A 72,089-nucleotide genomic window follows, 5' to 3' on the forward strand; every position below is an offset into this window, starting at 1 on the left:
TCACCCGCAAACCATGGTTCAGCCCCTCGCGCAAAATTCCAGTTTGCGAGCGCAAATTACTGCACGCAAAATTGGATCTTGATAAATCCGGCCCATTGTGTTTATTTAAATCTGCTAGATTATTTGAATGTGTTGTTTCTCATCAAAAAAAGACAATGCCAAATGCTAAATATATGCAAATCTGTTGGAAGTTGTAAAAATGGTTTGTGAATGTGATACAGCTTTTCAGTCGTTTTGTAATAAAAGTATTGCTTACCGGTACTTAAATCTACAATTTTGTTATTTATGTATTATTCCAAATTTAAGTTTAGTTTTATATCACATTTCATATGTTATAAAAGTCAAAGTCATAAAACATTAAAAGCATTACAGCAGGGTGCAGAAAAAAACAGAGAATACAAGAATAAAAAGTACAACTTGAAGAAATTAAAGATGTATCTTAAAAGAAACACTACTGAAACAATCTAAGTAATTGCTGCTTAGAAGAGGTGGGTCTTTAACTTGGATTTAAATAAACTGAGTGTTTCAGCTGATCTGAGACATTCTTGGAGTTTGCTCCATACATGTGGAGCATAGAAGCTGAACACAGCTTCTCGATGTATGAGTCTGACTCAGGGAACTGATAAAATAACACATCCAGATAAGCTAGGAGTTGGGTGGGCAAGGATAGCCTTAACCATTATAGACCAGCAAAATAACCTATCCTTCTATTAAACTTTAAGATGCTAAGTTATGTATTGAATGTGAGTGTTACAAAACTATTATACAAGCACTTAGTGTATTTGTAACAATCTTTAAGTGTCTTACTTTTTTCTTTGCTTGTCCTCTGTTGCCCCCTTTTGTTTTCTTTTCCCTTTGCTTCCTCATCAGCTCTACTCAGACCTGCTCCTTATCAGCTCGTTAGTCCTGCCTTTGTTCAGTCAGCCATAAATACACTCCCTCTGCAGTCCCTCTGTGCTGGTTCCTTGTCTTACTTTGTCTCACCCTGGCTCCTTGTGATAGTTTTCCCCTGATGTCTTCATGGTTCTGGTTAGTGTTTAATTTTTATGTTGGATTTTTGGATACCTGTTTTTGTTTAACATTTTGTTTTTGCTATTTGTGTTGTCCCATTAAATCATCAAAGAACTCACCCTTGCCTCTCAACCTCTACATTTGGGTCCTCACGAAAACTTCCAAACCAAATCATTACAGTATTGGAATGGGATGAATACACAAATCATACTCAAATAACTCTTTATTAATAAGTGAACATGACAGCAGAAAAGCAGTCTTGGCAAAAGAAAATCATATGTCATATATAAATCATATGTTACTAACAGCTACAATAATACTTATTTTCAATCTCTGATCTATATTGTTTTATAGTAGATCTCAACCAACCATTATTCTCACTTTGCAACATTTCTCTTACAAAAAATAAACTGGCTTGAGTTGATACTGGAATGCAGATGAGCAATTTTAAAGCTGAAAGTAAGACAATGAAAATCAAAGGTTTAATTTGAATAGTTGTGTTTCTCTATTCAGAATGCATTACCTATTAAACATTGGCAATGTGTCATTGACAAGAATAATTGTACTCTTCAATTAACAGAAATATACAGTATATAACATATTTTAAAAATATTTTTAAGAATTGGTTTACTGTTTGTGTGCCAGATTTTAAGCGGAAGTTGATATGGTGGCTGTTCATTTGAGAGCTGTTCCTTTACTTTTTATGTATCCTAGGTTTTCATATAATGTCTACCCACACTCCACTTTGAAGAACAAGGTCAAAATCAGTGCGGAGGTCTGGGTAGTTTTGATAATTCACAGGCATCAGCAGACACCCACGGGTATGAGGTTAAGGTCAACTCTGGAATGTAGTCGTCTCTATGAATTGAACAGTAATGTTTGGTCCATGGAGAATATCTGCCTCTATGCAGAAATGCAGAAAAGCCTCTAAAAAGCCTTTGTCAGATTCCCTGATGTATCTCTTCAGATGTTTGGCCACATTGTCATGTGCTGTCATGTCTTCTGGAAATTTCAGAAGCTGCTGAACATGTTTTGGGGTTGCGATTCATTCCAAAATTATTTCCACAAGCTTGTGTGGAAATAAATTAGCTTTAAGATATTTTAAGAAGAGGTGTGCTTTGGTGTCGCTGTGGTTACCGGACACGACCCATATACAGAGGAAGTGTATTCTAATTATTAGTTTGTATGAAATCGGACGAAAAGTTATGCACCGTGATTTCGTTTTTTTGTTGCATTTCATCGTATTTTTACATCTTGCCTCGAGACAAGATATCCTCGTGCATGCGCATTTTATGCACCATTAAATAACATCGAATTTAACATACAATTAGCCCTAACCCTGACCCTAAGCCTAACCATAAGATACAAAACAACAAGCAACCTAGTTAGAGACCTGAAGAAGTGATTATTGCACAGTTTTTACCAGTTTTACGTCCGTCCGCGGATCTGCTTTTTTCGTCTGTCTGGCTGCGCATGCGCACTGATCTGTATTTCCGAGGAAAAACGTCCAAAACGTACGAAATACTGTGCATAACTTTTCGTACGATTTCATACGTACTGATAATGAGAATATGTTGACAGAGGCCTTACTCCTTGACGCGGGCGACTGGGGTTCGAATCCAGCTTGTGGTCCTTTCCCGCATGTCTCTCTCATACTCCCTTTCCTGTCACCCTACTGTCCATAAAAATGAGCCACTAGTGCCGTAAAAAAAAAAAAAAAAGAGATTTTAAGATGGGCCTCCAACTATCAATAAAAAACCATTGGTCTCTGGATCAAGGTCTTGTGCCTAGCAATATTGTGGCAATTGTGTGCATCTAGCAGATCAACAAGGTCATCTTTGTCAAAAGGTTCAAATCAACTCATTGCAAGTTCCAGAGTTTTCCTTTCTTCTTTTGAAACATACTGCAAAAATCTCTCTTTCCTACTGTTGCCTATGGTTCCACACAAGGTTTTCTTCCAAGAATGTTAGCGAAGCAGTGGAAAATATCTGAAAGTTGTCCAACCTGTTACTAGGGTTATTTTTTGCAGTCTCAAACTGTATCCTGCTAAGGATAAAGTATGAAAAATGATCCTCATCTGACCTGTTGTGATCCCTTTCTTTTGTTTTTCTTACTAAAAGAGCAGCACCTTTATTGGCAGCAAGGCCTCGGAAACAGAGTCCCCCCATATACAGTATAATGTCAGTGTAATTTAATGCTATCTTAGACACTATTGGCTTTGTTCAAAATGTGAATAGTCCCACGCATTCTCATCTTCATACTTTGGATCTTGTGCTGACATACGGCATAGAATGTGAAGAAATAACAGTATTTCCTCACAACCCTGTCCTCTCTGACCACTTTCTAATAACCTTCAGGATTACTTTAACAGAGTTCTCCTCCCCCAAAAGAAGGTTCAATTTTAGTAGATCTTTATCAGATAGTGCAGTTATAAATTTTAAAGAATCTGCTTCACTTTCTCTCTCCTCTGTGTCACTGAGCAGTGCTGCAGAGTGCAAAAGCTTAGCTTATTCCCCTTCACAGGTTGATGATTTTGTTGATGGGGTTGCTAGTTCTCTGCGTATTGCCTTAGACAACGCAGCTCCTTTGAAAATGAAAACCGTTAAAAATAGAAAGCTTGCTCCTTGGTTTAATGCAGAGCTGCGTACTTTGAAGCAAAATGCTAGGAAACTGGAGAGAAAATATAGCTCCACAGGCCTGCGAGAGTCCTTCCAAGTCTGGAAAAATGGTTTACTGCTGTATAAGAGGACCCTTTGTAAAGCAAGAGCAGCATACTTCTCCTCATTAATAGAGGAGAATAAGAATAATCCTAGATTTCTTTTTAATACAGTTGCCAAACTCACCCAGGGCCATAGCTCTGTTGAACCGTCCATTCCACCTGCTCTTAGCAGCAATGATTTTATGGGATTCTTTATAAATAAGATTGATCTTATTAAAAATAAGATCATAAGCACTCCTCTATCCGCGATTGTACCTGAGGTAGTCATGGAATCTGAACCGGGTTTAGACTGCTTTGATCCAGTTGAACTCTCTGAATTAGCAAAATTATTGTCTTCATCTAAGCCTTCAACTTGTATGTTAGATCCAGTTCCAACCAGGTTATTTAAGGAGGTATTCCCTTTGATCTCCTCCTCCATTTTAGATGTGATTAATCTATCTCTGTTACAGGGATATGTACCTAAAGCTTTTAAGGTTGCTGTAATTAAACCTCTGCTTAAGAAACCGTCTCTTGACCCAGATGACTTGGTCAATTATAGACCTATATCCAATCTTCCTTTCTTATCCAAAATTCTTGAGAAAGTAGTTGCCAAACAAGTTTGCGATCACTTCCACCATAATGAACTTTTTGAAGAGTTTCAGTCTGGCTTTAGAGCTCATCATAGCACTGAAACAGCTCTGGTGAAAGTCACTAATGATATTCTCATGGCCTCAGATAATGGACTTGTATCTGTGCTGATCCTGTTGGATCTTAGTGCTGCATTTGATACAGATGACCATAATATTCTTTTAGAAAGACTTGAATATTTTGTTGGAATTAAAGGAACAGCACTAGACTGGTTTAAATCTTATCTATCTGATCGAATTCAGTTTGTTCATGTTAATGATAGATCTTCAACACGCTCAAAGGTTACCTGTGGAGTACCACAGGGATCAGTGCTAGGACCAATTCTCTTTACTTTATACATGCTCCCAATTGGTAGAATTATTAGACAGCATGGGATTAATTTCCACTGTTATGCTGATGATACCCAGCTATATCTGTCTATAAATCCAGATGAAGCTAACCCATTACATAGATTACAGGCATGTCTTGAAGACATAAAAACCTGGATGACTCTTAACTTTCTGCTTCTGAATGCAGACAAAACAGAAGTTATAGTCTTTGGACCAGAGTCTCTGAAAAAGAAACTGATTAGCCAGTCACTTCATTTGGATGGGATTAAACTGATTTCAGATAATAAAGTAAAAAATCTTGGTGTTATTTTTGATCAGGACCTGTCATTTAAATCCCATATCAAAGAGGTTTCTAGAATTTCCTTCTTTCATCTGAGGAACATTGCAAAAATTAGAAATATCCTGTCCAGGGGTGATGCTGAGAAACTAGTCCATGCATTTGTTACTTCAAGGCTGGACTATTGTAATTCTTTACTATCAGGAAGTCCACAAACTGTAGTTAAAAGCCTTCAGCTGATCCAAAATGCTGCAGCCAGAGTTCTAATGAAAATTAAAAAGAGAGATCATATCTCGCCTATCCTGGCTTCTCTTCATTGGCTTCCTGTTAAATCAAGAATAGAATTTAAAATCCTCCTTCTCACATATAAAGCCTTAAATGGCCAAGCTCCATCTTATATCAGAGATCTGATTGTTCCTTATGTTCCTAACAGAGCACTTCGCTCTCAATCTGCAGGTTTACTAGTGGTTCCTAGAATTTCTAAAAGTAGAATGGGAGGCAGATCTTTTAGTTATCAGGCTCCTCTCCTGTGGAACCAACTACCAGTTTTAGTCCGTGAGGCAGACACCCTGTCTACTTTTAAGGCTAGGCTTAAAACTTTCCTTTTTGATAAAGCTTATAGTTAGAGTGGCTCAGGTTATCCTGAGCTATCTCTATAGTTATGCTGCTATAGGCTTAGACTTTTGGAGGACATAGGGACCCCCATTTCATCATTCTGCTTCATTCTCTCTCTGTTCTCCTACTCTGCAGAATCTGTTAGTTCAATCTCTAACCTTCTGCTCTCTGCTTTTCCTCAGAGTAGCTTTGCCTCGTCTGTTCCTGTTTGGCTGTGACGTCATCCTGGAAAGAAACATCAGCTGTGCTGCTTCTATCAACACCCTTGTTTATAGATGTTGGAGATCGGCCTGTTTTCCAGTGTGGTCCTGTTTCTCTGACCGTGACTGAGTGGATGTGCTCTCTTCGTCCTCTGGCATGGGAGCTGCCTTGGAGCTCGTCTGCCTGGCTGTGTGTTTCCTGGACGGGGCCGCCTTTTACAGCTGCTTTTTGTATCTCTGCTTCTGTCTCCTTGAACCCCAGTCGGCCTCGGCAGATGGCCGCTCACACTGAGCCTGGTTCTGCTGGAGGTTTCTTCCTGTTAAAAGGGAGTTTTTCCTCTCCACTGTCGCTACAAGCATGCTTAGTGTGGGGGATTGTATTTGAGTCAATGAGTCAATGCAATCAACTGGTTTTCCTTAGATAGAAAACTTTGTATCAATTTGACTGTATGATCTGGTTGAACTGTAAAGTGCCTTGAGATGACATGTGTTGTGAATTTGGCGCTATATAAATAAACTGAATTGAATTGAATTGAATTGTAATGTATTTCTGTATGTTTCTATCTTCTTGAACGGGTTGTACCAAAACTGAATTTTCCTTTGGGAAATAATAAAGTATAATTGAATCGAATTGAATTACACGTTTTTGTGACTTCAAGAACTGGTTGGTCTTGTTCCATTCACCCATACACTCCAATTTAATCCTCAATTTTGTTGTCACTTGCTACATTTGGTCTTCAGTCAACAGTATTTTAGATTGTTAATTCAAGAGGTCCAACACATCTGAGTCTGGCAGTAAAGATAAAACAATTATGGCTTCTTGCTATGATCTTTGATCTTCTTTAACATAGTGGGGGCAGTCTTCAACAACTTCCAGGGTTATTCCAAAAAAGTTAAAAAACAGACCACTGGACTTTGTTTTCCAAGTTTGAAGACATTTCGTCCCCATCCAGGAAACTTTTCAATTCAAAATGTCAGAATTAAGGTTGAGTTCCAAGCTCTAAAGCCTTGTTTTGGCTTAGAAAACATGCAAATTAAACTGGAAGAACAGTCCGCCCCTTAGTTATATAAAGTGATGTGGCTGTGTAATGATGCAAGGTGTCTATCTCATACCCACGCAATAGTCATGAATAGCTACAACTGATCTATCTCATTCCCACACATTAGTAACGCATGGCCACTACTTAACATCTTGTCCATGTCACCAGATGGGTTCTGTAGTAACTAATTAAGTTTAAGCGAAAATTAATCCTGGAAGACCATTATCAGCTTCACCTAGACCACCTGCGATGTCCCTTGTTCAGCTACAGCTTATCAACTCGGAGCCGCACCTTCTATGAAACCATTGTTCAAGATCCCCTCAATTAGCTCCTGGCTTATCTTCTCTCTCATGCAAATTTTTCACCAATCCCCTCCCACTCTTAGTCTATTTTCAGTCCAGCTCACCTCCTGGCTTATTCCACCATCAGCGTCCGGACCCTAAAGGACTACTTATAGAAGTTATTTCATTTATGCCATTATCTGCTTCTGTCCCCTCAAACCCAAGTCGGCCTCAGCACATGGCCGCTAACACTGAGCCTGGTTCTGCTGTAGGTTTCTTCATGTTAAAAGGGAGTTTTATTCTCCACTGTTGCTACATGAATGTTCGATAGGAGGGATTGCAAAGAGTCCTTGCAATCATCTGGTTTTCCTTAAATACAGTAGAAACATTTTGAAGAATGTGACCATGTTACTTGTAAAAATTAATTGAACAATACTTAACAATTGCAGCTTTTCGCTGTGTGAGCCTCTCCAAGTTGAATTGTCCCTGCCCTGGCTTTCTAGGAAGAACCCAAAACAAAATGCTTAAAAGTATGTAATATTTTCTATGGACTATAGCCCATGTTTTATGTGTCTTCAATAAAACAATATCCACTTAAACCAAACTACATATTTTTCCTTCTCTTACCTTTTTTAACATGCATCTTAAGAGTACTCTAAACAGCCAATATCTTTAATGATTACCTTTTGTGTCTTACCCATCTCTTGAGAGACATCAGGATCATGTACTGTGTGTGGTAAAGATAATGGGCACTAGCACTGACCCTGGGAAACTCCACAGGTAATCTTGAAGCATGAGGAAGATTTATCCTAACATAAACAAACGGAAATTTATCAGATAAATAAACTTTAAACCAGCCTACCACTGTTCCCTTAATTCTTACAGAATGTTGAAACATTTTTAAAGATTATTGTGATCAATTGTATCAAATGCAACACAGAGCTTTAATAAATTATCAGAAAAGAGCACTTTTGTATTAATCCAATTTATTAAATGTCTGCTGTATTTTAATGTCCATTTCATACAACTTCAAGACACTATTAAAAGTTAATCCTAAGCTAATAAAAAACTGCAAAACTGGTTGGCAAGAGATAGGAACAGAGAACTGTTTTTCATTGAAAAAAAAAATGATATATTGCTTTTTGTGATGGTTTTGCACCAGTATTTAGTTTACAGTTTTACTGATAAAATGTTCTGCAGGAAATTTGTTTAATATGGTCCCAAGGGAGCTGTTTCATTATCAAAGTACATTCAAAGTAATTTAAGTTAAAAGAACCAGTAAAACTTTTGTATGGGGCTAAACTTAAGCCAATCTGCAAACATACAGTAAGTATAACATAAGGGAAATGCTTTAGAAACAGGCCAGAGGAGGTACATAGTAAAGCAGAGGGGGTGAGGGTGAGAGCTGTAGCATTTAATTTGAGACGGCGGTTCCTAATTGGATTTTACTTTGATGTCCAATACCAGTCACCATGGGAAGGGAAGAATGAGCTTTCTTCTGGGAGATTTATCTTACACACATTTAAATTTCCCATATTTCCTTAACTCCAAGCTTCAACAGTTAACCCAAGAAACAATGTGGACAGTAATATATTTTATCTTTAAACACTGCACTATATTGGAACACAGCTTTGCTCTTGCCAGATTCCTTATGTGATGATGAACCCTGGATTATCAGCTAGTGCTATAGAAAACTGGCGGACTGTAACAATCCCACTAAGAAATTTCAGTTCAGTTTCATGTACAGTAGTGAAGACACTTGATAAGGCAGTTTAATTGACTGAAATCCTTAAATGTCAAAACATGTTTGGCTATATAATAAAGAACAATGGTGGCAGTGAAGAGATTTTAGGAAAAATAGTCCAATTCATAATCAATAAGAATTAATTCTGTTTCCGTTTAGCAACAAAAACGAAAAAAAAAAAAAAAAAAAACAATGGCTAAAAATCTAAAAGGCTGCAGAGTTTTAGGTGAAAGATTGCACTTTGACTAGCAGGATTTTTGCATGACTGCGATGCAGTCTGGACCCCGCCTCTCGCCTGTAGACAGCTGGCACCAGCACCCCTCGCGACCCAGCTTGGGATAAGCGTGACAGAAAATGGATGGATGGATTTTTGCATTAGTATGTGTTTAACCTCATTAACAGCTTAACAGGTTACTGAAAAAATTATTTTATGCATGATAAAAAATTAGACAGAGGAAACGACTAACCCTTGGTAGTGTTCTGTTATATTAATCATACTGTAATAGTCTATGTGTGTATGTTTTGGTTAGATGGAGTTTTCTGACAGCTGCAGCTACCCGTACGGTGGTAATGAGCTGATAAATGCAACACTGGGTATCTGGATCATTCTTAGGCTGAGTGTCAACTAACGTTGTACCTCTAGATTTCTGTGGAGCAGCCTAACCTCTTAGAATCACTTTTCTTTTGAATTCGTTTGAATTCTGCTAGTCATGTCTGTTTCTTTAAGTATTTCACTGAATCTTCCTCATGATATCCAAGGTGTTCACTCCCAAACCAGTCATTTCTTTAAGATTTGCCTCATTCGAGCCAGGATATCAGCCTATCTAATTAATCTGTCTGTCTGTTTACCCTCCATTGCTGCACCTGCCTCCCTCTGGATTTTGGTTCACCACACAAACCTACTCCCCTACTGAACCCGCACTCTTTCTCCCTGCAATGCTTTACACTGCATGACCGAGTAAGATCACCTCTCTTAGCGAATTCAGAGATCCAAAATCATTCTGGGAAAAAAAAAAAAAAAACTACACTGGAAAACAGGCCGATCTCCTGCATCTATAAACAAGCATGTTGATGGAAACAGCACAGCTGATATTTCTCTCCAGGATGGCGTCACAGCCAAACAGGAACAGACGAGGCAAAGCTACTCTGAGAAAAAGCAGAGAGAGCATAACGTTAGAGATTGAACTAACAAGACAGGGTGTCTGCCTCACGGACCAAAACTGATAGTTGGTTCCACAGTAGAGGAGCCTGATAACTAAAAGATCTGCCTCCCATTCTATTTTTAGAAATTCTAGGAACCACTAGTAAACCTGCAGATTGAGAGCGAAGTGCTCTGTTAGGAACATAAGGAACAATCAGATCTCTGATATAAGATGGAGCTTGGCCATTTAAGCCTTTATATGTGAGAAGGATTCTGGATTTAACAGGAAGCCAATGAAGAGAAGCTAGGATAGGAGAGGTATGATCTCTCTTTTTAATTTTCATCAGAACTCTGGCTGCAGCATTTTGGATCAGCTGAAGGCTTTTAACTACAGTTTGTGGACTTCCTGATAGTAAAGAAGTCCAGCCTTTAAGTAACAAATGCATGGACTAGTTTCTCAGCATCACCCCTGGACAGGAGATTTCTAATTTTTGCAATATTCCGCAGATGAAAGAAGGAAATTCTAGAAACCTCTTTGATATGGGATTTAAATGACAGGTCCCGATCGAAAATAAAACCAAGTTTTTTACTTTATTATCTGAAATCAGTTTAATCCCATCCAAATGAAGTGACTGGCTAATAAGCTTCTTTTTCAAAGAATCTGGTCCAAAAACTATAACTTCTGTTTTGTCTGTGTTCTGTTTTGTCCAGGTTTTTATGTCTTCAAGACATGCCTGTAATTTATGTAATGGGTTAGCTTTATCTGGATTTATGGACAGATATAGCTGAGTATCATCAGCATAACAGTGAAAAGTAATCCCATGCTATCTAATAATTCTACCGATTGGGAGCATGTATAAAGTAAAGAGAATTGGCCCTAGCACTGATCCCTGTGGTAGAGTCCTGCACGGGTCGAGTTTTACCAACCCGCACCCGCCCGAACCCATTAGGATGACAACCGAACCCGACCCATCACCCGCGGATATCTTCAATTCAAATCCAAACCCGACCCGACCCGTTGATATTTAACCCGCAACCCGACCCGTTAAAACATCCAGTAATAGGCTATAGTACGCTGCGCTGCAGAGCAGCGCCATTAACACTGCAGCAGACGTGTATGCACTGACTGTGGCCTTTTTGGAGGGAAGCCCACACTGCCAGCAGGGATTTATGCTACAACAAGGGTGACCCCAGACAGTGCCTGATTAATATAAGATTTCTGATGTCCATGACAATAGACACGCATAAAAACTAAAAACAAAAATCACCAACTACCCGCCCGCACTAAAAAAAATATCCGCCCGACGCCCGACCCGTTTATTTTTATTTATGTATTTTTCACCCGCAAAAGAGCATTTTTGCGGGTGACCCGTCGGGTACCCACGGGTACCGGACCCGTTGCAGGACTCTACCCTGTGGTACTCCACAGGTAACCTTTGAGCATGTGGAAGATCTGTCATTAACATGAACAAACTGAATTCGATCAGAGATATAAGATTTAAACCAGTCTAGTGCTGTTCCTTTAATTCCAACAAAATATTCAACTCTTTGTAAAAGAATATTATGGTCAACTGTATCAAATGCAGCACTGAGATCCAACAGGACGAGTACAGATACAAGTCCATTATCTGAGGCCATGAGAATATCATTAGTGACTTTCACCAGAGCTGTTTCAGTGCTATGATGAGCTCTAAAGCCAGACTGAAACTCTTCAAAAAGTTAATTATGGTGTAAGTGATCACAAACTTGTTTAGCAACTAATTTCTCAAGAATTTTAGATAAGAAAGGAAGATTGGATATAGGTCTATAATTAACCAAGTCATCTGGGTCAAGAGACGGTTTCTTAAGCAGAGGTTTAATTACAACAACATTAAAAGCCTTAGGTACATATCCCTGTAACAAAGATAGATTAATCACATCTAAAATGGAGGAGGAGATCAAAGGGAATACCTCCTTAAATAACCTGGTTTGAACTAGATCTAACATACAAGTTGAAGGCTTAGATGAAGACAATAATATTGCTAACTCTAAAAGTTCAACAGGATCAAAGCAGTCTAAACCCGGTTCAGATTCCATGACTACCTCAGTTCTAATGATCTTAGTTTTAATAAGACCAATCTTATTTATAAAGAATCCCATAAAATCATTACTTTTAAGAGTAGGTGGAATGGACGGTTCAACTAAGCTATGGCTCTCGGTGAGTTTGGCAACTGTTTTAAAAAGAAATCTAGGATTATTCTTATTCTCCTCTATTAATGAGGAGAAGTATGCTGCTCGTGCTTTACAAAGGGTCTTCTTATACAGCAGTAAACAATTTTTCCAGACTAGGAAGGACTCCCGCAGGCCTGTGGAGCGATTTTTTCTCTCCAGTTTCCTAGCATTTTGCTTCAAACTGCGCAGCTCTGTATTAAACCAAGGAGCAAGCTTTCTATTTTTAACGGTTTTCATTTTCAAAGGAGCTGCGTTGTCTAAGGCAGTACGCAGAGAACTAGCAACCCCATCAACAAAATCATCAACCTGTGAAGGGGAATAAGCTAAGCTTTTGCACTATGCTCAGCGATACAGAGGAGAGAGAAATTAAAGCAGATTCTTTAAAATGTATAACTGGTTCTGCTGGAGGTTTCTTCCTGTTAAAAGGGAGTTTTTTTCTCTCCACTGTCACTACAGGCATGCTTGGTGTGAGGGATTGTACTGTATTTGAGTCAATAAGTCAATGCAATCAACTGGTTTTCCTTAGATAGAAAACTAAATCAATTTGACTGTATGATCTGATTGAACTGTAAAGTGCCTTGAGATGGCATGTGTTGTGAATTGCCGCTATATAAGTAAACTGAATTGAAAAATTTAATTGAATTCTTCCAGACCAATCTCTAACCTACGTTCTTCTCGCAGAGAGCCATCCCCTTCGTGTGAACCCTTCAAAAAATTCCTTTCTTCAATAAACATTGCTCAAACTGATCCAGGGTTTTGTTTCATGACAACAGGCAACAGTAAGTCCTATTTTCATCCCATAGGGAAACAGCATTCTAGCTGCAAAGGAGAGGAAGATGGTTAAGGAGAACATTGTTGCTCAAGTTAATGTGTAGGTTTATATGAAGTGGACTATGGCAGGCCCTTTTTACATTTATTAAAAGCACTGCTCTCTGTTGTTCCATTTGTAAATCAATAAAATAAGATTCTTCCTGATAAAAACCACACTCCTAGACTGAACTGTAATAATATTTTTTATAAATTACATTTTTGTAGCAGAAACATAATTTTAGAAAGTAAAAAACACACAATTATACTAGTAAGAATTATGATTTATGTATGTAGAAGTATTTACACAAATGTTAATTTAAGTTCTGACATTTATCAGCTTGACTGAATATGTATTTTATATCTGAAACAAATGTTTTCATAGTTCAAATAATGCCGATCTTGACAAGTAATGTTAGAATTATGGAGATCTGAAAGTAATTTATAGACATTCAGAATGTTTATTCTAGATTGTTTAAAACCCTAAAGTAATTAATTTTACCCCGCAGAATTAATGAATCTATTTATGCGGAATCTTAAAATAATTTCAGTAGTTCTTAATGTAGTTTAATATAACTATATATATATATATATTATTTTTTTTTGCACAAACCTACGACAAACTACTATATCAGTAAATAAAACTACGTGCTTGGCTGTAAGGAGAGTGGCGACAAAGGACACTTCGGGTTTACTGAAGGAAACCTGCTCCCGTCCAGGTTAGCTCTAGGGACAGTGTTACTATGGTGATTGAAAGGGTTGAGTTAACTCTCCTTCTGAAACGGAAAAGTCTGAGTTGCCAAGTTTTTAGGTTTAAAAAAAACAGAGTTTTCAGTAAACTGCTTCGTGAAAAGGGATCCCTCGTCTCCTAAGAGTCACGCAGCATGTGGGTCAAAGTGCTTCGTCATCCTGTGTTGAATATAGTTTTAATAAATAGACAGAAACATTATGTTCTTTAATTTTCTCTCTTTTCATGCACTCTTTCCTTTCTGTATCTCTTTCTCTCTCCCCTTAGATCTTATCCCCTTTTTCTTTCTCACCTCCCTTTCCACCTCGATGTCCGTTATATATCATTTTACTCCCTAAATGATATTCCAAAAAGTTTCATATACTAGAGTCGTGCAATGTGCCAGGATTGTGGTTTTGGACATTGGGAACCAGTGTCCATATTTCCTCTTGACATGATGACCAGAGAAAAAATGATTTTCCACCCGCCTCTGTGTTGAGGACAGTAAAAATCCACACAACACAAAGGATTTCACTCTTTTTCCCATGAAGCTGCCACATCGGGTCCACATCGGATGGGCTCCACCAAAATGAAGATCCAGGCAAAAAGCCCAGATCTCCAGAATGACCAAGAATAAGGGAGGGTTGACTTTTCAGAACCAGACTATGGAAAAATAGACTTTTTGCGACATATTTCTCTTGAGTTTCAGAACTTACAGAGCCAGACTGGATGAGAAAGGCTCCTAAGGATCCCTTGGTGTGAGCCACATGGGCAAGAAAGCCTTCCTTGCTGTGAGCCTGCCTGCTAAGCTGCTGCTGGATGAAAACTTAAGCCTTCCAAATGGACATGGACAAAAAGTTTGCAGGTCTTGCACAATTAGGGACAGAACAAACAATATGTCTTTTGATGATTTCTATCATTTCATGTGTTTACTGATGAGTAAAGACAAAGCTAACAGGATGGACTGTGTGCTATCCTATGCTACAGTAATATGTTTTGAGCTTTTGTTGAAGCTTGGACAAGCTTTATTTCACTAAGGGTTTAAACACTGATATACCATTAATGTTCATGTTTTCCTCAGATGCTCATTACATTTCGATTACCAAGTATGACCAAGAGTCAGTTAATGGAATCCTGATGTCTATTCGCTTCTAGCTATTTCAAAGAGGGTAAAGACTCATTTAACTAAAGGTTTTTGGTTCTTGATTAACCAAATCATTCAATAAAACATTATTTGCCCAAATAATGTTTTATTCACCTCATGGATTTGCATTGTGAATGGGTCTGAAAACATTCCAATTTCTTTAAAAGTCTTATATTTTGAGCAGAAGTTGTGGTGAATTTATTCCATGTATGTGCAGAATTATTTGTTTGACCATGATTTGAGCCAGAATCACTTTATTGTTCTATGAACACACAGCTAGTAGGGTGTGTGTTCATAAACACACGCCCTACCAGCACAACACAACACAACAGCCCAAATAATATCTGACTAAATAAGATATTTACCACCCCTACCGGGGAAGGACAATAAGCATCATATAGTATCAGAAAATATGAATTCCCAGCTGGCTGGGAAATTAATATAACAGTTATTCACAACATTAATATGGCATCCAGCTTGAATGGGAGTTGAATATACAGAAAATCACATCACAAGTATCAAGCAGAACAGTCACAATGGTCTGCTTGTGAAAGCAAAACTGTAAAGTGATTATGCAGCTCCAGGAATTCTATTCCTAGAGCCATATTGGCAAAACAGGACACACACACAAAAAAAAGGATCCTTGTCCCATCTAAAACCCACCAACATCTCCATTGTCCCCTTGATGCATATGTGATGCCGCCTGCTACTGCTGTCTCATCTTTAAACTTCACTTTCCTTCCATGCAGTTTTATGTTAAACAAGAGTGGGTAATGCATGCAACTCTGGGGTGAGACAGCACTAAGGGCGATGGAGGTGGAGACATTGTTATGGATACAGTCCATATGTCTGTAGGTTCTAAAGGTCTGTAGGTCAGAAAGTTCTAGATGCAAATGCCCCTCTGTCTGAGAGAGGGGCGCATGAAGATCTGTGGGATGATGGGATTGAAGGCTTGGAATAAATGGAGGAAGGCAGACAGATGTTGAAGGTGGAACATTGTGCTCGGCTTGTTGTTTAAATATACCAAAGATAAATGCTTCACCCATAGTACCGGTGTCCTAAATCCTAATAAATCTTTTGAAATAAAAAGGAAAAAATGCATGATAAACATGGAAACATAATTAGGAAATATGAAAAGTAGCTTGGGAACCAAGTGAGACACACCCTGCAAACAGATTAGCTCTCAAGGTTGGTTTGTATGTCTGCTTCTATCTCATTGAACTCTAGTCGGCCTCGGCAGATGACCACTCACACCGGGCCTGGTTCTGCTAGAGTTCTTCTTCTGCTGAAAAAGAGTTTTTCCTCTCCACTGTTGCTGCATGCATGCTGGGAATTGTTGACTAAATGCAAGAGAAAATTGTCACCGCAAGCTCATCCAGGAGGAGCATGTCTTGCAAGTCAATGACTGTATGCAATAAGCTGTTAACCTATCTGACTGTATTGTCTCTATAAATCCCCATGAGATGATGGGTTTGGGAAAGGGAGTTATATAAATAACCTGAATTAAATTGAAATTCAAATATAATACTTTATACTAAAAGTGGTTTAGCAAAAGACCAAATTAGTCTTAACATTTTAAACCTCTAGAGAGACATAGAGTGAAAGTATGAAAAAGGCAGAGGGAGTCTAAATAGCTGATTCAAAACAGATCCAAACAACTTTGTCATTAAGCTGTCTATATTAGCATTCAGATCAGTATTCACGCTCCCAGACAGCCCATTAAGGCATTTTATCATGGTTTCAGTTTGATTATATTTATTGTGTAGAATACCAAGTTTTCTGTAATGTATGCGCTGATCTCTGAAATCTGCTTGATGCTATAAAAAATAACATGAGATGTCAACAGAGACAGGATCCTAGGATTTCATTAAAAGTAGAGATTACAAGTTTTTATGTGTTGATATGGTGTGCTGAATACTGAAGACTAATATCAAATTCAATTCAGTCACTCTTTTTCTGTTTTTTTCAAATGTTAAATGTTGTTTTGAACTCAGTCAAATTAAAAAACACTTTACTAATCTCAAAAGAAAAAAAAAGTGTATTATTGCCATCTATGTAAACAAGACATTAGACTAATTGGACATGACTAATACAATGGAGACAGTGACCTATACTAATAATTTATTCAGCAGTTGTGAGAGTCGGTTAGTAAATCTCTAAATGTATTTTGTCCTTATTTATTTGAAATAAGAGGCAACTATAGTACCATGAACGCTCTAACAAAACGTTTTATTATCTAATACTTCTTAAACAAGATTACCACTTTCCTAAAAAAATAGAGACAAAAGACAGTGATACATGTATAATAATTTTTTTAGTGTTTCATTTGAATCAATAAATGGACATATTTTATCATATGGAAAAATCCAAAACATTACACTGCAATTCATATAGTGACATAGACTCATCATAGATGTGGAAGTCATTTCCACCTGGAGAGACTCATATGGAGAAAAAAGTTTTACTGACGTGAAGATACTATTAAGTCTTTCCACTTCAGACCCCATCAGAAGACGTTAGTGCTGAAGGCAGTTTATCTGTGTAAGCAAGTAAATCTAAGTTAGAAATGTCTTTCCCACTAATAGAGGGTGCTGAGGTTGAGGCAGAGGCTGAATGAGTAAGTGGTGATTAAATATTAGACATTGAATAAGACATCAGAAATTGTTGTGGCCATTTATGCAAAATTTTTCTAATTTGTTATTTCTACCAATTTAGTTTTTCTCTTTTGGTATGTAAAATATATTTAAGTTAATTTAGAACCAAAATTTGTTATTTGTTTTTTATATTTGAAATTGTTTGGAGTAAGTTCTTAATTGTTAGACCCTCCCATTAATTTGAGTGATTAAGAGCAACCGGGTGTTTGGGGATGAGGTCGTAAATGTCTGGTGTGGACGGGAGGTTATAAAAAAGAACTTTTTGACCACTTTTTTGGGAGCTTAAAACATAAAATTTCATGTCTACTAAGTTCCAAGACATTTTTAATAATTATTATTATTTGTTTTTGCTTTTACAATAAGTCAAGCTGGAAGTGCGTACAAAAACAAAAACCACCTGTTACCACAAAGGGCCTGTGTTGGAAATTTTGGTATTTTTTTGTTGGAACAGAAGGCTGCGACAGAAATCTTCCAGGAAGATGGTAAGAGGCCTGCATGTGAGACGCCTGTTCATGCGTGGAATAAGCTACATAATGCCAGAGAGATGCATTTGAGAAGAGCAGGAATAGATGACAATGACTGCTTATGAAATCCACGATACCGACAAACAGTAAAAGCCTGCTTAAAAAAATAATAGAAAGATAACTTAAATTTACATAACTTTTACTGTCATTTTGTATACACCTCGGCAGGCGTTTCAGGTGCCTCCGGACCAGAACCAGCAGACTAAAGAACAGCTTTTTCCCCAGAGCTGTCTCTTTACTGAACTCTAACTCACACTGATAGACTCTCCTCTCGTTCCTCACACCCACCACCATTTTGATATTCAGTTTTTTTTACAAGACTGTAATGTTCACCTGCACTCCTGACTGTTACTATTGTAACAAATGTTTTACATCCATCTTGCACTACTCACCTTGGCTGAATATTGATTTGCACAGCCGACTGTTTATTCACAGTAATTGTTCTGACCAGCTGGTCAGAACGCTTTCTATGGTGCTTCTGTGGAACTTTGTGAGGATGGGTGGGGACTCTCCTCATCCTCCGCAGGAAGTACATGGGCTTTAGTGCCCTTATGACCAGTGAGGTGGTGTTTATATCTCAGGTGAGGATGTCTGTGATGTGCACCCCCAGGAATTTGGTGCTGCTGACCACCTCTATGACGCTGTTAACGAGCAGTGGAGCGTGGTTAGGCCGGTTCTTCTTGAAGTCGACAATGATCTCCTTCATCTTCTCCACATTCAGGGTCAGGTTGTTGTCTCTGCACCAGTCCACCAGCTGCTCCACCTCCTCTCTGTAGTTCTGGTCGTTGTCGTTTCTGATGAGGCAGTGAGGAGTAAAAAATACATAAATAAGAGCCCCAAAAAGTAAGTTAGTGCTGTGACTTACCTATTGCAGCCTGCAAATGTGTTGATTGAAGGATTTATACATGCTTGTGATGAAAACCAGTTCCCTCAAAAATTTTGCTAGAAGTTTTTTTGTTTCGTTCACTTAGGATATACTTGATCAGTGATCTGAAGCTGTTGTTTGAACTTATCTTTGTTCAATTAATTTATCCTAGTTTGGTGAAAATGTTTCAACTTTGATTTGGCAAATACAAATCAATATTTACATAGCTTGTTGTTTGGATCCCCAAATGGGCTTTAATTTATTTATAGTGTTAATAACATAGTCTTTAATGATTTAACATGAAATAGATCATCAATTTGACAAGTTTGAGAACACAGTAAATGTTGACATTTGAAAAAATAAAGTAACCAGCAGGACGCTGTAGAAGTCAATCTAGATGAAGAGAGATGTGAGCGAAAAGGCAAAGCTCTTGATTTACCGGTTGGTCTACTTTACTACCCTCACCTATGGTTATAAAATCTGGATCATGATCAAAAGAACGAGATACTGCATACATTCGGTTGAAATTAGCTTTCACTGTTTGGCAGATGGGTACTCATTTAGAGCTAGGGTAAGGAACTCAGTCACCCAGTAGTGGTTCCCAGTGTCATGTTGGCTTTCAGGGATCTAACCCACATGCAGAACACTCAGAGACTGGGAAAAAGTTCACAAGTTTATTGAAGAATATGTCACAATAAAGAACACTGGTTCTGGGATAAATTGGGTCCGGGTCTGGTCACGAATGGTTTCCACTGCAGAGAGGGACAGATTGGTTAGCAGACTTTCAGTGGACTTGTGGGTTGAGTGTTTGCAGGTCAATACCTGATCAGATATGAGCAGAGCAGTAGAAGGGGGGAACCAGGAGGGTCCAGAGGCTGAAGGCAGGCAGAGGGCTAGGCAAAGGCAGGGCAGAGCAGATAATCTTACTGAGCAGGTTCAGAGCTTCTCCCTCAGCTCATGCTGAGAGTGGGCAGGCAGTTTTTCAGACTGAGTTGGATTTCCAGGGGTTCTACTGAGAACAGACAGTATAGGAGCCAAAGTGCACTGAATGATATTTTTATTTGTAAGAGGCTCATATTTACTTTTATTGTGTTTATATGTTCAGTTTTATTCAGCCGAGAGCCTGATTTCAGTAAAAGGTACAATAATTTTTTGCTGTGTTATTTGATATATTATAATATAAGTATAAGGAAAGGTTTTATTTAGACTTGTATTAGTATATTATTGGTTTTTCTGCCTTTTAAGAGGCTTGCGTACTGTCCTCACAGGTTTTTTCGGCAGCGTTTTGTATTTCCGGTTCAGTGCGCCGGAAGTAAAGAATAGCCACGGAGGCTAACAGTTTTTGTACCGTAGCCGTAGCCGTTTTATACGTTTATTAGGGCATTATCAGCCAAATAAGGATAGTTTTCTACCGTGGATTAACCTTGGATCACTCCTGTAACGGAATAACCCTGTGGAACTAAATAAATGTTCGTCTGACGTTCTTTACAACAGAGTACTGTGGAGTTATTCACGGCTAACACCTAGCCGCTACGGCGCGAGTAGCATCAACAACGTCTCCTTTACCTTCGGCCCTCACAGACAGCTTGGTCTCACGTTTGAGAAACCCTTCCAGGTCTTCAGAATTCCAGGCAGGTTCTTCCTGAGAAGCAGAGAGGACAAAAAGCAGATTAGGTTCAGGTCCAGACTTCAAGGGAGTCAGAGATTCAGACAGGCAGGTTGGCTCAGGTTCGCTAACCATAACTGGCAAACACTCTGGCGTCGGATTGTAGCTCTGCCCCTCCTTAAATGCTGGTCCCCTGATGAGCTCATGAGCCGCAGGTGTGGTGGTCAGCTTCAGCCCCAGGAGACCTAGAACGCTCTCTGCTGGAGAAAGGTGGACAGACCTCCAGATCCCAACACCCAGTAGGGCTGCTTGTCCTCCATGCCTCCCCAGGGGAGGGTCCAGGATACGCTGGAGGGACTTTTTCTCTCGGCTAGCCAGGGAGCTACTTGGAGTTCCCCCAGCAGCGCTAGAGGAGGTATCTCGGGAGAGAGAAATCTGAAATGTATAGTGGAGGATTTTCATGATTTTTTAAAAAGACCTGCCTTTTCCAATTTAAAAAGAAATGCACATGCACAACTCTGTACCTGGTCCTGAAGGGGAATGCTCACTTTCTGAAGAAAATTTGAAATTTTTATAACTATGTCAGACCCACCAACAGTAAGTGAAAATGGGGATGAGCATATAGGACGGTCTTACGTAAACATATCACTAGTATGATTGACATTTAGGAGGACCACTTATTTTGACAATCTAGCTGGAAAAAGGACATCCTCCACTATACCTTTATGAGTCTCTGCTAAGACTGTCGCCTCCAGGAACCGGTCCCAGAAAAATCAAGATGACAAATATGAGTATGAGTAAGTACCCAGCAGGTCACTATAAATCACTAATTGTTTTCCATCTATCAATATTAAGTAAATGTTGTTAATTGTATCAGCAAAACCACTGTGGTCTGGCCACACCCATTGCCAATGTTGATTTCTGCTCACTTGAAATCTTTTATTAAACCATATGTTGTGTTTTAAGGAAATTGCCTGTGAAAGGCTTTGATGGATTGGACAGGCTTCTAGGAAGGGTTGCAGATATTAAGTGCTTCCCTGAGATGTATAAGGAAACCGGGTGTGAACATGAACACTCGACTGTAGTGAGAAATGGGGCTTGTAATGAGAGCCGAGCCTATGATATTTGTAACTCTGATAAAGGGAAGGAAGGGGGGTTGTATGCAGACCATTTACCTCCACAGAAAGTATTTGTGTGTAATGTGGTTGTTAGATTTTCACCATAAAAAAACTGTCCTTATTTTAGAGAGAGTTCACTAGGAAAATAATTATGAGATAATTCCTGTGTCCGGAAAGTATGAATAAAAAAAGGAAAACTGCAAATATTGTAGGAATTGTGGAGAGGAAAATGCTAATTACATACATATTATCTATGCTTGTAAAATAATACAAGCAAAATAATACAGCCATTCACGCACACACTCACACCTAGGGAGAATTTAGTGAAGCCAATTGACCTAACAGTCATGTTTTTGGACTGTGGGAGGAAGCCGGAGTACCCGGAGAGATGCCTCAGAGTTGCTTTCAGTCCAATCCTGTCCCAACCTTCTTGTGTTGTCCTCCACAGATGATTATCTGGTTTTCCTAAGGGTATTTGGTAACCTCTGGCTGTGACATCAATTCCTGATTCCTGCTCATGTCTACCTGTTGGCTGCATCTCTGCTTCAGGATTGCTCCACCTTCAGTCTCACCTGCAAGTCCCACTAGACATGTCAGTGACATCCCACCACAGCCAGAACTGTCTGCTCCACTGAGAACCAAGTCAAAATACACCTGAATGTATTCACGTGATCATCCATCTTGGCAAATCTGACATATCAATATACCAGTAACCCACAAAAGACGGTTTCTACTGACAATACAGTTTCCTTTTTCCAATGATAAAAGAGCTCAACTTTACAGCTCAAATATCCAACTATCAAAATTCAACGACTTGTGTGCTTATTTAGGATGAAGTGAAATTTAGAGCAGCACCAAGTAACATTTTGACTGAATATATCCTATTCTAAATCCCTGTGATGATAATATCAGTGTCTATGAGATAATTGAGATGCCTGTGATCTCTCCCACTGAATACAATGGCCAAGACCTCAAACAAAAACAAGGATGCTAAATGGATGTGGACCTAGGCATGTTGTTCGATTTTTAAGCACTGTATGTGCTAACCTCTGTTATCGTTACAATTGTGACTTTAGAGTGATACATTTTTTGTGTGCCACCACGGAGGTATGAACCAAAATTAAATGAAATTAATTCATATCATCCGAATGGTTCTGGTCAGCTGGTCTCCTAATGCAAATGATCAAAACTTTTCAACTGGAAGACAGGGAAAAGGGGATCCTGTTGGGATCCAAGGTTTGCCCTCCAGAGGGCGGTGTGGATCCCATTCTGTAGCTTCTGTTTCTGTTTGTATCCCTTCCTGTGGGCTTCTGTTTCTGTTGGGATCCAGAGGTTTGCCCACCAGAGGGCGCCATGGATCCTCTCCTGGGAGCTGGTTCTCTGCGCTCAGCTGATTCCTATCAGCTCTGCTGATTAACCTCTCCCTATATAAACTGTTTGATAGCTTCACTCTGAGCCGGATCGTTTCCAAGCCTAGCCATGGGTTCCCTAGTCTTTGTTCCTTGCCATGTTTACCACGTTTTGCCACGCCTTGCCATGTCCGTTACCTGTGCTACTCTGCCTGCCTGAACCAGCAAACCAGTGAGTTTCAGTTTGTTAATCTATCCCTGAGTTTAACCTGTACTCTGTCTCCCCTGCCTTCCAGGGCAGAACCCTGTGCTCATCCAAATAAACATTGGACTTTAATCCTGCCTCTGTGTCTGTGGAGTTCTGCATCCTTGGGCTAGCAAACCAACCACGTATCATGACAGATCCGTCCTGTCCTGCCAGGACATACTTCGATAAACTATGGACTCATTGAAGGCTTGGAGGATGGTGTGTTTTACAATGTTGTCAGTGCAGGATATCGAAGATGTATGGATTTTCGTATTTATTATACTCGGATTTCTCCTGTATGGATTTGGAGGATACCTGATGTATCTACAATTACAGAGGATGTCAGCGGCAATTTGGGCATTGATCAGGCTGCCAGCAATGGTTGACACCCTCATGAATGAGAAAACTGTGAATGAGTAACCCAGCTGTATGCTAGGTGCATTGATCGCAGGCTTGCTGTGGATGAACTCAAAGGTGAGATGGGATAATATCTTGGATGTTCAGGCTTCAAGGTGGAAAAGCCCAACAAATCTGGAATATTGGATTCGCCACATAGAGCTGGCAAGAAAAGACTCAAGGCTGACGAAAAAATCTGGGGTGTGATTGGATGGTCGCAGCCCTAAAAAAGTTGAGGAGTTCATTGAATCATGAAGAACCAAGCAGGAAGTGACATCCATCAGTGCAGAGCTCTCTAACCCTGAAATCCGACATCCTCTGTCACCAGCGTTCCTTCGTTTGATTTATATTTTTAGGATTTGGGGAAAAAATTGAAGAAAGTTCCCAGCCCTGCATCAGACTACATGTTTGATCTGTGGACGGTTTTTCAATCTTTGCAACAAAACTAGCAGCAGTACTGGAGTTTCTGCATTGCTAATGAAAGCAAATTATGTGGTCCATTCTTCTTTGAATCCTCTGGTCTCATCAGGTATCTTCCTTTTTTTCCATTTGGGATCCATGGCACAAGATGAATCTGTCGCTTTGTTTGCCTGGCACCGCACCACGCTGGTTGCAAGTTATGAACACTGAGCTCCATGGCTATGATGCAAATTATTGTTTAAATTTATTTTACAAATGTTTACAGCATTGGAAAATACTATTAATTTTTGCATGACCTCCTGCACACAATATTAAAACAAAACAAAACAAAAAAAATTGATTTTCCTACATTTTTGAAAAAGCTCCAGGGAGCTGTAAGGGGGACGATAGAGAGCCACATGCAGTCCTGGAGCTGTGGGTTGCCGACTCCCAGGCTAGAGGAATAGAACAGATACATGGATGTGCCCTAATGTTGTATGTGCAATTTTACTGAAATCAGAAAGTGGTTAATAAATCTATGCTGCTTAAAGGAGCTTTAGGTTGTATAGCTGTCATGTTGCTTTTAAGGGATTTGACCCACATGCAGAGAACCACTCAGAGAACCAAGGGAAAGTTTAACAGGTTTATTGATGAGGACAACAGGATGTGGAATCTTGAAACTCAGAGAGAGCTGATGAACCGGAACTAGAAGTGGAAGGGAAGCTCACAGCGGTTAGTTCAATGACCCAAAGTACCCAAAACTGGCAAACACTCTGGCGTCGAGGTAGTGGCAGTCAACGGCTCAAATACTCCGAGGTGATGAACCAATGAGCCGCAGGTGTGCAGGAGGACTAACGAGGACAGGGCACCACCTGGTGGTGGAGGGAGAGACAAACACAAAACAACCAACACAAACAGGATTCCTAACAATAGCAAACTTGGTAAGCTGGAATGTTAAAAGTCTAAACCTCCCTGTAAAGCGTAAGAAGGTACTTGCACACCTCAGCAAACTACAGGTAAATATCCTTTTTTTTCCAAGAAACAGATGTATGCACAGTTGATCATTGCAGATTACAAGAAGGATGGATAGCAAGGGTTTCACTCCAATTTTAATAGTAAATCAAGAGGAACTGCCATCTTTGTTCATAAAATTGTTCCATTTACTATTTCTAAAATGGTGGCAGACTCCTTACGCATATTTATTATGGTAACAGGTAAATTTAATGAAAGTCAAATTATTCTAATATTTATGCACCCAACTGGGGTATTGCAATTTTTAGAAACTTCTTTTCTCGGATTCCTGATAGGTATTGCACCATCTTATTGTGGCTGGAGATTTTAATTGTTGTTTTGCAGTTCAACCAGTCCTCTAGCCCGATCTAAATCTGCACAAGCAGTACAATTGTTTCTTTGTACATGTGGTGTTTTTGATGCCTGGCATTTGCTATATATATATATATATATATATATATATATATATATATATATATATATATATATATATATATATATATATATATATATATATATATATCCATTGCACTTGGTTTAGCTTATGGAGGTCTGAATTAGTTGCAGTGTTTTACTTATTTATATGTCTTATTCACTTCTTTCTGTTCCACAATTAAATGTGAAAAGGACAGAAAATATGTAATATATATCTTTTGAAAGTAGGCATATTAATAAAATAAACCAAATTATCTGCTTCTGTATTGGATGTCTCTATGATGTCCAACAAAGGGCAAGACCGATGCTCAAACATTGACCTTGTGTGTATTTTTTCTACAGTTTGTGCATCATCATCACAATGACTGCATAAATATGCAGATAAAATTATTGTAATTGCAGTATGATTTGGAATTTTATCATATTATGAGAAAAGTATCTATACATTCATTCTTTTTATAGTCTTTGTTGAGACTTTGTCCCTATAATAAATACATTTATCATCTTTTATCTTGTGATATATTTCCTAGTTATATGTGAATGCATTTGCAGCTCAGTACGTCAGTCAGGATTCATGTCATTGTTTTGTGAATAACTATTACCTTTCCATTTCTCAACTCCAAATCACCTTTTGCTCCAGAGGTTTAGCTTAGTTTGATTAATATCATGCTCTTCTTTTATGGGATCTAGTGAGTTGTATCAGCCAACAGTTCATAAACCAAACTTCTCTGCAATTTCTTTCTTTATCACTTGCAGCGTTTTGGGCAATCAGTGTAATTCCAGTCATATACAAGTTTTCACAGATGCGATTGTGTTTTTTGCTGGTGCTTGATAACGTTAGGCTACTGGGAGTTTATGTGTGCTGCTGTGAACGCCTGCACAGCTCAGATTAAACTTGAATTATCTGTATAATAACTTGCTGCTGTTTCCTTAAGCTGAGTCATGGCGGCTCATTTCCTGGTTATCACTGTTTTACTCCGAAGCAAGGGAGCCTTAGCAGTCAGTGGAATTTATCTTACTCTTAGAAAACATGTAATACATTTTGCAAAATTTAGATATAACCTGTCCTAGCTATCAGTGAATTGCATTTATCACAGTTTAACACATGTGACTTTCCCTCTATTCAAAGAATTCTAAGCTCTTAAAGTTAAGACCATGTTTTTTTTCAATAATTGGAATAGCAAGTAACAAATAAATGAAGCAACAGTATATTCCTGACATGTCTAAACTTCTGAAATAAAGAATGTCTGTTGTTTATTTTCTCTTGACAATGATATGTAATTTTTGTTCTGTTGAATGTGTTACTTTATATCCACTAAATGTATTTTGTACCATCCAGGCCTCAGTTTTTAAGTGTAGATGAAATATTATTAGCCTTTCAAAGGTCTTAAGAGAAGTGTCTCATTGGTGTATTATTATACTTATATGCTTTTTAGATTAAATAAAATACTCTCACTTCTTGGTTTTACTTGGCTGTGTATGTGAAATAATCATCAAGTAGCTATTATGCAATTTCATATAATTGAAGAAAATGTAGGCCTTCATTATGACATTTTTTTTCTCTAAGCATTTGTTCTAATAGATATTGCATCTAGTGTAGTATGTAAAAGAAATAATAAAATAAAATATGAATATTGGTGCTGATTTAAATAATCAAAAACAAGGTAGTGTTGCAGTCTTATGTACAACTACATGCACTTATACAAATTCATTTAACATTTACCGCTGGGTGTTCTAGTTACAGAAATGGTATGTATGTTTGGTTTTGCATGCATAAAGCCCTGTTTAGCAGTTACTCCAAAATGGCTTAACACTTGTAAAAACATCAGTGTACTTGGAGTCGGGTATATTGGCCACTTTGGAACACATAGTTGGGACTGCTCAGATACAGCTAAAACTATCATTGTTATGCAGTTAAAATAACTCAAGTAATATACTAAGTCCTCATCAAAAATATCTTAATATCAGGGTGTATACCTTAGTGATATCTGTGAACTCGTGTTTTTCTTGTCTTGTGACCTACTTGAAGAAAGGTATCCTGAAGAAAAAAAAATCATTAAAATCATACTTTTTGAATAGAAGAATAATTAATAATCAATGTGATCCAATGGAGAACTTGCAGAGAGAATAACCAAGAGTTCTGAAAGGAAACATAAAGTGAAATTCTTGTAGATGCACAGAACTGAATGAAGTTTGGTCTGAGCTTACTGTAGCAGAGAAGAGCACTCCAGGGAGAGTTGATTGGATCCAGGATTGTGGTGGTTGTGTGGGGGACCTGGTGTGTAGAGAGCCAGGCTTGAGACAAGAAGTAGAAGATGATAAGTAATCAGGACTAAGTTGAAGGCAGACTTAGATTCCGTGAATTGCTAGCAGCTTGTGCAGACAAACCAGAGAGGGATGCTATTTTTACAAGTTTAGTTCTGATGTTTGGCTGAAGGATTTTTGCTGCTCTAGCTGCAGGGTCGAAAAGAGGGTCTGGAGCGCGTTGGGCGGAGCTACCCTATCCTTTCTTTGCCTGTAACAATGGCGGATGAAATTGAGAGAGTCGCTTGCCTTATTTTAATTAATAATTTTACGTTCAGACCGCAAGCACTGGATACAGCAGAAAAGCCTCTGCTGTCAGACGTCCAGCATAGTGTGTTCAGATGCGTCTGATGTTTCTGCTGCTCCTGTGTTCAACAGCAGATAGCAGCTTTGCTCTATTAGCTGTTATAAGTGAGTAAAACATAGTTTTTATATGTTTTTAAGTGAGAAAGTCCAACAGGAAACTTTATCTGTGCAGTTTATCAAGAACACCTCTGATGTCATCATCCTAAGCACAGGCTCCCCTCAGGGCTGCGTCCTGAGCCCCCTACTGTTCACCCTGATGACCCACGACTGTGTCCCCAGGTTCACCACAAACCTCATCTTGAAGTTTGCAGACGACACCACAGTGGTGGGCCTCATCAGTGATGACAATGAACAGAACTACAGAGAGGAGGTAGAGCAGCTGGTGGACTGGTGCAAAGATAACAGCCTGATCCTGAACGTGGAAAACACAGAGATCATTGTTGACTTCAGGAAGAACCAGCCTAACCCAGCTCCATTGCTCATTAACAGCTCAGCTATAGAGGTGGTCAACAGCACCAAATTCCTGGGGGTGCATATCACAGACAACCTCACCTACACTGTAAACACCACCTCACTGGTCATAAGTGCACAGAAGCACATGCACTTCTTGTGGAGGATGAGGAGAGCCCACCTGCCCCCACCCATCCTCACCACCTTCTACAGAAGCACCATAAAGAGCGTTCTGACCAGCTGTCTCACTGTGTGGCGTGGAGGCTGCAGCGCCTCAGACTGGAAGAAGGTGAAAAGAGTAGTGAGAAGACAGAGAGGATCACTGGGGCTCCTCTTCCCTCCATTGAAGACATTTCATCCCAGCACTGTATGGTAACAAAAATGTTGACATATTCCAAGGAAACATGCAATGTGTTTTAATGGCAATACAAGGAAACATTTGCATCATATTTATGTAAATAGAAACTAGAACAATGAGAGAGAAATATTAAAAGATCTGTGTACTTTTTCATCAGTCTCTTTTTCCAAAAATAAGCTGTATGCAATGAAATAATTGATTTGAATATAATTTAGGGATTCCTTTTGGTAGAAATTAAAGGATGTTTAGTATAACCTCTTGTGAGCTGGAAGAAATAAAATATGGATAGTAAAGGGATTTTTGGCAGAGGATGATCAGCCCCATATAGATTACAGGTGCTGGTCATAAAATTAGAATATCATGAAAAAGTAGATTGATTTCAGTAATTCCATTTAAAAAGTGAAACTTGTATATTATATTCATACATTACATACAAACTCATATATTTCAGATGTTTATTTTGTTTAATTTTGATGATTACAAATGACAACAAATGAAAATCTCAAATTCATCATATCAGAAAATTAGAATATTACTGAAGACCAATAAAAACAAAGGATTTATAGAAATGTTGGCCAACTGAAAAGTATGAACATGAAAAGTATGAGCATGTACAGCACTCAGTATTTAGTTGGGCCTCCTTTGGCCTGTATTACTGCAGCAATGCGGCGTGGCATTGAGTCGATCAGTCTGTGGCACTGCTCAGGTGTTATGATAGCCCAGGTTGCTCTAATAGTGGCTTTTAGCTCTTCTGAATTGTTGGGTCTGGTGTATTGCATCTTCTTCTTCACAATACCCCATAGATTTTCTATGGGGTTAAGGTCAGGAGAGTTTGCTGGCCAATTAAGAACAGGGATACCATGGTCCTTCAACCAGGTACTGGTAGCTTTGGCACTGTGTGCAGGTGCCAAGTCCTGTTGGAAAATGAAATCTGCATCTCCAAAAAGTTGGTCAGCTGCAGGAAGCATGAAGTGCTCTAAAACTTCCTGGTATGTGGCTGCGTTGACCCTGGACCTCAGAAAACACAATGGACCAACACCAGCAGATGACATGGCACCCCAAACCATCACTGACTGTGGAAACTTTACACTGGACTTCAAGCAACGTGGATGAAGTGCCTCTCTTCTTTTCCTCCAGACTCTGGGACCTTGATTTCCAAAGGAAATGCAAAATTTACTTTCATCAGAGAACATGACTTTGGACCACTCACCAGCAGTCCAGTCCTGTTTCTCTTTAGCCCAGGCAAGACGCTTCTGACGCTGTCTGTGGTTCAAGAGTGGCTTGACACAAGGAATGCGACAGCAGAAACCCATGTCTTTCATACGTCTGTGTGTGGTGGTTCTTGAAGCACTCACTCCAGCTGCAGTCCACTCTTTGTGAATCTCCCCCACATTTTTGAATGGGTTTTGTTTCACAATCCTCTCCAGGGTGCGGTTATCTCTCTTGCTTGTACACTTTTTTCGACCACATCTTTTCCTTCCCTTCGCCTCTCTATTAATGTGCTTGGACACTGAGCTCTGTGAACAGCCAGCCTCTTTAGCGATGACCTTTTGTGTCTTGCCCTCCTTGTGCAAGGTGTCGATGGTCGTCTTTTGGACAACTGTCAAGTCAGCAGTCTTCCCCATGATTGTGTAGCCTATAGAACTAGACTGAAAGACCATTTAAAGGCTTTTGCAGGTGGTTTGAGTTAATTAGCTGATTAGAGTGTGGCACCAGGGGCCATCAATTTTGAACCTCTTCACAATATTCTAATTTTCTGATATGATGAATTTGAGATTTTCATTTGTTGTCATTTGTAATCATCAAAATTAAACAAAATAAACATCTGAAATATATGAGTTTGTATGTAATGTATGAATATAATATACAAGTTTCACTTTTTAAATGGAATTACTGAAATCAATCTACTTTTTCATGATATTCTAATTTTATGACCAGCACCTGTATTAAGTAGCGAGAGTAGGAAGAGCCATACTTCTGAGAGCAAATCATCAAAGTGGACCATGAAGCGCAAAGTCGGAGCTCCGCTCATGTAAAGACGCATTTCTGCCAAGCACAGCTGGAAGATAGAAGCAGTATCGGATAATTCCTAGTTATTTTCTCAGACCCTGCCACTGCTGCCATGGTCCATCTGTGCTCCTGAGGCATGTGCAACGCTGCGCGGCAGGTGGGCAACAGAATCAAGCAAGACGCAGGAGCACAGGTGATACTGCTTAGCAGATTACAGCATAATGATGCAGTTTAAGTTGAGCGACGAGCCGCTAATTTTTATTTAGTCTTGTCTCGTTGACTAAAACTCCAACCTCTGACTAGTCATGTTTTATGTTTAGCTTTTCAGTCTTCAATATTGTCATGAAAAAAAGGAGCGTATACAAAATATCTTCAACCCCATCGTTGACAAATACAACACTGATCACATTGAAATCAAATGTTCAGTAAAGTGTTTCTTGACATTTTATGAAGGAAAACTGACTGATCTTTTGAAAGTATTTATCAGGTATATAGAAGTAATTTTAAGAGATAAGTAAAGACTCGAGGAAAGCTTTTCATGTTGTATTATTTTAGCAACAATAGCTTAGAAAATGTTCTGAAATTTTTCGTCTTTTGACCATCAGCATAGCCCTTTATATTGTTTGATTGTTTGTGTAGCACATTCACAAAATTATATAAGAAACAAAAATCCAATTTCATGTGATTTTATTATGAGTTATATTCAAACACTGATTTTGTTTCTCTGACATTTTTTTTCTTAAGTGCAGCACAGCTTATTAAGGTGAAATGTAGTTTTGTACACAGGATTTGATAGTAATGTATTAATTTTTATTTCCTTGCCTTCCCAAAAGCCATGAGAAAATAACTGAAGCAGGAAAAAACTGTCCTCATAATGACAGCATTTTATTGTTGATGCAATGAATTATTTATGTTCATTCAGCGAGTTCGAAATAGAGACGTGGTCTTTTCAGTTGCAGACAAACATGGACAGATTATTCTCTCAAAGCACACAGTGCTGCATTCATATTAATGTACTAATCTGTGAGAACGTTTCATCCAAATTACAGTGAGTGTGCACCATTAAGGGGGAGTTTGCCCTTAATAGATTATTAAACACATAATTTTTTTGAGATAGTAGAAAGAAAGCTCTGAGTGACAGGTAGTTGTACATTTTAAATCAGTTGTTTTGCATGAAGGCTGGAGGCTGGAGGCGCTTTTGTCAGGCAACCAACATTCAGAACATTGTTGACTGACATGCAGAACCATTGCTCAAGCTATTTGTCTAACTTTCTAGACGAAGAATTTTCACATGGACTTTTAAACAAAGGGTAAAGTATATAAAACATAAATAGTGAGATGGATTTCAAATAAATAAGTTTCGAAAAGTATATATATATATATATATATATATATATATATATATATATATATATATATATATATATATATATATATATATTGGCTCATTGGTTTCAGTTATGTTATGGCTAACCAACCAGACATCGTGTTGATCGACAAACAGCAGAAGAAGGCAGTAGTGATAGATGTGGCAATCCCAAGCGACAACAACATCAAGAAGAAAGAACACGAGAAGCTTGAGAAATACCAAGGACTGAAGGAGGAGCTAGAAAAGATGTGGAAAGTAAGAGCAGCAGTGGTGCCAGTGGTAATTGGAGCACTTGGGGCTGTGACCCCCAAACTGGGAGAGTGGCTACAGCAGATTCCAGGTAAAACATCAGAGGTCTCTGTCCAGAAGAGCGCAGTCCTAGGAACAGCTAAGATACTGCGCAGAACCCTCAAACTCCCAGGCCTCTGGTAGAGGACCCGAGCTTGAGGATGACACATACCACCCCACGAGGGGTGAGAAAACAAAACAGTTTTTTTTATATATATATATATATATATATATGTATATGTACACATATTAGGGCAGGAATTTAACTTGTTCATTCTGATTAATTAATTGGAAACATTTTACCATGTTAATAAAATTAACAAAATAAATGGCATTGTCTAATAAACATACTAAAATCTTTGAACTCGCTGTTTCTTCAACACCCATAGCTCTGATGCACAAAAGGAACAACAGGAGTTGGTCCACTGGAAATACAGAAGTGTAAAAACCATCATGGGCTCAACAGCTCATTATTGCGCAACATACTCATCAGCGAGGTGTACTTACTGAATACCGTACCTAAAAACAGTATGGACATCTAAGCTATGGCAGAGGATACTTAAATAAACGTTATATATCTGAACAGTGCTGTCGGTTAGAAAAGCCACAGGACCACAAACATGGATGATTTGTGTGAGTATCTGGCTTAACAAGAAAACGTAGCCTCACTGGCCTTAATGTTTTGACTTTTGGCTATAAATTTTTTTGTACCATATTTGGTGGGAGGAATCATGCTTTAATGTTCAAATTTGTTCCTTTTTCTGTTTGTTTTTTATTGGTGTCCTTTTTAGCAAATATAGCTCTGGGAATTGTGTTCCCAGAACTATAATTGAAGTGTTTCAAAGCAAGTTCATAGCCCAACACCTTTGCTTTGACAAGCAGACCAGTATGACTTTAAGGTTGAACTGAAATTTTGACCGTACATCGCCCCAGCAGAGCTCTCCAGTCTGCTGATCAAATAGTTCTAGACATCACTAGATCCTGGTATGAACAGTGGGTCGTTCCTTTGTGGTTACCGCACCTAAACTGTGGAACAAACGGCCCCTCAGTCTGCAGGTTCTCACTGATCTTGCAATGTTTTTATCTTTCTGTGAAGCACTTTGGTCTTCCAGGTGTTGTTGTAAAGTGCTATATAAATAAACTTTGATTTGATATAACTGATAGTCTTGATACTTCTATATTAAACATAATTTGGGGAGTAAAATCGTATACAACGAACACAGAAAAGGAAGTGAGAAAGAAAGAGGGAATAAGAACTAAGGGGAGAGAGGGAGGGAGAAAGAGACTGAAAAGAGTGCGTTAAGAGAGATAAAATAAAACAAAATAGAGAACACAGAAAATATAGTGTAACTGCTAGAAGTCTGCTTCCATACCTGTATGAGATGAGACGATGTTTTTTTGTTTTGTTTTCTTTTTTAAATAAAAATACATAAAATAAAAATAATATAATAAAAAAAGCAAAACAACAAAAGTGGGGCTGGAAACAGGTGTCACCATGGATCCCTCGGTTCCTTGAGGTGGAGCCACATTCGGTGGATTCCTCTGTTCCTGAGGCGGAGCCGTATTGGGCGGACCTGTTGCAAAGCTGCGGGAGCGTGACGGCGTCCTTCCCGGGGCTTCATGCGGAAGCGGAGACAAAGTTTCTCCCGGTGCTTCCTGCTGAAGCGGAGTTGACGTCCTCTTCCAAGGCCCTGCAGCTTTTAAGACTCTGCTCTGCTGCCGGTTTCATGGCCGGCCACCTGAGACTTTTTCTGGCATCCCTGGTTCGCCCTTCGCCCTCCATGGGCGAGTTGTTTTTTGTTTTCTTTGGGGCGTCCGGAATCCGCCCTTAAGGGGGGGGGTACTGTCAGGATCCGGGACTTTGCCCACCAGAGGGCGCAGTGGATCCAAGCCTAGGGAGTTTGGACTCAGCTTGATCAGCTGTTTGTTGTTCTGCTGATTAAGGAAGCTCCCTATATAAGCTACATGTTATTTTCTCTCTGTGCTGGATCGTTTGTTTTACCTGTGCCATCATGCCTGTCTGAGCCTTGATCCTGTAAGATTCCTCCGTGTTCCAATAAATGTTGGACTTTTATTCCTCTCTCCGTGTCTGTGAGTCTGCATATGGGCTAGAGAAACCAACGCTTCATGACACATATTTTACTAATAATTTCACAGAATTTACAGGCTAGGTTTAGCTACTGATATTATATATATATATATATATATATATATATATATATATATATATATATATATATATATATTAGTGCTGTCAATCTATAAAATTTTTTTAATCACGATTAATCGCATCAATGCCTAAGTTAACTTGCGATTAATTGCATTTTAATCGCACATTTTTTTCCTGATTGAAAATCATTTAAATACTCTCGATGACATACAAAAAAATACATACAGGCTAGGTTTGTGCCAATGTTCTTTTTTTTAAATGAGAACAGGTCACAGATACTGATTTATGCCATAGAAACATATGGCAAGAAGATGGGGAGGCATGTAGCAAAAAATAACAAATATGTAGGCAAAAAAAGGCCCTGAAAACAGGCTGATGTAAAAGACAGTCTTTACAGTTAATACAGTCTTTTGAACAAAGACAAGCATTTTACCCTACTGCTATAAAATGCAGTAGAGTTAACATTAGATGTAAATTAACCAAGGTAATAATGAACAATTTTCAATCAATACATCAAAATCAATAGACCGACATCACTAGATGGAGGTAGTCTATGCTCTAGAAAGTTACTTTTCAGCCTCGTCACCCAGTGTATGAGCGTCTTTTTCCCTTGAGGAGCTCCGCTCTCGAAGCCTATGGAAAATGCATAGACTGGGGGAAAATAGCCCCGCCTTCCCGCAGGCTGCAGCGGGATGTACTTGGAAAATTGTACCATAAAACCACATAGCGTTAATCTGACGTTAAAAAAATTATCGCCGTTAAAATGGCCTCGTGTTAACGCGTTAATAATGCGATAATTTTGACAGCACTAATATATATATATATATATATATATATATATATATATATATATATATATGTAATGATCTCAGAATGTGGGACCCAGAATTCGAGGCGAGACAGGCAGTGGGAAAGTTCAAAGCGTTTATTTAACAAATAAACGCAAATAAACGGGGCGGCTCTCTGCAGAAATGGGAGAATACAGATCAGTGACTGGATATGGAGCTTAACACGACTTGGAGCAAAGTCACTGACCTGATTCAAAGTTTAGTCCGTTTGCGGAGCTTTGACCGCAGTTGCGGCGGGAGACGCCCCCAGAGTTCCTAGAGAGCGCGCAGCAGACGCCGAGCAGCAACAGAGTCCAGAGGGGAAATCCAAGGCCGAAGTCAGCCGACAGTTCCAGGTTCAGAAGCCGGTAGAATCCAGGATCAGACAGGACAAACAGAGCAGACAGGGGCAAGGCAAAAAACTCGAAATCCTCAGGGCGGAAACTGGTCAATATCAGGGAAACAGGCAGACTACAGATTGCTAGGGAACGTATCTCAAAAACACAAGAATAACCCGGCGCTGATGGGAGGCAAACACACAACTTAAATAGTAGAGGAACCAGGTGGAAATGATCGGCAATAATCAGCCGCAGAACCAATTAGACAGAAAAGCAAGGAGCAAAGGAAAAAAACAAACCATCAGCGCCGAGATCATGACAATATATTTTTTTATTCCAGTAAATTTTTCAAATAAGAGGTGTTACACAGACAGGACCCGGATGCATTAAATGAGAACTGCTACACGGCAACTTTGTGCGCTGGAAGATGTAACGCGCATGTGAAGTCATATGTGTGAAGCCGGCTTGAGCTGTTTGTCATTGTGGTGTGGGTTTATTCTCTCCTTCTTGCTCTCAGGGTACGATTGGCAAATGCCACTTGGCAGGTGTTGCTTGCCAAGGCCTTATCAGTAAGATTTTAGCAGTAGCTGGAAACTGGAGGAAGGTGTAATGGTGTTAGTGCTTCCTGTGTGATGTCCTGGAGTAATACTGGTTGTCTCCAACCCTTTGGGCTAAGTTCCCTTGCTTGTTGAGCGATGCCTCCATGAACTGAAGCCTTTCTTAATCTGAACTCTTTTCAGAGACAAGCCCGGTCCTGCTCACATCCACTGATTGCATCTTCATCTGCCTGTCCACCTTTCACTGTTCCTGGATTCTCCAAAACTAATACAGATCAGATCAAAAGCACAACCTTTTATGCCGGCATCAGTTTAATAGGATGCCCATCAATTCCTCAATTACACCTTGTCACCAAAACTATAAGCTCAATTCTCAATTTCATTCTTATATTAGCATTCATCTGCTTAAAACATGTATTTACTTACCTCTCCACTCCAGGCTGTGCTAGACCAATTTCGATCTTGTTCTCACTCCTGATAGTTCCAACTAGTACTATAAAAATTATTTTAAAACCCATCCCCACTCCATGGATGTGGTTTCTCCAGAGTTGCTAGTTTAGAAATATGACACAACTGATATATGGAAAAAGATGGCATGAAGAATTATACCGTCTTTTCATCTTTCTTTAGATGCTTATAAAGCCTTTGACCACGTAAATCATATTCTTAAAACTTTCTCAAGCTTTGGTGCGAAGATATTAAGTAAGATTCCTATGACATATGGACTATGCAGGTTAAATGAAAGTGCAACATTAGGTTATAAATAAAGTAAGAAAAAGACGCATTTTATCCCACGGCTGTTGGTCCTACCATAGTAGCTGTATGGTTGGACATACAATTTGATGTATGCCAATGACTGGTGGTTTTAAGTCCTAGGTCTAGCAGATACTTAAAGTATTCTCACCGTATAGCTTACAACACACTGTTATACTAGTACAAATGTAGAACCTTCCCTAATTTGAAGGTGTAAACTCAAGAATTTGAGGAAAATTAGCTGTTGTCAGACATGCTTTATTTTGGCCTATAGACAATAGAAAAATGTATATATATATATATATATATATATATATATATATATATATATATATATATATATATATATATATATATATATAATTCTTGATCATCCATCCATCCATCCATCCATCCATCCATCCATCCATCCATCCATCCATCCATCCATCCATCCATCCATCCATCCATCCATCCATCCATCTGGTGTGTTCATCTGATTAAGGGCGAAAGGTGGGTTACCCCCCACAGGTCCCTAATTGTGTCGCAGGGGATCCTTACAGGTAAATTGGGAAAATCTTCAACTTCAGGAAGTGAGAAGAAGAGTCATGTTCCTTTCTATTTGATGTAAATGAGCATCTGGTTTTCACTGTATATGCTTGCTACTCTCTAAAAGACAAGTAATGTATAGTAAAGTAAAAGTAGGTAGTTTAGTAGTACAATTAATTTGCTCCTTTTTGCCACATAAGTAGGGTTTGCTAAAAACCAAGCACATAATTAAAAATTGTTATCTTTTAACAATTTTCTTATGTATGTGGGTTCACTGAGAGCTCAACTGGTCTGCTTACATCAATCTTGTAGATATGAGAGCTTGAATATTTCTATATATCTATTTACATTTTGAAAAGAGACACTTTTAGCACAAAGTTGCAGTCAGAGTATGTAGTTCTTTTGAAAACCAGAGGAGATTGGAGGAGAGATTTAGAGGGTTAATACTTAAAATGGGAAGCAAAGCCTCACTTGTGAGGGTTCAGTGTTTTCCCATCTGTGGAATGTGATTCAGCAGAAGCACTGAGCTACCTCATTGCTCACTCACAGATGGTTTGACAACCAGCTTTTAAGCATTGCCATGGATTAATAGAGCTTGACATAAAGCCTTTTTTTGCTGGCTTTAGCTGTTCCTACTGTGCTTTAGGGGAATTAAGCAGCAGTTCTCTTCCCAGCATGACACCAGTATTATTTGCATTGCTCATAATACTTTTTTGGGGGTTTATGCTACGCTGTCAAGTATCTCCAGTGACAAAGTGCAATCTATTGCTTTGTATATTCAGATCAAAGGTGCATCAATAGGTCTGCCTAAGTAAAGGCAAAATCGAGACACATTTTTTCAAAGCCACCACTGGTTTTCTCAATTTAAAGATTATGATAATTTTTATGGTGATGCTGGATTGCTTGATGCCTTTTTACAGCTGATATCATAATTGACTGTTCTATTAGATAGACCCCATGTTTCCCTTGTTTATCAGAGGGGCTAGAGTACCTAATACTGACAAACACTCTGGCGAGGTTCGCCAGCCATCTCTTTAGCATCAAATGAAAAATAGAGACAATATCTGGTGCGCACGAGAAAGTATCTGGTGTGCACAACAAAATATCTGGTGCACATGTGAAACTAAAATTGGTGCGCACAAGAAAGTGTCTGGTGTGCACGAGAAAGAATATTTTTTTTTATTTCCCTTCAGTGTCCTTTTAGGGGCTCCGTAGACATTCTAGTAGTTTCAACAAATTGTTTCACTTCCTGTTGATTGAAAATTTTGTTGTAACAAGATGTAATTTGAATTTTATTCTTTAAAAAAAAATTTGTATTCTTGTTTAAGTAATGAAAAAAGAGCAATTTTTTTTATATGGACCCAAGCATTGATGCTATAAAAAGCAAGGTACTGCTAGTAATTGGTGAATCCACTTTTCCTTTATTGTAATGAGTTGTTATTTAAACAATTGTTGAAATATATCCATCTTGAACTAATCTGCTCTGGTATTAACAAACTATTTTCATCCACACAACTACATTTCAAAGAATATTTAGTTTTCTTAAAAACATTGTCTAAACCTTAAAGATGGTTTGGGACAACTCAGCATTTTCCTACACACTCATACCAGCCTGTCTGGCATCAGCTCACATATCAGCTCTAAAGTTAAATCTTCAATTTAACTAACTATTCAGTTTAACTAACTATTCAGTTTAACTAACTAAGTTTAACTATTTTAAAACTTTTCAGTTTAAAAATAAGTTAGAAATCTTTAATTTAATTCAGTACTATTCATTGATATAACACAAATTCACAAAAAAATGTTGTATAAAGGCTCCTTAGAAAGAATTTAGTCATTTAGTTCCTAGAATTCCCTATTGTATTACATTGCTGGTTTATTACTTGCAGGTTTGTTATTTGTACATTGTTATTTGCCAATATAGGGTGCCAGTGTTGGGATCTGGAGGTCTGTCCACTTTTCTCCACCAGAGGGCAGTCTAGGTCTCCTGGAGCTGAAGCTGACTGCACCACCTGCGGCTCGTTTGCTCATCAGGAGACCAGTACTTAAGGAGGCGGAGAGCTACACTTTGACGCCAGAGTATTTGCCAGTTATGGCTAGCAAGCCTAAGCCAACCTGCCTGTCTGAATCTCTGACTCCCAGAAAACCTGAACCTAATCTGTTTGTCCTCTCTGCTTCCCAGATTGAACCTGGCTGAAACCTGAAACTTCGAAGAGTTTCTCTGTTGGAACTCTGTCAGTCTGATCTCTGAAGAACCCTGGAGAATCAAACCTGTCAAAGACCTGCCTGCCCGCTCTCTGAAGAATCTGAAAGGGAAACTCAAACCTGTTGCCTGCAAACTCTCAAACCAAGCTCTGCCTCCTCCAAGCCCTCAGCCTGCCGACAGCCTTTGGATCCTCCTGGTTCCCCCTCTCTGCCGCTCTGCTCAAACTCCAGATCAGGTGCAGACCTGCCCTCTCTCACCCAACAAATTTACTGGACTTCAGCTAACCACTCTGTCCCCCTCTGCAGTGAACCCAGTCGTGACCAGTCCTGGATCTGATAACCCCTTGGATCTGTTCTTTATTCAACTGTGTTGTTTCAATAAACCTTTGAACTTTTTCTCCTGTTTCCGAGTGTTTCTGCATGTGGGTTAGGAACCTAAAACCAAACATGACAGCCAGGGTGCTGTCCCATCAGCCAAATGACATTGATTAAGACATTAAAAAAACTATTTAAATTTAGTTATAAAATTAATATTTTATAATTTATATTTATAAAAAATATTATATTATAAAAAATATTTCAAAATATATTGATATATATTTATTAACGAGTAAAGCATAATTTCATTTTTTTTTTTTAGGATTGGTGACGTATTTCCGCCCTAGGGCACAAAAATGTTTGCCCATTGACTCAGACTAAAAGTCATGCATGTGCAGTAGCTCCTCTGCAATACAGAAGTATAGGAGAGCTCTGGGTGCAACAAAGCTACACCCTGAGGGGACAGGAACTGTCATCACAGTTGTTGTGTTGGTGATTGACAGGCCAAGTCACAGGAAGGAGGAAAATTACAAAAAGAAGCTGAAACTTTTGGAAACCATTTGTACCCAATTAGCAGAACATCAAAATTAATCAGCAGTCCAAAGACAGATGGAGACGGTAGACTCTTTCTTTTTTCAGGACCTGGTTTAGCTACAAGGCTTGGCTAACTGCGTGCAGTGAGGCTAACACTATATTGTGCTTTACCTGCCTCCTTTTTAAAATGTCAGGACCTGACCCTGCATGGATTAAGACAGGTGGGACTGACCTAAAGCACTTTTAAGGAAAGGCAAAGAAGCATGAACAATCTGGGATTCACATGGAAAATAATATAATTTGGAGTTTTTTTCTAGATGTTTGTTAATTTGCATAGTTGCTCTAAAATAAACACATTCTTAGAAAATAAATAGATTATGTAATTTAAAAAAATATAAATACAACTGAAAGCTTATCTATTATTAAACTGGTACATTATTTTTTAGATTTGTGACACAATATTGGACTATGCAGAACATTTTCGTTTTATAAAGTATTTTTAGTTTTTATAAAGCATTTTTATATTTTGTTTGGTTTTTGGTATGTCTTAATTTAATTTATAGCCCCACCTGGAGAAAACTCCACCAGCTGCCACTGATCCCCAGTTAAACATTTAACAGCAGCAGAATTTGAATCACACTAGTAAAGATCAATCTGCCTCATTTAAGCCCACTACTAAAGTATGAAGTCTTAACAGTTTATCGATGAGCTGCAGTGTTTGGCACGTTACTTTGAAAAAGTAATTAGGTATAGTTACTAGTTACTTCTCCGAAAAAGTAACTAAATTACTAACTGAGTTACTCCACAATAAAAGTAACTAGTTACTAGTAAAAGTAACTATTGCGTTACTTTTGCATGCCTCACCCCCGTTACCCTCACTACCCGGCCCCCACCTTCTCGCCGTGTGTTTCAAAAGCCAGCTGAATAGAGTGGACGACAAAGACAAGAACCTGCAGAGAGTTTTGCATTTATTGCAACTCAACATAAATGACATCAGGGGTTTATAGGCCGGTCAGATAGCGTTCCCTGTGCTTAACATGGGGGGAACGGTATCTTTTGGGCTTCTAAACCCCGTCAGATAGCGTTCCCCCTGTCTAACATGGGGGTACAATATCTGATGGGCTTCTAAACCCCGTCAGATAGCGTTCCCCTCTTCTTAATATGGGGGAAACGCTATCTGATGTGGTGTAAATATCATCAGGCTGCATTACCTCTACTCATGGGTGTGAAGTTTTTTAACAGGGCGTTCAGATCTGGTGAGTGTAACATTAATAACCGGAGATGTCTAATTCTGAAATGTTGCGTCCGTCCATCCATCCATCCATCCATCCATCCAGATTTCTCCCTTTCTCCATATAGGCTAACATTTGTTCGTTCACACTCTCCGTAGTTCCCCTGTGACGCGAGCACAGGGCGGCTGTTACGCGCCTTTAGCGAGCATGCGCCTTTCCTGTCGCTTGCACGGTGAATCGTGCCGCCTGCGCTGTGCGGAGATGCAGGGGAAACCGTATATGATGGGGAAACGCAGCTTGACGTAACACCGGTATTTCCATCTGGAAAACGCTGTTCTGCTGCTGGAGTCCTCCTCACTCTCCATCTCTCTGTGTGTGCTGTAAGTTAACACCCGCCAGCGGAAACTACCCACCTACCCAACTGACAGAAGGAATCTTACTATACATCAGCCAATCTCACCCTCCCCTCTCTCATGTCAAGGAGACGCACGAGTCCTATCATGAAATAAAAGTTCATTGTGCGACCTGAGTAACGTGCAGTAACGTGGTGTCGGCAATGGTAACTGCGTTATAGTTACAGTCAAAGTAATTAGTTAGATTACTCGTTACTAAAAAAAGGTAACAGGTTAGTAACACTGTTACTTTCAACGCCGTTACTTCCATCACTGATAATCTGTCAACAAAAAGTGTTTTACAAAATTAAAAAGATTACACATGAATGGCTTTACAGTAAACACCTTTACACTTTACAAAGTAGCCCAAGTGACTGAACTCTGAAATGCTCATGGTTGCAATTAGGAAGATGTGGAGAGAGATTGTTTAGAAGAAAATAACCATCAGCCTCACTTGTACAGTAAATATTTTCATAATACAAGCACCATGTGCTTCAGTGCTTTATATGCAACAATAGTTCATTAGTAACATACTGATTCCCATTATTCTTATTCATTAAATGCTCTTCAGTAATGGAGATGATCCTTACAACTACAATAATCAAATCTGTGGTTGTTAGTCGAAGCATATACACTACATTTGTTTTTGTCTTTAGAGTGATAGGTAGAGGTAGGGCAAAAGACTACAACCGAGTGGACCTCACAACATAATGGGTTCTGCTGCTGACCACATGAACACACGTACACAAAGTGATTCAACAGGGAGGCGAGGAGGCAGGAAGGGCTTTTGTGAGAAAGCGAGAGAACATCAATCTTGCCCAACATGATTTGCTGACTGGATGAAAGCACTCCATCTGTCTTATGCAGTTTATTGAGGGAAAATTGGTTGAATTTAGCACATTTGTTTCACAAAGTGAGAGAGGAAAATACATTAGGAGATGCCCTTGTCCACATCTTTGGTGGAGCGACACATTACAGCAACTGTAGGATTTTTAGAAACTGCTATATATGTTATCATATACAGCACTGCACAGTCTGAGTGCATCTGTCCTATCACTTCCACACAGCAAAATGGCTTTTACCCACAGTCTTCAATTATTTGAGGTTAACTATCAATGTTAGACTGGTACGATGATTACTCAACACAAATTGTAAGCCCTTCTAAAGGTTAAGGCTGCAAGAAAGAATTGTTAACCCCCCCAAGACAACCCTCCTTATTTAATCCCAGGTTGTTTGTGTTGTACTGCAACTCCAGAAAAAAAACAATGACAGGATGAAAAAAACATCTATCTACATTAGTCTAAAGTAAAAAGAAAAAATATATTAGGAGGCAGATTTTAGTAACAAAACAAACGTTTTGGTTGTAAGCTTATTCAATAGTCTTCCCTGTACTTAATTGCACTAATGACCAGGACTGCTTGAATTCCTATTGTAAAGTAACTTTAGGCCCAAGACATGTTTATTGTTATATCTTAAGCCTGGTGTATTGGGGTGCTTTATTGTGTATCCACTGATTTTGAACTGGCTTGGCTAGCAAGCTATTTTTAAAGCTATTTTTACAGTAGGCTGTACTCACAGTTAGCACTGCCTCTCAAATCTGTCAATGCTGAATGTCGTTTGAAGTCTGCAAACCTATTTTGTACTCTTTCATAATCATCAAATTAAATTGTCATTATGTCATTTTAGGTGTCAAACATTAAGATCATGTCATATACTAATATACATGAAAAGGCCCTTGAAAAGTATCATTCATTCTTGAACACAGTATATCAAATTATAACCACAAATTTCAGTGTGTTTCCTTGGAAATTTATATAATAGACAATAGTAGTGGGTGCTTTGCAGCAAGAAGGTTCTGGTTTTGTTTCTCGGCCCAGGGTCTTTCTGCATGGAATTTGCATGTTCTCCCTGTGCATCTGTGGATTCTTTCTGGGTTCTCCAGCTTCCTACCACAGTCCAAAAATATGACAGTAGTGTAATAGGCTCCCTCTGAGGGTTTGGGTGCATAGCGTCTCCCTAATCACCAAAGCAGTCAGTCCCCTATTTTTTTTACTATATCGTTTCATGCAGTGTGCATCAACACATACCTCAGGTAAATGTATTGCCCTCAATTAATTGCTGCATATGATGTTTTAAGAAAAAAATTTGATGGTGATCCAGCTCCTGTGCCTTGCTGTTTGCTCTTATTAAGCATAAAACCACTGTGTGAATCCTCCAGAAAGTAAAACACAGATACCGTTTGTTTTCTAATTTGAAATTCAATCAATAGTTATTATCCACAAGCCTCTGTTATGGTGAATATATGGGGTATAATTAGCAACAATATTCATTAAGTATTGCAGAGTAATAGTATATTTTATATCAAAGATTTATTAGATGTTAATAGTAAATTCAGAATATCTAACCAACCTAAAAACACATACCTTAGGTGTCCTGAATCACAGTATAATAAAATATGCAAATCCATACCTCAACCCTTAAACCTAATTAATCAAGATAGCTCAAATTTTCATTAATGTTAATGGAAAGTAGTCCTTAAGATCAGGGGTCTTCAAAGCTTTCCAGGCAAAGGACCCCCAAACTGATGACGAGATGGAGGGGGGACACCCTAATTATATATAGTACGAAATTGTTTTATATCAAACTGGTCCTATAGTGCCATCTGTAAATGTACCTTGATATTTGGCATTCCATACTAAGATACTCAAATAATACACAGGTTCATATATTTATGTTTTTATTTTAAAAGTGTGAGGTACAGTGAGTTGGGTGGCAATGCCATTTATAAACAAAACATATATGTAATGATTCACTGCCCATACTACAACCATCTGATGAAGAGCACACAATTTGTCTAACCTTGGACATATGGAGATTGTCAGGCAGAGAGTCATATCAGCCTCAGGCTGCAGTCTTGACCTGTTTTTGTTTTTCAGGTAGATGAGTGAGGAAAATCCACTTTTACATATGTTGTAGCAAAGGGCAACAGACTCATCATTGCTTTTGCTGACAGTTGTGGAAAGTCTTTATGGCAAGATATCCAAAACTGGGTGAGTGTCCCACGGGCCAGCCAGCCCCTCTGCTGCAGAGCTGCAGGAGGGGTGGGGCATTGCCCAATCACTGACACTCTGGAGGGAGAAACACAGGTAAGTGACCACGATCATCTGACAGGGAATGATTATCCGAGTGAGTCATTTAGGAAGGCAGAATCCAGCCGATGGTTTGCCAAACAAGATGCAGCGCAAGGAGCAGCTCAGACTGTCCCCCGACGCAGCAACCCCTGCGAGCAGGCAGGAATCCGATCCTAGGAGCGAGGCTTACGGGGCTAACACTTACCTCCCCCGCATTTTGAGCCAAAACCTTGAGGGTTCTGTGGAAAAGGACCAGAACTCGAGCTCCTCCCGCACAGGGAGCAAGTGAATAAGATAAATCATAATTAGAGAGCGGCGAGGGAACGGCAGGTGAATGAAGTAATCAGATCAGCTGAATGGGGTTGCGATCATGACAAGGGGAGCTTTGATTTAATTTTGGAGGTGCTTCAGCACCCCCCGAATTGGCCTAACAACACCTATGATTCTGATTCCTCATTGATGGGAAACGTTTTGTGAATGAAACAGTGCCCAGGTTGAACAAGCTCCCGAATTGAGGACTGATTACTATAATGAAAATATGCTTTGAAATGTCAAGAGTAATTTTTGATCCTTTTCCTTCTCTTTATCCAGTAATCCAGTTATTTTTATTTTGCCGTTTCAATCAAACCTTTCTGATGTAACACTTCAAAATTAATAGCAGAAAAAGCTTAAGGAACCCACCTAATAATTTATTCTTCTCAATAGTGGGCCAGATAAGGAAGAGTTATCCTTTCCTATCTATAGGTAGAAATTTACAAATTATCAAATTTCTTTAATTTAATTGTTCTTTAATCACCTTGAGGGGTTAAATGCTACACATGATGTAATTTACAAATTCAGTTTTGCAAATAGTGGAAAAAAATGTCCTCCTCTTTTTTTAAAAACAACTCTTAGATTATTTTAGGCCAGTTAATACAAACACAATTAACCTGGCATTGACTAAAATATCAGAGCAATGTGATTTCAGTCATTACCTTAATACATGATAAATCCGTTTAGGTCACTCTTCTGTTGTGACATTATAATGTTTTGATTCAGCAATGGCTAATTAGGCAAACAATCTACACAACAATGGAAAAGTTATCTTTTTTCTACTAAAAGGAAAACCTGTTAAGGAAAAATTGAGTGTGTTAAGGGTCAGAGAAACCGTGACTTCATGAAATGAAACAAAGAAAAAGCAGTGTCTCAGGGTGCAAGCACAGCAGTGTAAGAAGATGCTTAAGAGGCTGAGGGTGACTAGGGTGGTAATGTATTCTGACAAAGCTTAACACACTAGTCAAAGATGGCCAACACTTGCTTGTCTGTTTTCTGCATCTCTTAACCTGTACACCACTTGGCATGCTCAGCCTGTCCTAGATTAGAGGTGTAATCACAGGTCAACAATGCTGCCTTTTGCATCATTAGCCTTTGCTCATTGGTCTCCGTAATGCATCACCGAGAGGACCAAGCTGGCAGATCCATATTGTTTTCTTTTTGTTTCCCAGATTGGTAGTTTTACATCATTTATTTAGAGAAGAGAGAACTGTGTTCTGTGTGCATGTTGTCCAAGTAAACATAGCCACAGCAAACACTTGGCAGCAAGACTTCTCTTTTTGCTGCACTCATTTGGGATTTTTCTCTGGCGAGGTTCCTCCGCTCATTTTAAACCAGCTCTGTTGTGTTGTCTGCTGCTTATGCATGCGTACTGTGGCATGGCAATAACTAGATGGAAGACAATTCTGAGGATAATCCCTACTGACATAATGTAAAGCACTATTTTGCACCACAAGACAAAATATCTTGCAGCCAGAATGGAAGTTAAGGTTTAAACAGAGTTTTGACTTAGTTTAGACATAGTTTTCTAAAAACATTTAGTTTGCATCCATAATGCTGTGATCTTTATTACACCTAAGCTGTGAGGTCACATTACATTTTACTTTTACTTCTTTCAATCTTAATACATACTTTAGAATTTCCAATCTTTGGTCATGTTGATTCTTAGTACTTCCAACACTTGAGTATTGACCATCATGCACGTTTATAAAGTCTTACATATGGAGCTATTATTGTTGCAATATTTTTTGCAAATGTGTGCGGAGAGTTGTGTCTGTATCTCGATATTTGTGTGTGCAGTGGGATTTGAAAAAGTGTGAGATTTGTGTGTCTGTATGAGAGTCTGCAAAATGTGTAAAATAACTTGTGTGTAATCCAATTTGCAAATGTGTAAAAAATCCACAAATCTGTATTTAGATCTACAAATCCATGGTAAGATTTATAAATGTGTATTTTTGTTTCAACACCCAGAAATACAGAAAAATCATTGTGTAGAAGTCAAGCGGTTTCTCGGTTTGCTCTCTTTTCACACGTAATTCTTGCAATACTTCTGCCATGTGAGATCTGCAAATGTGTAGATCGTATGTGTAATACCGGGATTTGCTGCCCTGAGTGAAGGCTTGTAGGCTTATAGCAGACCGTTTTATCATAAAATCAGCTTCTTCTTACTATCTTGTTATGACTTCTAAGATATCAAAGAAACAGTTTTGACTAGGAAAAACAAATTTTTGACTTCCCGAATAATACTTTGATATATCTGAATTTATAACATGACTAGTGAAAATACAAATTCAAGATATCTTCATTCACATTTTGGAGAATCAAAATGCCCTTTTGAGATATCTCAAATAATGTCACCTGATTCGTCATTTAAAGTGCCTCACCCCCGGAATTATAATCAAGATATCTCAGAGTTAATTTTGACTTGTCAAAACTGTATTTTTTACATCTGGATTACGAAATAGCCCGCTAGTGTTTACACAGAGCTGTCCAAACAGTTGCCTGCAGAATTATGGCTACAATGGCGCTGGCTGTGCTGCGCTGGTTGTTCCAAAATGCCACAGTACAGAAATAACACAGCAGTATGGGATGTGCAGAGAACAAGAACTTTGTGAACTCTAAGACTGCTTCAAAAAAAAAGGCGGTGAATTGCCGCAGGGAATTTAGTTACAAACTGGATATTCAAGCTCCTTAGTTAGCGGCACCTACGTCACGGTCGATCCGATTTAGCAGCTCAGACGTCGGGCAGCCGCTCTCTGTTGCTCCCTCCTCTCACCGGCAGTGGTTCTTTTAGTGACCGTCAACAAATTTCTGAACCAAACACTCTTGAGAAATAAAAGTAAAATCCTTGTCTTATGGCCAGCTGAAACAAAAACAATGGTGAATCCTGCTGCTAGATTACATTTGTGTTTCTTTTAGACACACAAATCTCCTCACACATTTTCGAGATACAGACACACAATTCTTCGCACATATTAGCAAGTAATATTGCAAAAATAATGACCCAATACTGAACAGCCACTTAATCCCATGCTTCAAAGCAAGCCAATCACCATTGTACTGCACCTTCGTGAAGTTCTATTGAAATTCAAAGTCCAGTTTAAAAGACTTTCCAATCCACAACTCTTGCTTGCATGTCAAATTGTGACTCAGGTGAGTAAGGCTCCTATTCTATGTTGCTGCTGCCCTCATCCCTGTGAGAGTGATCACTCCGGACTCTGGAAATACTGCATTCACTTGACAGTGACAGAAGCATTGGGAATAGGTGGAATTGGAGATTTACATAATGCATGTGTAGCAGGCCTATCTGCAGGGGCGTGCACACATAGACACTAGGTGGTGCTAAAGCACTAGGAAGTTTGCCCTCTATCAAAGAAAATGCCCTTTTGAAACTCGTTTTTTTTTTTATTATTATTAATATTATTAAGATTTTACTGAGGTCGGTTTTGAAATGATCTTTTGAAAACCTGAGCCATTAAAAACAACTGAAACAATGCCCCGAAATGACCGACCTACTTGCGCACAAACGACCAGCCTCTCTCTCTTCCTTTGTCACGTGAACTCGCTCGGTCGCCCGCAGGGCATGCCAAATGCGAAGCATCATAGCAGTTTTCAGATAGCAGGAACGGTCGCTGACAGGCTGCTTCTCCCGTGCCCCATTAGCCAGGTAATATACAGATCAAGCAGAATCATTTTGTTGTGCATTAAAATGTCTCATTCAGCAGCACCAAACACGCATTTTGCCGACTGGTCACCAGATAAACTAGTTGTCTCCTTGTAAGATGCTATTTTACTTTTTATATTTTGGATCCATATTTTTTATCTTAAGTGTATACATTAGTCTATTTTATTGCATGACGTATACCCACAGTTTTTAGATATTTTTATAATTTTATTTACCTATTCCATATTATATGTTTCATGTTGCACGATTGTACCATAAAAAATTCCTAGTTTGTGAACTCCTTCACTAACAATGGCAATAAACCTGATTCTGATTCTGAAAGTTTTACGCTGTAGCCCAAGTCAATGACAGATAACGTGAGGACGACCACATAGGCTACAAATAATTTAGGTAGAGTTTGCAATTGCAAATACGGAAGAGGATTAGGGCCACTGAAAAAAAAAAAAAAGTTAACTGATTTTTAAATTTTATTTCAGTTTAGTATGGGAAAAAAGTCAGAATGCTGACTTTAATCTCATAATTCTAATTTTTTTCTGATAATTCTGACTTTTTGCTGAGAATTCTGACTTTTTGCTCAGTATTCTGACTTTAATCTCAGAATTCTGACAATAAAAAAAGTCAGAATTCTGACTTTTTTCCCATGTTAAACTGAAATAAAATTTAAAAATCAGTTAACTTTTTTTTTTTCAGTGGCCCTAATCCTCTTCTGTACAAATCTATGTGTTAAGACAAACGTTTTCTGTTGTATAGGTTTTGTTAGACATAAATTAACACATTTTGGTCTCTTTATTGTCTTAATTGTATATTGATTTAGTAATTGCAGCACAATACCAAGAAAGGAGGGTTAATCATATTGAAAAATCTTAAAAGCTGTTCACATTTTATTTTTAAGTGGTTTGTGCAGCAGGTATTAAAATAGCTATTATTTTGTAGGCTACCATAAGTCATATCCACGTGACAAGACTTCCAGTCACGTTGCACAAAAGTAAGATTCTTCCGGATCCAAGTCACACTCCTAGACCTAATTGAAATAATATTTTTTCTAAATTACATTTTTTCCACTTGAAACTGAATTTCAACTGAAAAAAACAAACAAAATTATACTCGTGAGAATTAAGTTTCATATACAACCTTCTTCTACTTTAAAATCCTCTTCTTTATTTTTATAACATCACGTTCAAGATGGCTGTTACTACACCAAGCCAGTGGTTTAATCAGTTCTCCATGTTTAGATTCTTATACACAACTCAAAGAAACCACAGCTGCCGAGTCATCCAAGTATTTCTGCTTATTGCATGATATTGGGCCTCCCTTAAAGTCTGAAGCGAGCAAAATTTAAAAAAGGAGAATGCTTAGTCTTCCTGTGGTGCTCTTGTATTGTTTATTACTCTCAGACAGGAATCAATCAATTTTAATCAACCTTAAATAGGTTTCTCAGAAAACCTATGATTTGGACAATGGATGAATCTGTAGATGTTTTTTTTATAAAATCTATGATATGGAATTTATCTGACAGGCCCTGAATAAGAATAAGACCTGGGTTGTTTACCTTATTATCTGAAATTTATTTTAATCCCATCTTAATGAAGTAACTGCTAATCAGCTTAATTTTTAGAGACTCTGGTCCAAAGACAATAACTTCTGTTTTTTCTGCATTAAGAAGTAGAAAGCTAAGAGTCACCCAGGTTTATATATCTTCAAGACTTACCTGCAGTCTATGTAATTGGTTAGTTTCATCAGGATTTATATATGGGATTATATACAGATCCTTTCCTCCCTTTAAAGGATCTGCACATGATTTATATACAGATTGTATCTCTGAGGAAGCGATATATATACTATCACTTCCTTAGAGACAGGATGAGCAGCTTAGCCAACAGGGAGAGGCTCTGAGTAGAGCCTCTTCTACCTCACATCATGTCAGGAAGCTCGAAATGTTGGACCCAGAATTCAAACGAGACAGACATTGCTTCAAAAAGCGTTTATTGAAAAAGCTGCGTGTAGCTGCTCGTCAGCCGAGGCGGGCTTACTAGATGGACTGCGGGGATGGAGACTCGGATCGGTTACTTCTGAAACTCGAACGAGGAACGACAATGAGTTTGAGAGTCACCAACCTGGCAAGGTTCAGTCTGAGCCCAGAAGAAGGAATAAAGTCCAGGATAGTGGAACCCCACAGCTTGAAACTGAGCCTTTACCAGAGATCCAGGGGAGAAGAGGAGCAGCAAACCGCAAAGCCAGAGCACACAGAGGAAAAGGGAGGATTATCCAAGCTGTGGTCAGAAAACAGGTCAGGTACAACAGGAGAAATCCAGGTAACAGTCCGGAAACACAGAATAGGTAAAAACAGAGTAGAGCAGGGGCAACCAAAACTCAGAAGTCTGGGGGCAGAAACAGGTCAGGATCAGGAAGAACAAACACATATAGAGAAACACTAGAATTAGACTCGTTGGAAGCTTGAATAGTCTGGCACCATAGGCTGGGGTCCGGTGGCATAAATAGCAGAAGGACCAGGTGGATCTGATAAGAGATAATTAGGCCAGGGTGGAGCAAAGCAGGTGAGAGGAGGAGGAGTACATCATAGCCTATGGTGCAAAGGTTATGACACATCAAGGGTATTTGAGGTGGCTCGTTCATGTTTCACATACCCTATAATAATAATAATAATGACTTTGATTTATATAGCGCCTTTCAGGACACCCAAGGTCACTTTACAAGAGGTAAAGTAAGGGGGGTAGGGACAGGGAGGGGGTTAGGAGGGGTAGGCAAGAGAGAAAAGGTTTTAAGGTGCTTTTTGGAACTGTGTCAGGGAAGTTGCGGAACGGATAGGAGGGGGGAGGGCATTCCAAAGAGCCGGGGCCATTGCACAGAAAGCCCTGTCGCCAAAGGTCTTGAGTCTGGTACGGGGAAGGAAAGTAAGTTCTTGCTGGTGGAGCGCAGGGACCGTGACTGAGTGAGCGGGTGAAGAAGGTCAGTGATATACTTGGGTGCCAGAGAATGAAGTGCTTTGTAAGTGAGGAGGAGGATTTTGTAGCTGATGCCTTGTTTGATTGGCAGCCAATGGAGTTTCTTGAGGATGGGGGTGATGTGCTGCCAGGGCTTGGTGTGGGTTAACACCCTGGCAGCTGAGTTCTGGACGTACTGCAATCTGTCTAGGGCTTTGTTGGGCAGCCCAGACAGGACACCATTGCAGTAGTCCAGACGGGAGGTGACAAATGAATGAATGAGAGTTTCGGTGACTGAGTCGGTAAGTGACAGCCGGAGTCTTGAAATGTTACGGAGGTGAAAGAAGGCAGATTTAGTGATGCTCTGGATGTGGAAACTGAGTGAGAGTGTGGAGTCCAAAATGACACCCAGGTTCTGCACTTTGGGCGATGGGGAGGTGGGACAGCCATCAATGACCAAGGTGAGGTCTCCAACCTTCCTGAGCAGTGGTGCTTGGGCCACCACCATGAGCTCGGTCTTGTGGGTGTTGAGTTTCAGAAGGTTGTTGGTCATCCAGGTTTTGATATCAAGGAGACAGTTGTTAAGTTGTATTTGTGGGAGTTGTGAGGAGGGCGTAGTGCTGACGTACAGTTGGGTGACGTCTGCGTAACAGTGGAAACTGAGTCCGTGGTTGCGGATGATCTGACCGAGGGGGAGCAAGTAGATAGTAAACAGGAGGGGACCAAGGACAGATCCCTGAGGAACGCCATGGTTAACTATTGCTATTGCAGAGTGATATATTGTTTACGGTTGGAGAGGTAAGACTGAAACCAAGAGAGAGTAATGTCGGTTAGGCCGATGAGGTCTGAGAGACGGGAGAGGAGGATCGAGTGGGAAATAGTGTCAAAGGCAGCAGAGAGGTCAAGGAGGATGAGGACGGAGACAAGGCCGTCATCTGCAGCAATCAGGAGGTCGTTTGTTATTTTAATGAGGGCGGTTTCGGTGCTGTGATGGGGTCTAAAGCCCGATTGGAAAGGTTCAAAGAGCTCATGGTGGGACATGTGATACCCTCTAGGTGTTCCAGGCACATTCTAATGTGAGATGGCAGATAGCTCCATTGTCCAGGACACGCTTGAGGGACTGTGTCTCCTCGGGCATCTCCCAAAAAAGTAGGACGAGTGAAGAGGGCAGTCGAGAAGTCTGTGCTGAAATTGCTGCCCCTGCAACTTGGTTTCAGATAAACAGAAAACAACAAATACAAGTACAATTCTTGATTGTATTGATTATCATATCTCTAATATTTCACAATCTTGGCGCTGGATTTTCAAAGAATGAAATAAAGGAGCTCTGAGTTAAGAAAACCTTTTATTAAAGCAACTTTTACATTGCCAGTGTATTATCAGCAGTTTAAAAAGTGGCCATAAAGGAAACATGAAGTTTAAAGCAAAGCATATGGGGGCAATACTATTAATAATCATAGAAAAACATTAAAAAAATAACAATTATAAATTCTAGGCTCCTGTGTCCCTCTATGAACTTTTATTATGTCATTCTACTATTTTTCTTTCTGACAGATCCATTATAACTAAAACTGCATCGGCAATCTGTTATAAGTTTGATAAGTTATATTATATTTGCTGATGGTATTTACATTTTGTCAGTAAGTAAGTAAGTAATGTTTATTTATATAGCACCTTTCACAGACAGTTTCATGGTTTTGGTTCAGTTTAAGTTTTATCTCTGAGTTTCATTGGTCTTATTTCCATTTTTGTGTTCTAGCTATTTTTGATTGTGTTTGAGTTCTTATATATTTCTTGGCTACGTTCACACTGCAACCTGAAGTGACCCAAATCCGATTTTTTATGCCCATATGCAACCTGGATCTGATCTTTTCATGGCCGCCGGAACAACACAGATCCAATTTTTTCCACTATGTGGTCCTGAATACGATACGAATCTGATCTTTTCAAATGCAACCTGTGTCTGAACGGCCAGGTCGTATTCATCCGACCTGAACGTCATTAATACCGGACAAAGGTCACTATTCTGCGCCTTGCTACGCAGAAGCGCATGATGTGGAGAGCAGTATTTATGTTTAAACATATTGAAAAGATTTTGTTTTCATGGTTGGAAAAGACCGCTAGATGCGCGCCGGCACTACCGTCCATGTTTACACCCGGAAAAAAAAGAGCACTCTGGCCTGTGACGTCATTGAGTCCACTACTGGGCATGCGGGACACTTGCGTTGTATGACTGCAGTTCACACAGGAGATCACATACAAGTCGCATATATTTGGAAATATGGACGGCAACGCGAAAAAAATCAGATTTCACAAAAAAAAAAAAACGGATTTGAGCATCAAGGCCTGCAGTGTGAACGTAGCCCTTGTTTGCCCTCTTGTGTCAGTCTCTTTTTTTTCCAAGCTCCCTTCTTGTCTCCTCTGATCACACCTGCTCCCAATCTGCTAATTGGCCTGGTCTTTTTTCTCTCCCATATATCCTCCTCCTGTTCAGTCACTCTTTGGTGGTTTGTCATCATTTCTTTGCCCCCTATTAAAAGGCAATTTTGTTATATGTACAGATGGAATTTTATTGGCAGAGTTAAAAATATTTTTAATTTTAACCAGGATGAAATTACATGTTCAAGATGTGTTTATTTAAAATATCACAAAATATGTATTTATGTTAAATAAATCATATCATATTATAATACAATTTGCTACTGTAAAGGAAGAAAATATTCTAACATAGTTAACTTTGGAAAAAGGTTGGCTTTTCATTTTCTTCCCTCTCCAGGTCCACCCGGCGAGCTGCGTTTGGTAATATGAAAATCAGCAAGGCGTGTTGACATCACAGAATTACAGAGTTTAATCCAATATAAGACAATGCATAAACTTAGAAATAAGACAATGCACAAACCTACACCAGAAACTGCAGAACAACAGAGACATACATTCCATTACCTGACATAGGAGGAAAGAAAGCAAAGAGTACAAGACATCTTTGGAGAGTTTGCAAGAGCAAAATCTGATCTTTTTCTTCTATTTAGAAAGCTTTATCCTCTTGTATCTAATCCATTCAAAAAGGGCTGGCCCTCGGTCCTCCAACCAAAAGCCATCTCTGACACTGCTAGGGCTTCCCCTTATTTACTGCAAACATCTGGGGTCATTTGCTTCTTTGTTTTAACAAGAAAAGGCGGAAAGCTTGTCCTGGCATCTACAATTCCTAGGGTCATAAAACACAAGATAAGCTTCCACAGACAGCTTGTGGAATGCGGGGGGCCTTTTTCCTGATTCAGTTTCACACGATCTCTGGTTGTTTATTCTGGAAGACTTTTGACCTTCTGTAAACCAAGCAGAAATCTCTCCTGCAGGCTTAAATAATGTTCGCCCCCAGGAGATACTCATTTTATGGTATGGTGCTCTAAATACTTACCCATTAGTAGTTTTAAATCATTAACACAGCCTTGTTCAAAATTAAGAAATATGTTCAAATGAGAGTGTTTACACATGCCATAAGATTAACTGTAATAAAGTCTAAAAATAATCATTTTTCTTTAACAGTCCCCGTTTTGAGGTCTGAGACATACAGACCTCACAAATAAAATGATTAAGCCTTCTAATAGAGGAACCAAAAAACTATTTAGTATACTAAAAAACTAAAACATTAGCCCAATTTTATAACAGTCCCCTTTTTAAACAGCACCTCCTAGGTCCACTGCCAGGTCATGTGTCTAAAGCTGAACTCCATAATCTAAACTTATCAAATGTATCTTGCGCTGTCCAACAATTTAATACTCACCTGATGAACCACAAAATTTTAACCAGTAAAAACTAAACTAAAAATACATTTCACTTATCAAACATGAAAAATCATAAAACTCAGTTATGTCAATAGAAGAAAACACACAATAGAAATATTAGCCCAAGTATAAAATTAGAAAACCAAAGCAAGATATCTCGAAATTACCAAAAAATGCTCAGCAGACTCAAAAGACAATACTCGCCACAAAAATTACAATTTGTCAATACAAAACAATAACAACATAAAAAAATACATCATAAACACATAAAAATTACAAAAGACCTTTTTTTCTTTTTTTTTCACAATTCAACAATAAGAAGTTAGAGTTCGTCTCTATGCTCCTTCGATAGTCTTTCAAAAATGAATATGAATTCTTCGCCAGGAAACGATCCAAAAATACGCGCAAAAAGAAACGAATGTTCTTGAAGAGTTCGCAAAAACGAAAACACGCAATAAAAAGAAGATAAGTTAATGATGATCTTGTAGCTGGATCCTTCACGTGTTCCTCCTCGGTTGTAAACCTCAGGTTTTCCACCTGAGTGTCCGTTGCTCACTGAAAATTGGAGTATTATGCCAATTTAACAGTGAGTTTAAGGAGAGGGTGCAATCTCCTTTTCTCAATGGAAGGACACCGGAACAGGATTATTGTGCCTGTCTGGGCCTTTTAAGCCTTGTAATTCAGGAAAATGAAGTGGTTTTGGCAGACTTCTGCCCGGAAATGCAGATCCTCCTCCGCGCTGTGATGGCCCTCAGACACTCCTCGACCGCAGGTTGAGACTGTAGATTCTCCTGTATGCCCTGCAGCGTGCGCCGTGGCTCCTCAGCTGATGTGCACTGACTCCAATGGAACCACGTGTCTCCTTCTCTCTTGTAGACGGACAGCATGAGATGTACTCTCCACGACTCGGTATGGTCTGGCGAAGCGAGGTTCAGACCACTTTCTTTTGATGACCATCAGGCGCACCCAGTCGATTCCCCGAACTGATCCCGAGCCTGGACGTTCCTCTGACGTCTGGTATTTTGTAAATTCTGCTGCCAGGAACTGTAACTCATTGAAGAAATCTTTATGAGATAAATGTGCAAGCTTACCTTTCCATCCTGGAATGCGGGTAGCAGGTCCTGGAAACATCCGTCCTGTCTGGAGCTCATATGGAGAGAACCCTGTTGATTGGTTAATGATTGATCCTACACTTTATGACAGCTTCACTGTCTTCCTTTTGTATTATAAATCTGCTACTTTTGGAGTTGTATTTTATCAATCCTTTGACCCTCTTTTTATATAAGGCCTACATGAGAAATGAAAGTTTCCTATCATGTTAAACCCAAAACTTAACTGTATTTTAGAAGCAGTTCCATAACTGTTAATTTGTAAATCTCCAATTTAGACCAATTTAATTTCAATCATCATATTTTCTATTTTTTAAAACCTTAAAGAATGATCAGCCTGCTTTACATGAGTCACTAAATATAAAAAATGACCTACTTTATTCCAATCATATTTTAAATCCCAAAAATTTCAACCATTTTTACCTTTGATCCATTTATTCATTTGAAAACCTATTTATAAAATATTTAATTGAATAATGTATTACCCTTTTTATATTGTTTATCAATTATCAATGCCTTTTCAGTTTTGGAGAGAGATTCAATACAGCTAAATTTATTAAATGATGTAAATCTTTAGTTTAGACCTTCCTGGATGTCTTAGTTAAACAACTTATTTTAAAACATATGAATAGAGATACAACAATCCAATGATCACCTTCCTTAGTTTAAGAACACTATTTTATGTAAATTATTTGATAGTCAATATTTTGTTTAGTATATTAAATTTATACATTTTACTTATTTCATATCCAAATAGTTAGCTCATCTTTAATGCTGGTAATACACCGTAAAACATTTAATGTATTTTGATTTAACTTCAATAACCTCTTTTTCCGAAAAGTAAATGCAGAGATCCAAACTAAAAATTTGCCTATCAGATCAATTCCATTCATGTCCCCCTGTTTCTATAACAGAACAAATGTTCTGTCATAGAATACAATAAAAATCCTATACAACTCATTGAGATGAAATCCGCTATCACCACTAACTTTAGCCTCATGTAACACAGTTGGATGCAATTCAAACATGGTGTCCCAGTTACTGTTACAATCTGCACACCTCAATCAAAGAATTTAATGTTTGATTAAATTTATGAAATCAACACAGAACTTGGTGTCATTTGCTCAGTAAGTCAGTCTATAGACACCCAATCCACTTTAACACCTTAATTGTAAATTCAATTTAAATTTAAATTTAGTTTTACTGAATGATAGCCACTATACTATGTAAATAAAATTTAGATCATCTTCCTTAGTAGATGAAGCGTAACACACAATGCAATTCAGCTATAGTTAAAAAAAATGTAATTGCAATCATTAGTCCCTGCCCATTCTTTTCAGGCAGGAAGGGAAAAAGACACATTAGCATTTTGTGAGACCAACAGAGTGAATCATGGAGGAGGAATGCAGTGTCGTAACAGTTGGTGCACACCAACCCCCAAACTGCATTGTAAAACCTCTGACCCCAGGGGATGGGGTGTTCTTAACACTTAGAATTACACTGCAGGGCTTCAGGACATGAAGACAGCAGGGCGCCTCAGTGTTATAACTAAAATAAGAAGAGAACAATGGCATCACACACTACAAAAATTTAAAGAAAATAACTTATTCACCACTACCAAGTTTTGTTGGCACCCATTTCGTCTCCAACCTGCAGACTGAAGAGAACCCCAGGAGTGGGCCTTGGCGCCCAGGTCACATGATCAGAGGTGAGAATCCAGGATCAAACATGAGAACACACAACAGGACCACCGCTGAGCGACTTGCCATGCCCCAATTCTTTATCTGCTGAATCAGAACGTGTCTAGAGAAGCAGTCATTCCAGCAGTGCAGAAACATCTGGATACAGTCCCGCTTTGATGAACTTTGGTCAGCCTTTCGTGGTCGACAGAGCAGGACATAGAAACCAGCAGACCAGTCATCTACTGAAGCCCCCGTCCGGGTTTGTCTATGATCTTTGTGGTCCCGACTCACTGCTGATTTCCAGCCATAGAAGACTCCCACAGATAACGCCTGAGTCCCTTTTGTTATCAGCCCGGCATGAAAAGCAACAGTCAAAGGAGACATCTGTTGCCAGGTCCTATGAGCAGCACTTTGCAATCACGTGCAGCATCATCATGTACAGCAGGAGAACAGTTCGCTTTCACTGACCTTCGTAATCGCTCAACAGCGTTCGGCTTTCATACAACAGTCCAGCAGAAGATGGGCCTAGTTCAGCATCATCATGTCTTTGTTCAGCAACAACAGCGGCCTGATGCGGTAATCAAGAAGATCCCTTCAAATACATCTTCCCATGATCTCTGAGCTTAAAAGACCCTTCCCCCAAGATTGCCATCAAGTCAGAAGGAAGGAGAACTGCCAGAGAAAAAATAATACAAAGTAATTAAAAAGCAAAACTTATATTTGCCACATTTTGTTACTTTCACTATCATAAATAAAATTTATCTTGTGATGCCTCCTCCCGTGTGGCGCTAGATTTGTTGTTGTTATAGCACAAACGGCCAACTGCCCCAAATCCTGAACTGCAAAAAGAATAGATAGAAATTTGTTAAAATAGTCCACGATCGGATGTGCCAGAATTAAGAAAATAATGACACTTACTGTTCAAAATCAATAAACGTCAATACCTCGATGACATTCACTCTGCTTGTGCCAAATATCAACTACAAATTCTAAAATCACAACCTCACAAACTCATTAAAGAATTAGAACAAACTCTAGAATGTCCAAGTACTGATACTTATAAAAGTTGTGATGGAATTGCCCTTGGTCAAATAATTATGAATTGCATATTGTTCTACTAAATACCAAACATCCTTATCATTGTCCCACGCTTCAAGACAAAGTCCTATTTCAAAATTTCAGAAATCCTTTACATTTTATCTGAATTTCATAGCAGTTTTTACAAAATTTTCCTCAAACATTAAACAATTTACACCTCCAACTGTATATAATCAAAGTCAGCAGCTGATGCACGACAATCTATCAAACAATTGTAAAATGTAAATAGACATGGCATAGATGTTATTTGAAACGTTTCAATTTGAGATGATCAAATCTAAATTAGTAGGAGAGCTTTAATATCAACATACACCTATTGTAGTAAAGCAGGAAGGAAGCCATTTGACTCTACATTAAGAAATCCATAATTCACTATTTTGATCGAAAAAAATCAAAATTATTGATTAACTAATTTTACCATTAACCATAATCCAAATAATTTCCAGGAATTAGGGTCTACTTCTGCTTCTCCCCACTGTTGATATATTAAAATTTCATTTGAAAACCAATTTGGCAATCTAGTGTCACTTTTATATAATAATTGCCTGAAAAAACCAAAATATCATAAGATGTTCCACCATTTCTCCCAAATCTTTCCATCTAGTATTCAAACTTAGACTGAGATTATGTAAATTTCAAAGTTCATCTGTAATGTCTTATCTTTATAAATCCCCTGTGTTTTTCTTATTTCCAAAAGAAGAAAACAATTTAGAGGTGGATAAACAAAAATGGAAGAACTTACCCCCATTATGCTAAAAATTTCAAAATGTCCAATCAGTACCCATATGCAAATATTTACAAGTTTATCTAGTTAGAATTTAGGTTGAGTTTGTTATGTGTTGTTAGTCATTAGTGGATAAACACTATTTTCCTAATAACTCACATCTAATCTTCGCTTTAAGCCAAGGCTGCATTTCAGTTTAATATTAATTTCACTGCACAAGCAAGAGATTCAGCTTCAACCAGATAGTGACACCAAAATATGAAATCGTCATTACCTTACATTGTCCCTGTTTAACAGCAGTAATAAAAATATTTATGAAACAACCCTTCAGTGTACCTAAATTGTTTAAAATAAGAAAAATATCCACCAGCTAACACACTAAATGAGGTCATATTTAATTGAGCTCTCTAAAACCACTCAAAGGCCATTGCCTAAATTCAATCTCAGTCACACTCAAGCACGACTCATCAACACATTGTAAGGAAAGATGCAGGATGTTACCCACAGATTTAAAACCACAAATTCATCCTGTAAAAGTCTTCTTAAACACAAATATTATAACCCATGGTTGAAAAAAATATTAAAGAAAGACATTATTATCCAATAGTTCTAATATGTTCAGTTTGGCAGTGAGCTTTTTAACTCCAAATTATACACAACAACCGTATTTATGATAGCAAATTGTTATTATCATGGATACCTTGGACCCCCTGTAGGAAAACCCCAAAAAAACCGTTTCATGTGGTCATGTAATATGCGAAATGGGCTGCACACGAAGATCGTACCCTACAAGAGAGAAACAAAAGACATTCATTAGTGTTTCAAAACATGTCCCACATTAAACAGTGTTATAAGAAACCACTGTTACGCAGAAAAACATCCATATGTTTCATTTTTGTTCTCCTTAACACATCAGTGTGGGTGTTTCAGTGTTCCATTCTGTCAGGAAAACCTAGAAATTTAAGATTGTCAATTGTTACAGTATGATATAATAAACAATTGGAATCATTCAGTGCTTAGCCTGAACTGTGCAACACATTTCACCGCTGGAAAGTAAAAAAAAAACATACTTAAATCCTGTTATTTTTGTAATTTTTCATTTCAACACAAAACACAGTCCTAAAGCAATTCACATCAAAATCCCAAGAATCCTGAAAGCGATGAAGCTGGAAAATAGCACAGAACTGAGCACTCCCAAAGTGCAAATATGGGGGGTCAACTCAGTCCCCCTGCTGTTGAAACAAAAGTGCATAAAAAAGGAGGACACCTCTTCTGTACCACACCGAGGCACATTTTAACAGAAAGTTAGTAATACAACTTCAGCAATAAAATATTTAACAATATATTTCAGCACTCAATCTTGAAACACAAATCACTTCCGCACCATCTCAGCACATTTCAGACACAGTACAGACGACATAGACAGCAGAGCGTGGATGGGTACATGGCTACAGTATATCGGGCGGATAGACAGACACACAGCCATAAATCAAAACCCGCAAGCCAAGCACAGCACACAAACACTAAGAAACATTACAAAAAACACAGAAACACAGACAAACGGGGGCGTTTGTAGTCAAGTCAGAAGAATAGACAGAAAAGAAAGAAATGAAACGTCATGGTTGCGGCTAAAGAATGTATTGAGGGCATCTTTTAATTGTCCCCCATTTCAAATTTTACAAATCCCTTTTATCTTCATTTCTCACTTCTCAGTCCTACACTTCAGAGTGGTCAAGCTCGAGGCGGAAAATAAGCCTAATTTAGTTTATTCGATCACTCAATCCGCCCAGTGAACATAAGGTTTTTCTTTTTCTGATGGGGAGAGCTCGATCTGAACCCGTATCTAAAATACAAATAAATTATTTATGTCCTTTATATCTATAAGCAACCGATTAAGGTGTGCCAAAGAATAGTGATCAACCTGCTCTATTTAGTTCCTTCTAATATTCCTCGGTTGATACACTCGTCCAATTAAACCCGCTATTAGTCCTTTTCCATGTATGAGTGATAAACTCGATCCAATTAACCCAAATAATTATAAGTCCACTGGAGATGAGTCGAACTCTCGGGCTGATACAAAGACCCTGCTAATTAAATACACAGACACCGATATTTTTTTTAGAGGCACAGGGGCATTGTTTTCAGGGCTAAAGAATAAATTAATCTTTACTTAATAATCAATTAATTAATTAATCAATAATAAAAAACCTTCTTTTAATAAACCCAGCTTTAAGTCAGGTTAACGTAAAGGCTCTGTTTGACACTTAGACAGTTCCCTGTAATGTGTACTTTATTCAAAATCCTTAAACAACGACTCATTTAGGAGGGATCTATTACCTCTGCAGCTTCGAATTTCTGTGAGGCTCAGCACACAGCAAATCACGCCCCGGTCGCGACCACACGGCGTTCGGACAACTGAGAAAAATAATCAACATACCAGTCTTACCACACCGAAGCGTCGGGCCCCGAAACCGGATCAATCAGGACAAACATCGTAAGCGCGCGCGCGAGATTCCAGGAACCGGCACGAGGCCCCAATTGTAAAGGAGGAAAACTAATTCTAACATATTAACTCATGGAAAAAGGTAGGCTGTTCATTTTCTTCCCTTCCTCCAGGTCCACACGGCGAGCTGCGTTTGGTAATATCGGAAAATCAGCCAGGCGTTGTTGGAATCACAGAATTACAGAGTTTAATCCTTATAAGAACCACAATGCATAACCTATAGAATTAAGACAAATGCACAAATCTACCTCCAGACAACTGCAGAACAACAGAAGACATACAATTCCATTTCCTGACATAGGAGGAAAGAAAGCAAAGACGTACAAGACATCTTTGGGAGTTTGCAAGAGCAAATCTGATCTTTTTCATCTATTTAGAAAGATTTATCCTCTTGTATCTAATCATTCAAAAAGGGCAGGCCCTCGTGTCCTCACAACAAAAGCCATCTCTGACATGCTAGGCTTCCCCTTCTTTACTTTGCAAAACATCTGGGGTCTATTTGCTTCTTTGTTTTACATAAGAAAACGGCGGAACGGAAAAGCTTGTCATGGGCATCTAGAATTCCTAGGGCATAAAACACAAGATAAGGCTTCCACAGACAGCTTAGTGGAATGTGGTGGGCCTTTTTCCTGATTCTCAGTTTCACACGATCTCTGGTTGTTTATTCTGGAAGACCTTTTGACCTTCTGTAACCAAGCAGAAATCTCTCCTGCAGGGCTTAAATATAATGTTCGCCCCCAGGACGTTATCATTTTATAGGTATGGGTGCTTAATTAACTTTACCCATTCGTAGTTTTAAATCATTAACACAGCCTTGTTCAAAATTAAGAAATATGTTCAAGTGAGAGTGTTTACACATGCCATAAGATTAACTGTAATAAAGTCTAAAAATAATCATTTTTCTTTAACACTACTTAAAACACCACACATCACAAAAGGTTACTTATTACCATTTAAATAATAATTTGCTAATATCTGATCTTACCAACTTAGCAACTGTGAAAAATAGTTTCAACATTTTGTTCTTTTGATGCTTTTCATTTTCTTTCCCTCTCTCTGTGTTGTTTTTTCCCCTATGTGCTTCCTTAAGGCCTTTGAGCCAGATCGTATATTAATAACTTTAAGTCATAGTGCACATTTTTGTCTTAATAGGTCTTAATTAATGAAATAGAGATAAATAGGATTCACCACCAAGTATTCCTGATGCTTGCTAGGTATTACAAAAAAGTATTACATTTAGAATAAACTGTGGCTCTAATAGGATTAAGATAAGTTTTAATGTAATAATTTCATCAGCGCCTAGAATATTATTTACCAATTACTGAATAGGTCCAGTTGTTAAACTGACCTTTTAGATCTCATTGCTTGCAATTTTTAGTTAGTGAGCTTTTAAATAGAAAAATAGATATAAATAGAAATTAATGAGGGACCTAGACATCATGATCTGAAAGGGAATCATGACTTTCTTCAAGTTGAACTCTGTGTTAATTCTGACCAATCACTAGACTCTTTTCCACCCTTTCCCAATTAGCTTTACACAGTTTTTTACAGTACAAGAAAAACATTTCAGTCAGGTGAAAGTGAGTGTGATTAGGAATAGTGTTGCACCAATAATGATACCAGCACTAAAATGGTGGTATCGGTATTAGCGAGTACCAACAAATAGGGCACCGATACCATTTTGAGAGCCAAAAGTTTATTCAACTATTGTCACCTATGGAAAGTAGGCAATAAAAAGTGCTACTGAATTCACTTTGTATTAGTCTTTTTCTTGATTCACAAAGGTAGGCAGCAGCTTGAAAAAAAGCCATGATGGCAATTATTTTACATCCAAGTAGAATAGTTCTTCATATATGCACACACACAACAATTTAAAACAGAGGGTATCTGTATGGTATCGGTATCGGCCAATACTGCACAGCCAGGTATCTGGTACCGGGCCAAAAAAAGGCATTGGCGTTAATTAGGAAGGCTGTGCAGATTATGTAAATGCTCACATAACACCAGAATTCAGTTCTTCCTTTCAACAACCAGTGTTGTTTTCGTCAACGATGAGGATGACTAAATTATTTTGTTGAAACTCCCTTTTTCATGATAATAAGGAAAACTTTTGAGCTGAATATGGATTTTTGAATACTAAGAAAAGACTAGCCATAGGTTTGAGTTTTAGTGACAAGATGAGACGAGACAAGACAAGGCTAAATTAAAATTAAGGGGTCATCGGTCAGATGTTTAAACTGCATCATTGTGCTGAAATCTGCTAGGTATCACCCGTGCATCTTGTTTGATCCTGCCACCCACCTGCCATGCACCGTTGCATGCTGCAGGAGGACCATGGCAGGTCAATCTACTTTGACCCCTGAACAGCAGTACCAAGAGGTAAATTGAAGAAATAAAGCCATAATTGCCAAAGTAGAAAGAAGAATGTTTTTGTTCTTTGCCTTTTTTGGAGAAAAGAAGATTTTATTGATCTGTGTGTAATACAAAATTCACTGTAGATCAGGATATGTTTTCTTTACAATGGAAACCTTGTATGTCTAAATCCAGTCCTTTATTGTACATTTTCTTAGGTTGTCTGTCTACTAAATCAACCAATGTGATGTGTTGAACTAGATTGGCTATTTTCACAGCTTTTGTATAAAGCAGGGTATTAAGTCCTAAAAAAAGTTAATTTGAATTATATAAATCAAACTTTTCTGGACAACAGCAATCCTGAATTGCATGACAACATTCTACACACAACAACTGTTGTATCTAGGCAAGAGCTCTCAGTCTGGTAAAGGATCTGGTTGATATTCAAAATTGCAAAGGTTTTGCAACATAAAAGTGACTAAAACTAGACTTAAACCTTTTTAAGTTTTAGTCGACTAAAACCGACAAAAAATATCACATATTGTAATGATTAAATTGCGACTTAAAGACTAAGACTAAATCTAAAATGGCAGTCAAAAACAACACTGTGTGGAGGAAAGATTGAGATCAATTGTTTCCCTTTTTTCCTTGCACTGAGTCCCTCTCCCTCATCTGTGTGGTAGCCTGTAATTTCCTCCGCCTGGTTCCTCTAGGAGTCAGCCTGTCTGTGCCTTAAATATTCTTGACCTCAGCGCAGATGCTAAGAGTACCTCCATCCTTAAATGAACACATGCTTGTCCATTTTCATTAGAGCGTTGTTTTTTGAAGGTGGGTGATATTCATTGCAAGCATGCCGCTTGTAGCCTTACATACTGTAGCTGTGTTTTTTTGTCTCTAGAAAGCTTTTTTTGTAATAAAAAATTGTCTCCATGGAAGCAGCTGTACACGTGATCACAGTACTCTATTTCAATTTAATCATGTCAAGAATAGCAGAGGTTTGTGTGCAACTAACAACTCACCTAATAACTAGATTCCCATAGACTGAGAAATATTTCAGACAAGATCAACATATTTCATGCAAGAATCAATCCAAGGAAGGCCCCAGGGCCTGATAACATTCCTGAGCAGGTGTACAAGGAGTGTGCAGATCCGCTGGCTGGCGTCCTCACAGACATTTTTAACACCTCACTGGACCGATCCATAGTGTGCTTTAAGTCTGCCTCCATCATCCCGGACCCAAAGAAGCCCAGGTTACCTCACTAAATGATTACCGGCCTGTCGCACTGACTCCAATCATGATGAAGTGCTTCGAAAGGCTGGTTAAAGAACACATCGTCTCCAGTCTGCCACCAACATTCGACCTGTTCCAGTTTGCCTACCAATGAAACTGCTCCACTGAGGACATCTCTGCTGCTCTCCACCTGAGCCTGGCACATCTGAAGGAGAAGAACACCCATGTGCTGCTGCTGTTCCTGGACAGTTCAGCTTTCAACACCATCATCCCACAGCGTCTGATGAGCAAACTGAAACAGCTGGGCTTCAATACACCCCTTTGCAATTGGCTGCTAGACTTCCTCACGAACAGACCTCAGTCAGTCCTCAGTCAGTCCGGGTCGCACAGAACACCTCTGATGTCATTAGTCTAAGCACAGGCTCCCCTCAGGGCTGCGTCCTGAGCAGTGGTGTCAAAAGTATATACATTTGTTACTTAAGTAAAAGTATAGATACTGCAGTTTAAAAACACTATAAGTTGAACTATCAACTTGACCTCTTTACTCAAGAAAAAGTGAAAAAGTATGTGCTCCAAAACTACTTAAAGTATAAAAGTATAAAGTAACCTCAATGCCACTAAATGAATTGAAAGCTCAATTTCTTGTAAATTTCGAAAAATTCTTTGAGATAGGGCCAAGGATGAGGGAGGTCTTGTTGGTCTCTGCTCCATCTCCCAAAACGCTCTCGCCTAGGTCCGACCTTTCAGACATTTCAAAATTTTTTCTGAATCAGCGCGTCAGCACAAATTTCACGAATATAACCAATGAATATTTGCATTATATGACGCAACCAATTACACTAGTTTTCACTAGATGTGGATGGCACCAATGATCTGCATTGGATGGCGCACATGACGCGAAATAAATATTTATAAAAATTAAACCAAAACCAAGACTAACAAGTAAGTTTTGTTTTAAAAATGTAAGGAATAGAAAGTACAGATACTTGTGTGAAAATGTAATGAGTAGAAGTCAGAAGTAGGAACAAAAATGAGTAATGGAGTAAAGTATAGATACCTAAAAAGTGTACTTAACTACATTAACAAAGTATTTGTACTTTGTTACTTGACACGTCTGGTCCTGAGCCCCCTGCTGTTCACTCTGATGACACATGACTGCATCACCAGGTTCACCACCAATCACATCGTGAATGTGATGACGACATGGTGGTGGACCACAATACTGATGACAACGACCAGGACTACAGAGAGGAGGTGGAGTAGCTGGTGGACTGGTGCAAAGATAACAGCCTGATCCTGAACGTGGAGAAGACAAAGGAGATCATCTTGGACTTCAGGAAGAACCAGCCTAACCATGCTCCACTGGTCATGAACAGTTCAGCTGTAGAGGTGGTTATCAGAACCAAATTCCTGTGGGTGCACACAGACACCCTTAACTGGAATATAAACACAACCTCACTGGTCAAAAGGGCGAAGAAGTGCATGTACTTCTTGCAGAGGATGAGGAGAGCCCACCTGCCACCACCCATCCTCACCACCCTCTACAGAAGCAGAAGCAGTGTTCTGACCAGCTGTCTCTGTGTGGTGTGGAGGCTGCAGCGCCTCAGACTGGAAGAAGGTGAGAAGGATAGTAAAAACAGCAAAGAACATCATCGGGGCTCCTCTTCCCTCCATAAAAGACATTTCATCCCAGCGCTGTGTGTCCCGAGCCCATAACATTATAAATGACCCCTCCATCGTGGACTGTTCTCCCTGCTGCCTTCTGGGAAGAGACTTCAAAGCATCCGAAGCAGGTCCAGCAGAATCCAAAAAAGCTTCTTTCCCACTGCCATTAGACTGCTAAATGTTGTATAAAATGGGGTTTAAAATAAATAAATCAAATAAAAAAAAGTATATAATATTGGAAGCTATAAATCATATAGCAGTCTTATGTTTACATTTTACCACTGGTGCTTACATCATTTATCACTGCTGCACTTTAAAAATGGGAAATGTCTTGAGAGCGGTACTGAACAAATTTTTTTTTGTATACACAGTGAGTACAAAATGACAATTAAGTCTCTCTAAGTCTATGTAAAGTCGACAAAGTGCACCATTTCCTTGTCCAGCCTTGTACCTCAGTCTGAGAGCACATGTCCTGCCACCGTATAACTCTTGTCAAGGTGAGAGAGGCTCTGGTGCTTTGAAACATTCCAGAAACCTTTTGCATCTTAGTTTGACACTTTCAGTTGGACAAAATCGACACTGTAAACTGACTGCCATAACCTGGCTCTCTCAATGATAGCTGAATGGAGCCCTTCAAAGCAAACACCCCTGAGAGGACAGGTGTGGTCAGGTAGAAAGCAGGTGGGACACCCACTGAACTCGAACACAGTTTTGACCCCTTCCACTTCTGCAAGATCTGAAATCATTAAAAAAAATTGTTTATCACTGAGCTCTCGATCTGTAAGGCTAGGTTGAATGTAGCACTTATGTTTGCTGAATGTTACGTCGCACTTTCTCATGACAGACCTTGCATTTTATCGAGCAGTATTGACGCCTGCTCTCTCTGCCTACTGATAGATAATATAGGTTTTTACACACAGGACAGAATTTGTTTGTCTCACAATTACTCGCAGGTTTCCTGCGTTTAGGGAAACTGCTGAAACTGACCATTTGTATGATTAGGGCTGTGTACGCATGATATTCAGGCGAGAGTGGTTGAGAAAAAGAATAGTTTTTTTCTCGGATTGCTTGTTCTAGCGAGAGTAATCACTCAAGATTCCAACCTGGGTCTATTTGCTCTTGCTGTCTAACGGGGGAAGGTGGATGTAAATTGACAAATTCGGACGCATGCTGAACCAGGATATTTTGAAGGCTATTAACGGCTTGCACAATTTCATTCAAAGCAGCTCTAACTTCCTGCTGAAACTGTAACGAATAATTTTCAGGTGAGAGTGGTTGAGAGACAGAATTGTTTAATTCTCGGATTGCTTGTTCAAGTGAGAGTAAACATTCAAGATTCAAACCTGAGTCTATCTGCTCTTGCTGTCTGACAGAGGAACCTCAATGTAAATAGACAAATTCGGACGCATGCTGAGCCGGCATATTTTGAAGGCTATTAACGGCTTGCACAATTTCATTCAAAGCAGCTCTCATTTGCTGATTATTCATATTTACAGAGGTCAAAATTTACTTTGTTAACTGTATTGTATAGTAGAACAGTTCATTAAGCAGGATCTGACAGGTTCTCAGAACCACACCTGATTTTGAACGGTAGGCTGAGGCTTGATGTGCCATAGAGGACGGTCTCTTTAATACGGCAAAAAAATTCTAATTAGATTTTTATCATATATAATTACAAAAAATAAAACATTTATTTATGATATCACAAACTAATTATTTGAAAATCTAAACAAACACTGAATTTGAATATGACAGTGAAGATGTACCTGTGATAATTTGTTGAGCAGTTTCCACCTCCAATGCTATCCTGGTAATAACTCTTTGGAGTGCTCGTACTGTCTACCATAGCTTATTAAAACTTGGTCTTTTTTTCTTCTTTTTAAAGGAGAGTCTTGTGAACTTCAAGGTCAGGGGTACTGTGAATAAACAAAAAAACATGCAGAGAGAACTCTGGTGTTCCCAGCTGAGGGAACACCCGTTTGGTCCAGGTTCAGTTGAGGCAGAATACCGGGGAGCTTGCAGGGATAAACATTCAGATTATGGTTATGAGAGGATTGTCTGTCTTTAGAATCTATTAAACATATAGGATTTAATAAGGCTCTAATAAAATATACATATAACAAATGGTTTAAACAACTTATTAGTACTTTACGATGATATAACTAAATAAAATTGAATATGAGGTTCAATTACATCGCATGAGGATAGAGTGATCTAGCTACTCTTCAATTCCTATCAAAATCATATTTATCAAAATAAATAATACATAAAAGAAAAATGTAAATCCCTTTATTGTTCCACAATGGAGAAATACACTCTCTGCATTTTGACCCGTCTCCTTGGATAGCAGAGAGCTGCCATTGTGTGGTGCTCGGGGAATTGTGTGGAGTTAAGGGTTTTGCTCAGGAACCCACAGTGGAGGCTGTGGGGATCAAACCAGGTACTTGCAACCTTCTCAGAGCACAAGCGCACTGCTCTAACCCGCTAGGCCAACACTCCCCCATAATACTACAACGACAATCCCACTATATAAGAGAAGTATTTGAATGGATGTATTTACATGGATATGTTTGACATTAAATGTCAGTGTACTTTAAAAAAAAGCTCATTAATATCCTTATTCAGTGAATCAAAAACCGCTACAGGTGCATTAATAAATAATCCACCAGGAAGAAGGATACGTGAAAGCCCAAATTATTTACCAGTCTGGCCTTCAGAAAAATGAAACTCACTTGTTTGTAACTACCCTGGTATCCAACATGAACAGCGTTTAAGATCGACCTGTTCACTGCTGTTGAATATTCATTTCTTTTAATTTAATGTTTTGAATAAATGTAATGTTAATTTTCTGTGTAAGTCAGCCAAATGGGGGGCCTTATGTTAATATAGGAGGACTATCAGAGAGGCTTTCATATCACCTTACATGGTAATGCTGAGGGGATGTGGGAAGGTCTGGATCCTAACTGGGGGCTTTGGGGGACACACCCACTGACTTTTTGGATAAACAGAAAAGTATGTCAAAGCTATCTGCCATTTGTTGGTTACTCACCTAATGTTTAAGATGAAAAAAGCCCTAAGATAGAAGGTGAGATGTTCCTCTGCAATTTGTCCTCTGGTTTAAATTCCGTTCAGCCTGAGCATTCAGTGCCAGATCATTACTTGTCTTTCTATTAGCCTGTCTGTTAGTTTTGTTCATGGTTCTTGTCCTGTATCCTAGCAGCCAGTGGAAAGAAGGTTTTTGTGTTTGTCTCGTCTCCTGATTGTCCACTGTTCCTCCCCCGCGGAGTCCTCTGGGTTTTTGGCTCAATATGTGGGGAGGTTCAGTTTTTATCCAGTAAGCCAGGCTCCAGGGAGGAGACCAGTTTAAAGTCCTGCTTAAAGTTCCGGTTCTACGTCCTGTCTCGGCTACCCTCTTCCACTGAGCCTGCCTGTCTGCACCTGATCTTGTCTGCTCCTG

Source organism: Cyprinodon tularosa, unplaced genomic scaffold (genome assembly GCF_016077235.1).
Source record: "Cyprinodon tularosa strain WSP-4 unplaced genomic scaffold, ASM1607723v1 ctg81, whole genome shotgun sequence".
NCBI classification, from domain to species: Eukaryota; Metazoa; Chordata; class Actinopteri; order Cyprinodontiformes; family Cyprinodontidae; genus Cyprinodon; species Cyprinodon tularosa.